Source organism: Haliotis cracherodii, unplaced genomic scaffold (assembly GCF_022045235.1).
Source record: "Haliotis cracherodii isolate W230 unplaced genomic scaffold, xgHalCrac1.p SCAF_3, whole genome shotgun sequence".
Classification (NCBI taxonomy): Eukaryota; Metazoa; Mollusca; class Gastropoda; order Lepetellida; family Haliotidae; genus Haliotis; species Haliotis cracherodii.
Window position 1 is genome coordinate 28,180,212 of NW_027266286.1, and position 72,089 is coordinate 28,252,300.

At 38.6% G+C, this 72,089-nt stretch overlaps 1 protein-coding gene across 2 annotated transcripts; it reads left to right on the forward strand.

Annotated features, from left to right (window-relative positions):
• The first annotated feature begins 12,161 nt into the window (after positions 1-12,161).
• LOC139475055 (nuclear receptor subfamily 2 group E member 1-like) lies at positions 12,162-36,284 on the forward strand. 2 transcript variants are annotated; one of them, XM_071258283.1, is made up of 8 exons: positions 12,162-12,342; positions 18,713-18,794; positions 20,511-20,529; positions 25,043-25,178; positions 30,410-30,672; positions 31,356-31,587; positions 32,405-32,554; positions 33,218-36,284. In XM_071258283.1, exons 1-8 carry the CDS (start codon positions 12,318-12,320, stop codon positions 33,484-33,486), a joined length of 1,176 nt encoding a protein of 391 aa, XP_071114384.1. In that variant the 5' UTR covers positions 12,162-12,317; the 3' UTR covers positions 33,487-36,284. The 2 variants fall into 2 exon arrangements, with proteins under 2 accessions (XP_071114384.1, XP_071114385.1); XM_071258284.1 differs by having other exon boundaries at positions 30,410-30,636.
• The last annotated feature ends 35,805 nt before the right edge of the window (positions 36,285-72,089 follow it).

A 72,089-nucleotide genomic window follows, 5' to 3' on the forward strand; every position in this document is an offset into this window, starting at 1 on the left:
TACGCAGTCGTAATTATTGAATTGCCTCAGAGAGTTAAAAGCTTCACCGTTTTCACTATACTAGATATGACTAGGTCCCATCACCAGGATGTAAAGACATCCGTCTCTGCCATCCAAATGAGCTGGATTAGACTTTCAATGTTTGCTAGAGGACGTGACTTTCCCGTACCACGTCACTTTCCTTCCACAAGATGGTAAGCTGCCATTGTCATATGAATAGATACTGTGTAGGCAGCTAAATGTGGTGGTTTGTAGCACAAAGGGGATTGAAACACACCTGCATACATAGAAACTCAGAAAAGATTCCTTCGTGAAATTATTCATTCGTTCATTCAGGGGCCTCGTAATTGACACGTTTGTTCAAGCATAACTCCCGGCACCGCCCTCCTCACGCAAATACAAGATCAGGGAAAATGTTCTTTTTGTTGTGCTTTCAGTCAAGTGGGCACAGGAGCTCCGACCAGCAAAACCTAAAATCAACACCTAGTCAATACGCTCGAATGGAAACTAGGAATTCGTGTTGAATGCTTCCCCCATGTCTGACCTGAGACGGGTCTATTCGGTTTCGTGAGGCGCTGACGTAAGCCCCTCTCTCAAACACGCTGTAGCTAATCCCCGAGCATGTAACTCTGAAGTCTCTCCAACAAGGCCTGATTGAAACGCTCACAAACCAGTTAATCATACTGTGGCCTCTTGTGGGCTCTTTTGTGTCGTGGCTTCATAAAGGGTTACACCTCCTTGGTCACCACGCAGGAAGTGAACTCCTTTAAGATCACTGTTTCCCATTTGACTCCTCAGAAGGAATATTCATGGTTGGGTTTCCAATTATGAGAGGTTTTGTTGATGCGTCAGATTTGCGTTTCTTATTCAATAAATGTCATTTGTTCCCGATGCTCTATTAGTTTTCTGCCCAGATTCGATTATTTCCAGGCAGTCTTAAAATAGATGTAACGTGCGGCGTTAAACAACATTCAGCCACACACTTACAGTGTGTATATGAAATTCGTTATCTCGAAACTATATAAATATTAAAGTATTAAAGCATATATTCTTATTTCGATGATTTTTTTGCAGTTTGATTAATATGGGAATGATTTATTAATTGGAATCAGTAATGAATCGATACTGTAGAGATTTACTTACAAACAGGATCATGCTGATACGTCAAGGTGTGCCTCAATGGTTTTGTCTTCCGAGTCGTAAAATACAGTATTAGAAGTATTGTGCTCACAAATGACAGGTACAAATTCAAAACGTGTTTGTAAAACGAATTGTTGTGTTAGTAAAGTTGAATAACATGATCAGAAGACAACCCATTAAAAAACATCATTTGATGTATGAACAATATTCGTATCAAACCTGAATATCTTCCCAAATCCATTTTCGTTCCTGTGTAATCATTTGGTACATGCTGTTCCAAGGCTGGCTATATGCCAAATTAATAAAAACAATATTAAAGTCACTGCTTTCTTGTTAGAATTCGGTATGAGAAATAAGAACTGCATTTTTGTACATTATATGTAATGTGTTTTGGTAATGTTAATTATTGGTAATTTTGAACGATGAATATGAATGCGTTTATATAACATTGTTTGAAAGGACTTTACTTGTCATTTGTGAACAAGAAATATGCGATATTATGTGATATGGTTTAATGGTATGTAGATGTATCCTAACATTCGCCAATTTGGTACGTGGACACATTCTATAATTATAAGCGAGTGAGCGAGTATGGTTTTACGCCGCTTTAAGTAATATTTCAGCAATATCACGGCGGATCATTTATGACACCAGCAGTTATAATTATATTAAGCGTAATGGTATCTATCGGACATTATGCTAAATGATTTTGCACTGATATTTCATATCAAATGTTGTACTGGTATGTACCAGTAACTGATATGAAAAATATTAAACGTGAGTTGGGTGAACAATTGACTTGCCCTGGCATGTGTTTCTGACGGGTGCCACCGGTTGGGCAGGATACGCTCACCTGTTCACGAACACCTAGTATCATCACCATTAATAGTGATTCGTAAACACTTGCTCATGATATAGTCGGAATGGTACAATCGAGATTTCTTATCAATATGAAAAGGGTTTTGTCGCTATAAATTAACGCCGCTTTAAACAGTATTTCAGTTATTGCACGACGTGTCAGCTTAATGTCAAAGGAATCTCAGAAGTGATGCAGGTCCACCAAACGTTTTTAGACCTAAAATAAGGTAATGGTATACCGAGACGGCGTTCACTTAGACAATGAATCATCTCTCACACCAATATCGGGTCGATTCCTAGTGAAGCACATGAACTCCATGATAAATACTTAGCTTCATTTGACAATGATATAAAACATAATCAAGTCAATATTTTTTCCATAACAAGTTTAATGGAAATTATGCACATTAACAGCAATCACATTGGATTGTGTTGAGTCCTTTCAGCTATGAATTACACAATAGGTCCTGTAGTATTGGTAATGTGATTGATCAATCGAAATGTAAACCCACAGGGTCGAATGCACTTTCATCGTTATGTATCATATACTTCACGCATGAAAATACTTGTAAAACTTGCATATATTATTTTTTTATCCTGTATTATGTTTTCGTGTAATTGCCTATCTTACTTCTTCCGTTCATGAAACCCTTTAGCGAAGTAATCAATATACAGAGAAGTATTATTTTTCTGTTCAAGTTTGTTTGAATCAAATGATTGAATAACGTTTTGCAGTTTCAAATCACGTCAACCTGTGACAATCTGATTCTCTATCAAAGTTAACTACAGCATCAACTTTGTTGCCCGAATGCATTCATAATATAACAGGGCTGTCAGCTCAACGAGAGTTCCATTTCAGACTTCAGTAGCAGGAACCATTCATTGGATACAAGTTACATGGTCTTTTAACTCAACACAGAAAAACCATTGTGTTACTGCCAGATATAACAAAATGTACTGACAGTTTTAGGTTTCGTCCTTGCCTACATTGGACTCGAAGTGATTATCAACATCTCAATTAATCTGTAAACTGTAACATGTGTGATTCTAATTTGAATAATCTAACTACGCATTGTTGTTGATGACTTGCGCTTGGTGTATAGCTATAAAAACTAACGATGCCGCAGGATGGCTATCCAGCGATATCTATGAATTGTTCCAGCCCTTTGTAGTAGTTTTTTGTGTGTGGCACATCTGGCGTATGACGACAAGAACCTGTGAACTGATGTTTAACACTTATTGGTGTGAAATACAACGATCTGCTACCTCGAATCTGTGAATAATTTTAACTTCCACGGCTCTAGCTAATAAATATCACTTCAGAGTAATGTAGTCAAACTTCAGTGTTAAGCGACATAATCACACGTCATGATAGACAGAGAATCGTTTATTCGATTTTGTCTTGTTTTCCAAAGAACGGCGGTGAACGAGATATGGGTGTCTTGTTAATACGGTATTTGAGAAGACATTTTAAACATAGTACGTTTAAGTGGGATTATTCATGAGAATACAGCTATCAGTAAAGTAAAAGAATATATTTAATTGTATAGTAGAGTCATAGACTTTTTTCAACATTTCATTTAGCTTAAAAAATGCCACTCACAAAAGTCCAATTATAAGTGAAGGTGTAAATACTGCATATAGTGCCATGGTTGGCACTGACACAATGTGTAAATATGGTACTGTAGTATTTAGAACTGGGGATGATGTACGTAAATGTGTGAACGTTGACAAGAAAAATGTTTTTTTATAACTTAGAACTGCAAATTTGCCTTCCAACGTTGCCTATTTCATCTAAAACCGACGTACCAGTTTTTGGCAAACGTGTGTTTACACACTCGTATATACGAGAAATATTTCAAATAGATATTTGTCGCGTGTACGTTCCTTTACTTTGCCGCAAGATGACAATACAGATTTTTAAATACGAAGTGATTCCCTTCATCAATTTCCATTGAATGCCATACAGAAAAATATTGGTACGCTTTAATATTATCTCTAGTTTGTTCATCTCCTGTTGTTATTCCCAACGGCTAAACACCCAGAAGTGGTGTGTTTTTAAGAAAAATAACCTCTGGTGATATTACCTCTCCCATTTTACTCCACATGAAAGATCTGAAAGGATCGAGCCTTGTACGTCGACCTGAAGACGTTGGTGTGTCGGTGTAGTTGGTGTCTGCCTACTCTTTGTTAGGCAACTGTTTCTAACGCGGGAGTCTTGTTCTCTCATTGTACCAACTATACGATCTTACGAAGCCAGCTGCCGTAAGCCGTTGCCGTTATTTACCTACCGTGACTTTACACCGTTTGCGACAAATCAGTGGAAACAAACGCGAGCTGCTAACAATACATTGGTATGCTGTTCTATTACTTTGTAGTTTAGGTTCGTCTTCTGCCTGTTCTCCACGAGATCCTCTGTCGCGTACGGAGCTTGATGGTTCCAGCGTAACCCGAGAGCAGTTTCCCCATAATAAACAGTTAGCCTTCACAGCTCCAGAGAACCAGCAGTAGGCATTGTAAAACTACTGGGTTGTCGGGTGACTTTCGCCACCGGTATACAAACAGCGTTAGCCAACAATAACCCACCATGATACCCCCTTCTCGACCTCTCCCAATCACATACCTACCCCTCTCTGTCAATGCTCTCGACAACGTCCCGGAATCTTCAGTTAAACCTCTGATAAAAAGCTAACTAAGATCAAAGCGTTGAACATCCTTTAAAGCTGACGGCAAAGCAGTGTCTTATTTTACGTTTACTCGATGCTTATATCTATTCATCGCCTGTGTGGAAATATACAATGGACCCCAAAGATGAAATGCAAGGATATCGGTCGGGCAAACTAAACTTTTACATTTCTATATATTCTCCAAAATACATGATAGTGTTATTACCCTAATGGTCCTTCTGTTCGTCGGAACTTTTTTTTGACTGAAAGGACCACCAACGTTTTGTCGACGGACACCTGTGTTGAGACATCGAGTAAGTGTAACAGATGATCAAGTGTTTTCAAAAAAATGTATTAAAAAAATGGCTGTCAAAGAATCTCTTATTTACAAATATAGCAGGAGCCCGCCGACATCCCCCACTCCATTCCCAATCCATCCACCTCTCTCCCCGCCAAAACCTGTTCGGTTCAAAGAAATAAATATACAGATACAAAGAAAAACACCAAAACATGGCTATGTGGGTCATCATGACCCCGAAACTTGATGGGTTAACTTTGAACTAAATGGCTGGGACAGAGCTGTATCATAAATGATAGTGAACGTGCGTTCTCTCGTATCAACTTGGCAGTCTTTTGCATTAAAAGATGAGCGTACTTGCCAATGTGTTTTTCCATATTAAAACAAGCTGTGAAACTTGAAACTACGATAACATATTAACACAATAAACAAAAATATGAATAAAATGGACACGTTGATCGAACGTGAACTGATTTATTAGGTTAATGAACGGATTTTAGTGTAACAGGGCAAAGATGCAGGTTGGATTAACACGATGATAGTGTGTATATATATAGAGAGAGGGTATGTGTGGTTTTGTGTCATTGAAATCTCCAATTAATACTTGCATGCTTGCGTGTGAGTGTTTGCATTTGCATTTGTGTCATCGCTTATACATAATATATATCTATTCTTCCTGAAATATTACAGTCATTGTTTGTTCGAATGAGATCATAAGAGTGCTGTATTGAGTATAAATGGGAATATCTTTATAATATCATTTATAATTTAAATGGCAAATATATATATTGCATCTGCTTTGTAAAAGTACAAAAGAAAAGTATTCTGTAAAGCCCAAAGAAAGGAATTCTGTATACCAAAAGAAAGGTATTTTGTATGTTAAAAGAACGGTATTCTGAATATTCAAAGGAAAGGTATTCTGTATCATAAAAAAGAAGGGAATTCTATTTGGGATACATAGGCTAAGTATTCTGCATAAACAACAAACGTGTATTCATTAAATGTATATTCAAGGAAGGCACTCTGCACATAAAGACGGAATATGTTCACAAATAATACAGAAGTTTTATGTATATCTAGAAAAGAAACATTCTGTTCATGAAAAAGAAGGGTATTCTGTACAAATAAAAGGTATGTGTAGAATCATGATATGTGATCTTTTAATACATCTTTTAATTATATTCTGACTATTCGAGAGAGGCATTATGTATCTGTGAATGAAAAGAAAGCTTGATATACGAATGAAAGGTAGTTCGTATTTCCGTGCGTGCAGAATAATGGCATTCTGCATAAACAAGAGTTTGTTGTTTAACGCCGCACTCAGCAATATTCCAGCTATATGAAGGCGGTCTGTAAATAATCGAGTTTGAAACAGATAATCCAGTTATTGATATCATGAGCATCGATCCACGCAAATGGGATACGATGGCATCCATCAACCAAATCAGCGAGCCTGACCACTAAATCCCGTTAGTCGCCTCTTACGTCAAGCACAGTCGGTATAAACAAGACACAAGAGAACGCTATTTTGTATACTAGTATACGATGTACAAGGAATATATATTCTACATAAGTATGCTGCACACGTAAGAGAATCATATTTTGTATATATACTGGAAATGCATTCTATATTATACAAAAGAAAGGCATACTGCACATATAAGAGAAAGACAGTTTTAATGGACAACAGAAAAGTGTTCTGCATATACAAGAGAACGATATTTTGTGAATGCAAAGGAAATCTATGTTATATTATACATATAAATAAGGCAATATGCATATGTAAAAGAACTATTTTTGTATGTTTAAGAAAAATGTATTCTGTATATACAACAGGAAATCATTATACCTTTTCAAGTAGAAAGGCACTCCGTATATAGAACAGTTATGTATGCATGATACACAGCAGAAAGGTAATTCGTGTATACAAAAGAAACATAAAGGGTGCTGATGATACGAGCTTGCCAACTGATGCAACACGTGGGCATATTCATGATCGTTCATGCATGTGAGATGATCATTGTCGGTATTCTGCCAGTGTACATCAAAGTGTAAGTAAATCTAATTAAGTCCCCGGATGGTCACATGGTCGCACGTGCAAGGCCAGCTGATACACCACAGCTCCTGTGTCCTCGTGCAGTGGACATGTGGGATTAAAAGGTGGTTTATTGCGAGCAAATGAGAGGGTTCATATTTCTATTGTGGGTATTATGAACAGGTTCCGATGATGATACATAGGCAGTGATACTATGGTTCTCCCTATCAGGATGCATACATATAAGGCCTTGGTAACTGATCCATGCAGAATAATGCATGTCAAGATGTGATTTACATTTAATTGTGGGTGTTTTATTTCGATCTATGTTTGATAGAAGTATATATGGAACATTAAAACACCTGCCCAATGTATGCCTAGAATGTCGTATTACCGTCCGCCATGACTTAATCGTGTTTCGAAGCGTCCATAGACTACATATAATCTTCAGTCATCGGAGGAAATAGAGAATGTATGTATGTATGTATGTATGTATGTATGTATGTATGTATGTATGTATGTATGTATGTATGTATGTATGTATGTATGTATGTATGTATGTATGTATGTATGTATGTTGCCGGAGTTGGTCGGAATGGTGTTATGTCACTTTTAGCGGAAGACATGTACCCTGACCTTCATAAGTACCCTCGTATCCAGTTGCATATTAATGAATAGCAGTCAACATCCTTAGACCCATTAGACCAACCTTAGATCTCTGTATGTATACACATAATTTTTCAATGACACAATAATGTTGACATCGTGCATATACCATTGCAGTAGACGGAAAACGTCCATTCTATTCGAACATTTAATATAAATAGTCTGATTTTCGAACCGAATATATTGTCGTCAGCAAACGTAATAACAGCCCAACAATTACATGTTGTCCATTTCGATAAAGGTTAATATCATAATGTATTAATAATATTTCTTCACAACGAATACTGGGCGTGATGTGAACATCTAAATGACATTTTTAAACACTAGATTTTTATTCAGCTACGATTTAGACAATCAGATATAGATCTGAATACTTTATATTATCGTTCTACATAATTCGGTTACGTGTTTAGTATTAACTTACAATGTAAAATAATCAATGCCGCCAGATCTATGTGCCAGTGCTCATCCAAGGCAGAACTTCTGCAAACGACTATATATAGAGTTACACGTACAGCAATATGGAAAATACTATGCACAACTGTTAGTTGATACTAATGTGCTAAGTGTGTTCTGTCAGTTCAATATATACAAAACCTTTATATACTTTCAAGTCATAACCTTTTTTAGTCTCATTCAACAACTTCATGATAAGAACAATAAATATACACATAAATGTTAATATTTAGATCATTACAGTAATACACCTTGCAAGTTTATTAGTTAATCTGAACATTACTTTATTGGATGCCATGTTACTACTGACATATTGTACCAGCATCCAGATGATGGTTTAATTAGAAAGCCGAAAAGCGAAACTGGTTATAAACGTACACACAAAAGCAACGCCAAAAGTGAATAAACACAATCAACCAGCGTGTCTTTGGGTACAGTCGCTTCTAAAAGCAAAACATCAGTAACAGGTGGTTTATGATAGCAGTATTCAAAACATATACGGTACTGACATGAAGCTTGCAAAAACAAATTTTGATTATGTAAACCAAGCAGAGGTTTTTTTCAATTACTGTATGCTAAAGAACCTCAGATGGAGTTATTCTAGGCTTATTGTTAATGGGGCATTTCAAATGATGCGAGAAAAGCATATGTCAGATGTTTCAAAGAAAAGTTTGTGCTGGATATATATTCATTGATATAGGGTCACGATTGAGGTACTTTCAATTAATAAAAACATATCATCACTGAACAGTAATTATACTCGTGTAGCATTTCAAACCATTAATTCATGTGTCCTTTACACTGCCTTACAAATAGTGCGATACTGTGCATACGTTGCAGTTACTGTGACACAAGAAAAACATACTGACACAAGGTCGACAGGAAAATGACTGAGAGAGAGAGAGAGAGGGAGAGAGAGAGAGAGAGAGAGAGAGAGACGGAGATGTTGGATAAAAGTATTGGCACTGCAACATAAAACAACGGTCATGCAAGGGGAAAAGTTAGACATCGTTCATGAAGATATCTATTGTAATTCCACAATAGTCGTAATTAATGTCGCTGGGGATCACAAAAAAAAGTAGCAGATTACAGGAGGATAAACGGAGCCAAAATATTTTTTCTGAACAAACGTCACAGTTCGGCAAAAACATAGAAATAGCAATATTCATTTTGCAATTAGCGTTATAAAATCGTAGAATCAGAGGCAAGGTTGTTGTAATAAAAACCAAAATAGAAATATTGCTGACTGTCAGGTATTTCAAAACACAACATGATATCCTTTTGGAAATAAATACATAATCAGAGAATTGTCTAGATTGTCTGCCGAAACAGTTTATGGTGAAAATTATATAAATGGATAACTGAAAATTAGAAAAGACTGCCATTGTTTGCATAGTTTTAAGTTTTATCTCACATTGAGACACAGTCTTTAAGATAAGGAAACTGGTTACATCTTATAGTTTTAGAAACAGAGTACGTTATGTGTGAGCATTCTGTAATGCGACGGTGGGGACTCGGGGAGTCCAGATAACTGGATTTGAGACTTTAATTAGCTGATGAAGACATCTTTGAATTCAATTTTCCGGTATTAATTAACACAACGTGAAAGTTATGACACACCAGTGGTTCAGCTTCTCACATATGTGTTACACTCATAATATATATATATATATATATATATATATATATATATATATATATATATATATATATATATATGTGTGTGTGTGTGTGTGTGTGTGTGTGTGTGTGTGTGTGTGTGCCAAGATACAGTTAGAAATTGTGTACATTCTAAAAAAACGGAATATGCTTTCATCTTTAATTACAGGCTCGCACGGTGTTTTATCATTGCTCCTAATGCGTGCAGTAATTGTCTTCTCTAGCCTATGAATCAACATATGCTGATCAGTAATCATGTTTTCTTATCAAGGAGGCCTGCATCACACATACAAACCAGTGTTTGTGTATAATGTCAGTGTTACATAAATTAATTTGCCTAGATAATGTATGTTGTAGAGGGATTTTTCGAGTGAATGGTTTTCACATATGGATCTTTTTTATTTCATTTCTCTTTTTGTAACTCTTTTTCAACATTTTTTAATACGTTTCAACTAGGTTCATATTAAAATTAATTAAATTAGCATAGATATGATTTATCGCCGAAGAGTGTTCCAAATGGGCATGTTTGATGAATTTCATGCATTTTGTTATCAGTTATTTGTTTCCTGACGCTACACTAATGATGTATAATTTGAGATATTATACATGTCATATATCTGGAAATAAATAGTACTCCGAAACTGATATTATCTTGATTTCCTTAGCCTCTGTTTTCGCAGACAAAACATGACTACACAAACTTCTTAAAACGGAGTAGTAAAATTCATATTTTGCTTTTGGCTTTAGGTATTAGAGCTTTATACTAATACCAAAATCCTATCTCTGGTTCCCTGTGGGTAGAACGAATGCAAACACTGTTGGTGGAACACACTTTGCCCTATGGAAAGGCATTCGGTCTGATGTGCTAAAAATCACCCTATCAATGTCAACTTTGAAAATCTGATTAAAGAAGCCAAATCGAGTCTATCACGCAGTGACACTACGGTAGACACTACCTTGTTTGCTTTTGGTATATCATTGAACAGGTTTCGTGCCATCCGTATGAAGTGAGTCGGGTAAAGCAACCATGGACAAACACAGGGAGCACCTTGTGCCTACTACACTCAAAGAAGAAAGGTCTTTCTTGGTTTCTTGTCCCTCTCCAGTTTCAAGCTAAAGGTAGGCTTTTTGTTTGCATTAAATTGACTTACTTTGTTGTCGATATATAAGACATTGTTCTTTGGCTCGTTTTCGCTCCCCAGCATGGGCGCATGTTGTTATCCTTTTGCTTTAATTCTTCCCAGCTACTTTATACTATATTACAACATGGTAAGCTTTCCCTTCGTACATGTTTGTACAATATATTTACCTTACTTTAATATATTAAAACCATCAAATGTGTTTTTTGAAAATTGTGATAATAAAATAAATAACAGAAATATTGTCATGTTTTTGCTGTTAATTCGAAAATTTATGTTAAGTACAAACAGACAGTTGATTTGCTGACTAAATGTTTGATATTCGACATGATGACTTGTGACATTCTAGCTGATTATAAGTTAAAGGTACATTTCTAATGAAAAAGGTAAGATAAAGGAAATAAATACTTAATAAAAAACAAGATTGTAAAATCTCGTTTTCAGGTAATTTTTATTGAAATGTGTTTTTCTCTCAAAACAACATATTGCTCATTAAATTATGTATACAGGTGTCTCGGTATTGACACGCCTAACGTATAATTTCCTAGTTTCCTTCAACAACAAAAACTGAAAAAATGATAGACTTGCTTGATTCGAATTGTCAAAAGATAAACTTTAGTAGAAAAATATTAACATCGCTATGTTTGCAATAATCTTTTTCAGAAATTAATAAAGTTTATCAAATCAATCGAGCACAATTACAACAAGTATATTTCTTACACAAGAAAAGGTATGTGAAAGAAGAAATCGCAGATGAAAAAAGGTTTTGTCATTGAAACATTTTTTCAGAACAACGTTGATGTGGATTAATAATTAAGACCTGAGAGTATATAGTCTAACATATAATTTAATCACCATATTTGTCTTCACGGTGGTTTCCTGGGCTGAGTCCACTCGATGAGTAATCACTCCCCAACTGCTAATGTCCAGCCCGGTGGTCGACAAGGACCTGTCATATTACCACGGCTATTATCACCTAACACACTGAGATCTCCGTTTGTGAAGTAATTGTGTCTAGTTATCTGGGTGGGGAAAGCTTTTGACGAATTCCAATACAAGTGACATTATTCTCCATACACACCGACTAAACAGCTAAGTCCCTGCCTCCAAAACGCCTGTGCTTTATCCGTGCGCTTCAAGCATGCCATCCATTGTTGCAGGGAGCCAATCGCGAGGGGGCTGGCTTGTCAACGCAGGAGTATGTAATCATACAGTTTGACTTGTCGCCACCAGACGAGGCCAAGTGAGAGAAGCGCCAAATGGTGCTTGTTCGTCTCGCGCTCCTACTGCTCTGTGATTGGCTGGCATAGAGCTCGGGTCAAAGTGGGATTTATCTGTTCTGCGACAACTTCAACACGGAGTAGACTACGCCAAGTGATAGCACAGGAGAGTGGATTAAGATGAATCGACCCTCGGGAACTTCCAGTAAGTGTTTGGTGTATATATGTAGATAACAAGTCTTTTCTTAACACGAGTTATACAGACACTCGACGAGGATCACTTCCGTCTTTGTAACATTGTGTAATTGTAGTGATTTGTTACTACCGATCAAAATGTTTATTTTCTCCCGTGAGTATCCAAAACAATAACATGCTCTGACGAGCGAATAGGGATTTTTTTATGAAGTTGGAGAGAAATCACTAATGTCTAAATATATATCAGTGATGTCTTTAATCAAAGAACAACCTTTTGTTGAAATAGTGTTGTTAGAAATTAATGATATCAATATTTTTACTCGTTTGGATACATGTTCATATAGAAAATTTATTTTTATCCTTCTATTACTAATAATACTTCTAATTATATAAAAACAGCATAAATACATCCAGTTGACACTTGAATAGAATATCATTTGAAATTACGACATAATTAAATTTACCAACCCACCATAAAGAGTGTTAGCTTGTTCAAGTTCATATCTGGGTGGATAGCACATTGTGTGTATAAGTGATTAAGTTCTGAAGGCAACACATTATGTCTCTAGTTATGTATTCCAGCCTGTATTTACGATATTGACTGTTGAAGATTCCTAGGTCGATGACAACTAAATGACACAACCCTTATCTCAACCTTGTCAGCTTATTTATGCTACAGAACAAATCTCGTAGCTGTAGTCTTTAAAATGACTTCTGAATAATATATAGAAGCAATTATTGACTCGCGGTTATTTGGTAAATGCACGAAGAGCAAATTTCCGTTGATGTATAGGACGAGTTGACTTGTAACCGGGTGTCTCTGGGTGGGACGTGGACTGAGAGACGCTACACTGGTGAAAAGACGTGATAAATTAAGAGACTATCCCACACAGTGGTACTTGTACTATAGCAATCCTTAAGTGTTTTTAATCACGATATTGTTGGGGTAAATTAAAGTGTGATAAATTCCACGTCACTGGCCTACATGCAGACGCTGAGAATTAAATCTGGGAATACTGTTTCATTATATATGTATGTTTAAATTTCATGCACCTTGTAAACCTGTGCAAAATTGAATTTTAGAAATGTATATGGTGGCAGTTTGAACACAGCTGTCAAGTACTGAACATTGTTAGGTGTTAAATGCAAGCATAAATTTTGATTATTCAAAACTAATGTCTCTGAGCATGTTATATTTTGAAATACAGTTGCACCCCTTCTGGAAGATTTATCTGTAGAATGAAAAATAATTCCAGCCAAAATACGACGCATTTGATTTTTCTTTTCTAAGAATATCTCACTCTTCGGTTACTATGGTACTGTTGTATTAGTTTTCTCTATTGAGACATAATGCCCCTTATGTCCTTGAACCGTATACTCTTTCAATACAATATATCTGTAAATCCACCTGAAAAATATTTTAACCTTCTGGAATAATTGTTTTCAGATTTTTTTAGTGACAGCGGTATTTCTATGAATGGTCTAAAATCTTCCATATTTCTAATATAAAGTCTGGTAAAACAATGTTTGAAATGATTGTTTGTGCAACTTTAATCAATTTAAAAACAAAATTTTAAAAATCATTACTAAAATGAATAGGTAAAATAATTAAGCGCAGATAGTAATATAAACATAAACATTCCATGGTTGAAAACACAGAACAAAACTACAAATATTATTATATAATAACTATTTTGATATTCCATGAATGCAAATGTGTTTTCAGAATATCGGAACGTGTCCATTGCACTTTGGATATTTTAAATTCGATAATGACAGGATATGTATAATTGTGTTGTAATAAATCAATGTACATTTGTTTTTAAAACAAAACAAAAACGTTACACCTTTCGTTCATGATCACATCACACATTTTAATTTATTACATTACACTTGTCAAAAGTCCTCTTTTTCAATCCATCAGTTCAAGCAGTTGCTGCTGGTATATAAGAAAATCTTTTGCAGTTTCGTTTCACACTATGATTCTCTTAGAACAGGAAATACCATAACCTCCAAGTTAATCGCGTTTAGCCTTGTGGGTGATCCTTGTGAAACGGAGTGACCGACAATAAAGTCCTCTGGTTTAATCTGGACGGGCACTTGGGTCCAAATCCTTCACTACAAGTGTTCCAAAGCTTTTGATACAAGTGCCAAATGGTGTGGGATCATCTTCAGCGCCGTGGTCAGACGGTCTCTATCAGAAGCTTCCTTGATCTCCCTGTCAAACAGACCCTAACTTTACTTGTTCGAGTTCGCCCTCCTTATCCTTCCAATGTTTGAATGTTCTTTACGAGAAAAACATTGTTCATCCCTAATAGGCCCTGAATGCCAGAGAGAAAGCATCTTCCCTACACTTGTCGCGGTATGAGATGCGGATTCTGTAAACTGACTCGAGATATGACAAGGATAAACACATTCGAAGGCGCTAGGGACTGTGTCTTATACTTAAGCATACAGTTGACGTTGCAGCAGGTTCACGATAGAGGCTGCAGGCGGACCTTAAACCCTGGACGGATTTTCTAGCATTAACCAAAGCATACCAAGCAAACATCAAGTCAGATTCGGACTGTGGATCAAATTGAAATTCATGGCAATTTTTTTCCAGCAGAAGCATTTTGAATATGAAACTCACCTTTCAGCAAACTAGGAAAATCACATTCTGAAGCCAAATGATATAGGTTAAATGTCACGTGGGTGGTTTTGCCTGTGTCATAGTGGTGTACTTGGAAATTCGTATACTCACGAATCAAATTTTCAAAAAGGATATTTCAACGCTTACTTGATCATCTGTACAATATATTTCAGTCAGTTTTTGTATATAGCATATTATCTGTCACGTGTGAATATGCCTTAATACTATGTTGTTATTAAAATGCTTACTCAGATATGCAAATCAACAGAATATCACTTCTTTACTATTTATGCATACTTTGTTATGATAAAAATGTAACCAGAAGTGATGTATTATAATTTTCAAACATATTCTCCCTTATGAATATCATGTAAACAGAATATATAGTGCATAACATAAATCAGAAACACGATCATGTTAACAGATTGGTGATTTTTTTCTTTTCAGAAATATTTAATTTATTCCTTGAAATAAATAAACAATTGAAATGTGCATAAACTATACCTTTTTTATACCTGTGCGTTATCATATTGCAAGATTTCAACGCTGTGATTAATTGTCCGTCGAGTTAAAAAATATGACTAAATGGCGTGAGCAAGATAGGCATAAAAACGAAATGCCCGTATCGTGTACAATATAGCAAAACAGGGTGGCTGGTAGATTACGGGATTATCCCAGCACTTGAGCTCGCTATTGATTGTTAAGTGTCACCGTGTTGCTTGGACTTACTTAATCATTTCAACATTCATCTAATCTCGTAATCAAGTCACGCGGCCTTCAGAATACACTCTCTCATTTGATTCCATTGCGAGTTAATTTCACAAGACTCCTCACACGGCGAAACTTTTAATGACACAAGTTTATTGTATGAATAAAAGTTTATAAGGCAATGCTTTGACATACCGCGTTACTTCCTTACTTCGGGGTAGCGTCACGTGTTCCTCAGATTAGCGCGGATTATCCGATAAAGGATGAGGTATTACCGAAGGATATTGCACATGCACGCGTGTGGTATTGCTAGCTATATTGCCCGATACTATCTACGTGACGACTAGTTTCATAAAACTCTGCCCAAACCTCCTCATTAAAAAGTTAATAAAATATTTTTATGGAAAGCACTATACAGCGGATATTAAATAGCATCGTTATGTATCGGGGTTACCGAGAGGTGTCTGGTGTATGTTCAGCAAAAGATCCGCTGAATCATTCTTAAACTATTCATCTCAAATAAACGCGTAGTTTACACAGATATTATCAGTGTAACAAAGACTGTTCTTAAATGTTTTCGATTTTTGTATAAAGTCACTGAATCTTTTGTAGTTTCGATAGTTTCAAATAAAAGTGGGAATATGTAAAGTTTATGTTTCAGGTAACAATGATTATTTGCTATGAATTTATTTCACTGACATCCAAACGCACCCTCTGTGTGTATAGTTTAGATCACTGTATATTAGGAACAGGGTCGGAAGTGCACAATGGACTCCGCTTCTAAGAGATATTTCACATGAATATGGAAAGGGTTTTGTCGCTTTTATTTAACATTTTAATGAAGTACATTAAAAAAAGAAATTCATTTTTACCTGCTAAATTACAATATAAAACAATTATATTGGAGTGAATAGGTGTTATTTCAGTTATCACAAAGCCATAATAACATTTCGCCAATATGAGATATGCCTGAACGCATTCTGATTTTGTCTCGTGCATCAGTCGATTACACGTAACAGAAGACAAAATAGCATACTTTTGAATGAACATAGAGACATGCCCCGGCTACATCTTCCTCTGTTGTAGCATCTCGACATTACTGCAACCACATTCATGTTGTTTTTTTAATGAACATCAGCTTCGGTTTTTAAATTATTGCACAGTTACAATCCGTCAATAATAATTATTTTTGCTCAATCGTCTGAAAATTGGTTCGTTTTTGAACATTTTTCGATAGATATACAGAAGCTCAAGCATTAATATATTTTTGTATTATTTCAAATCTCTACACGAAATCTCTCTCTCTGGAAGCAGATAATGATTGCCTTCTAGCGCGTTATTGTGTATGCACTGTTTATATTTGCTGTAATTTCTAAACTCTGGACGGTCGCTACTCTGTTCTAATCGTTTTCACTGTACAACTTTTCACTTTCGTTTACCAATATAACAAACTGTTCAATTATCCCCATAACAAGATGACGGAGCATGCGGGGACATAATGGCTATAATATTGACATTCCTAGCTAAATGAAACGAAGTCGGAACCCGTGTTTGCTGTATTCATTTGCATGGCTAAAACTTTCATTATAATCTTCATCATACTCCCTTTATGACTAAGTCATTCTGCTTTTGCCGTGTACCGTTTTAACAAAGGGTAGAGAGATACTGTTCTGGGCAGTCTGGCTATAAATGATTCCTCTACAATAATCATTTGTGTGTTTAAGATATCAATGGACGCAGTACTATCTCATATCTGCCAATCTTCACCATTTTTTCCCATCACGAAAGACAAGTCGGAGAGATAATTGCTACCGTTGGGTGTGAATGAGCTCGGTGTGTTTGTCTGAATATTGATTTTTAATTGGAAGCCTGTTGACTTGGATGCGACAAGTTAACATTCGAATCTGCCTGATGGTTCGCAAAGAACGGCCTTCTTTGATTTAGTTGTTTGTACATTAGCGTACCATGCGGCGAGCACAATGCTCCTTTTATTACGAATCGGATGCTCACGACTCTCCCGGCGATTGTTCTAGACAGTCAATATGCAGACACTGTTGGGAAATCAAGCTTGTTGTTTCGGAGGTATCGATTTGGAACATTCATCTGAAGCCCTACAACAAACGGTGATGAAAAGTCGGGACAAGGGAAACACATACGCATACCTGTGTTGTCAGATGGGAGGACGACTTCTATCTGCTCATTTGTCAACACCTGTAGGGCTCCCGAAATCCTCTTAAGAGTCTCGCTTCTACAGTCCTCATTGCACAGCGGTATATCTGGTTCTCGTATCATTTCGACATAATTGGGAAAATCTGGTGGTTATTAGATAACTGGTCATTACGCAGCGGTCATTATCTAACCACGAGGCTGGGGTAGCAGTGGACACCTCATACTGACCAGCTATTGTCTGGCCACAACGCTGACTGTTTAGGGTTGAAATGCGACCACGAGAAGGTAACGCTCCCTTTCACGCTTTGGTAAACACCTTACGCTTTTCTTGCTTGTCAACATAAGTGAGAGCTTCATTACTCTGTTATGTGACGCCATGCCTTCTATGGGAGATACGTGGTTTCGTAATCTTCACTTCACTTTCACTCAACTGTTTCAAATTGCTGGTCGCTTTTTGTCCCTGGTATTGAGTAGACAGTGGGAAAACCCGCCTCTTCCCCGCTGACCGTGGGGAGACAGACAGTACATCTCACCCGGGGGCACTAATCATGGAACGCTACTCTCACACCTGTAATTACATATATGCTACCTGTAGAGACTTACATGTGCCGTTATTGGAAACCAACAGGCTGTAAAAACAGCTACCTTTCCAATCCTTTCCCAGATTCCAAGTATATCTTACACCCAATTATATTCATGCAAAACTTGACAACTGCTTAGCTTAAACTAGACCTAACATAAAATACATGACACTGGTATATCATAACACAGTGGTCCTACTTATACTGGCGACATCATATGAACATATTTTATGAGGTATTTTTATGGATTTGAAAATAAGGATGACATGGTGTTTTTTGTTTTACTTTAGGTCGTATTCTGGTGGACATACCTTGTAAGGTCTGTCAAGATCACTCGTCAGGAAAACACTACGGAATCTATGCTTGTGATGGGTAAGGATGCAATACTATCTTATTTTTTTGTTAAAAAGTTCTTTTATGGATACCTGTTTTTGTATTATTAAACAAGATTGTTATTTATTTATTTATTTGTTTGTTTGTTTGTTTGTTTGTTTGTTTGTTTATTCATTAATTTATTTATCTTTACTTGTTTATTTTTTATTTGTGTGTTTATTTATTTTTCACTTATATATTATGTACTTTACATCAGACTTATGAAAAAATCAATTGATTGTAATACAGATAGTACAGGCTTTGCTCATCAAATGATTCCTCTATCAAAACACGTTTTAGTGGATGAGTATATTTCGTGACATCAAACAACTGGTCACAATATAGGATACTCTGTTAATCCAATACACTGTCCGCCTAATAACTCTTCATTGCAGCAGTAATAATGACGCTGTATATCTACCTAACGGTTCCATATGTTGTACTCAGTTTCATTATTTGTACAAACTGCAATATTGGCTATATTGGCTGGCTTCCACGTAAACTACCATTGCAGTCATGCCTTGTACCAGCTTGCATAGGTCTCAGTGTTTAGCTGTATTGTATTGACACAGTCTGGTTAATATACCTGTACAGGTCTTCGATATTGTTCGCGAGCTGACATTGTCTGCTGATCTCCGCTCTTAATTATTGCTCTATCAGAGGGATGACTACAGGATTCGATTATGGTTCAAATATCAGGATAAATCATAGCTGTCTGAGTTTATTTTCATTCATTTGTTTCATTTGAAACGGAATACAGAGCACATATTTAAAATCATTTTCAAATTTTGATTTATGGAAAATAATTTTGTTCTCATTAACAAATCGGCTTTGTTGATATTGAAATTCTATCCCTTTCCTCACTTGTGATTATCTTTCAACGTATTTACTTTGGACCGACATTGACATAAATCATGACCTTGTTGTGTGTGTTAATGGTATTATCTTTCACGTTTAATCATTGGTACAATTTACAATTGAAAACTAGACGATATACAGATTATGGTGAAAAATTTAACAACAATGTCTCCTGTCAAAATGAAGGATTATGAAAAGGTTCTGCACCTAACGTGGTTGACAAGCACCTGTCATGCATTATTCTATGTAACTCAATGTTTCGACAAATCATCAATCTATACTCGTGTAGAAGTTTGGAAATAGGTTTAAAAACAAATCGTTTTTATAGTATTAACAGAATATTTATCTAAAAAGTACACTTTCCGTCATATACATGTTCTAATATATTAGCCTTCTTCAGTCCGCTTAGAATATATTATTTGTCATAATTAAGTTAAGATTTATATTGAAAGACAAAAATGTATCTTTACTTCGTATTACACTACCAGACACACTAATGTTAATAATTGTTCCCTAGAAACGAAATAACTAGATACATTATGCAATGATAATTCCCATATATTGGTGCTCAACTATTTCTTTCCACTTAAACGTTTTAACGCTTAATTACCTTTGAGCATCGTCATCTGTTCGACGATTTCATTCATTTATTATGATTATTATGATATTATTATTATTATTATTATTATTATTATTATTATTATTATTATCATTAACACAACAGCCCTAATCTTTCATCAACCTTTGATAAAGGCCCCAGTTTCCAGGCATCACTTAACAAAGTTTCTAAATATACCATATTTTATCATGTCCTTTACAGGCAAACCTCACTAATGTTTTTATAATCTTCCTTTCCAGCTGTGCCGGGTTCTTTAAGGTGAGTTTTAAATGTCTTAGTTACTTAGTCCGCCCTTTTAACATACATACTTGTCCGCCTTTGAATCAAAGTTAAAAGAGACGCAACTTTTCTCCAGGTAAAGTAACGCGTACTGTTTCCGCTTGCATCCCGCAAAGACAATCAATTCCCATCTTCCGCCCCTCCCCCATTCGTCACCCCCATTCCGCCACCCCAGCCATGATGACAGTCATATGAGGGGGGTATTTGTTGAGGGGCACATCGCACGGTCCGCAAGCTGAAGTCGTCCCCTAGTGCAGTGTGTCCTTTGACTTCAGCTTCAGTGTTGGCAACCTGTCTATCCGGATCAAGTATTAACCCCCGTGTTTACTAGAACAAAAGTCTTCCGATTAGAAAGTTTAACATTTTCTTACCCAAACCCACCCGTAGCGGCTCGGCACGCTGACATCAAAGGACCAGGTTTACGTCCTCGTAGCTACCGATGTTTCGAACAATATTTAGTTTATACGACAGTCCCCTATAGGGCTGGCACGGGATTTCCTGATATCCCTGGCTCGCAAAATTAAACCAAAAGGTAAAAACTTAACGCAAACCTTGTAAAAATCTGTCGATAAAGCGTAGAAGTGGAGGGCTTGAATGTCAATAGCACAACTACGGTGGGGCACGTTGGATTGCGGAGGACGGGGGACACTACATAGCATGGATTGCCAATACTGAGATAAAGTGAGAGCCGCAAAAGTCAGGTTTGCTTATGGCTTTTGATTCTGTTGAAGTTACAGAAACAAACCAACGGCAAAAACTCGCAACATTTCTGAAACAGCTCTCACAGCTCTTCTCAGGAAGATTACGATGATTTGCAAACTCGAGTATTTGCCTAAAGCCCCTAAGATCAAAACTTGTCAAAGATTTGTTGATCAAAAGCTTTAGAAGTTGTGACTTTAGCGATTGCTTTGGAATGATTGATTTGACCACACGGCACGAGATCACGGCGTGACCCTGCGAGATCTCACTTCACAGAGCTGAGTTGCGTCATAGAAGGGTGGACAGACTCAAGTAAACTCAAACATTCGGGTTCTCGCGGTTCACCCCTTACGACCTCAGTATCCAAACAAAAAATGCGTGTTCGAGTTTCGCGCGTTGTCCTTCGTCTCGTGTAGAACGTGATTTGCTACATCCGGGTAATGAAAAGGAAACGTACGATTTGCAAACCATTTTCCAACTATTTCATTCACAAATAACAACATTCCAATTTTATTAGACCGGAAATGAAACAAAACATTTTACTCACTCACTCGTCAGTTATGCATCCTTAACGACGTCTATTTTGACGTCAAGACGATGACACCAGTTAGTTTTACATGTATTCTTGGCTATATCAGTGTCGTTTATACCTACTTTCTGTGACGTTTCTTCTGAAATGATTAGTTTCTTAAAAGCAAGATACATTCTATGTTCAGGGAGAAGAAAGGATTTAGATGGTGACGTCACTTCCGAAAGCTATCGTTGGAAATGGGTCCAGTGTATGTCAGCAACCCATGCTTGTCGTAGGAGACGACTAACGGGATCGGGTGGTCAGGCTCGCTGACTTGGTTTGATGCATGTCATCGTATCCGAATTGCGTGGATCGATGCTCACCCCATCAATCACTGGGTTGTCTGGTCAAGACTCGATTATTTAAAAAATAAAAACAGCCGTCATATAGCTATGATAGTTCTGAGTGCGGCGTAAAACAACATGTATCCTGTAGATATACTATAGGAAGATATAATACCCTGGATAATCGATGGTGGACAAAGAAATTATCTAACAAGATGGACGATAATCCATGAATCATTGTAAACATAAACGATAATGACACACAGGGCCAAATTACATGTTAAGTTCTATTCAATGAATGGGACCTGTGAAGATCCGCGGTCGAATAGGTCTTCAGCAACCCATGCTTGCCGTAAAAGGCGACTATGCTTGTCGTAAGAGGCGACTAACGAGATCGGATGGTCAGGTTCGCTGACTTGGTTGATGCATGTCATCGGTCTCAATTGCGTGGATCGATGCTCATGATGTCAATCACTGGATTGTCTGGTCCAGACTCGATTATTTTACAGACCGCCGTCATATAGCTATGATAGTTCTGAGTGCGGCGTAAAACAACATGTATCCTGTAGATATACTATAGGAAGATATAATACCCTGGATAATCGATGGTGGACAAAGAAATTATCTAACAAGATGGACGATAATCCATGAATCATTGTAAACATAAACGATAATGACACACAGGGCCAAATTACATGTTAAGTTCTATTCAATGAATGGGACCTGTGAAGATCCGCGGTCGAATAGGTCTTCAGCAACCCATGCTTGCCGTAAAAGGCGACTATGCTTGTCGTAAGAGGCGACTAACGAGATCGGATGGTCAGGTTCGCTGACTTGGTTGATGCATGTCATCGTATCCCAATTGCGTGGATCGATGATCATGATGTCAATCACTGGATTATCTGGTCCAGACTCGATTATTTACAGACCGCCGTCTTATAGCTGCGATATTGCTGATTTCGGCGTTAAACAAGAAACAAACAAACAAATCAATAAATAGGCAACTTCATTCTAATATATCATGGTATTAATCTGTTAATTATCCTTTTAAGATGAATTGACACGGTGCGATTTGTTGGTACAAGAAATTGTATACGATAAGTTGTACTGTGTGTATGCACCTTAACTCCGTTTTAGCAATATCCCAGCAATACCATGGCAGGGGACGCTCGGGGTACACATTGTACCTATGTTGTATTCGAAGCCAGACGTGGGAATTACGCTTTAAGCACTACTAACCTCCTTAACACTTGTAGATATCCCATGTCAGTGGAACGTTGTATGTAACCGTTTCACTGGTGTTTTATATCAAAGAGCGAGGGTTGTGTCCGGCTCACAGCGGGTGATCAATACCTTGACTGGCATTATCTACCTGTTACGCCGGCGTCATAGTTTCCGCTGATAACGACGTCTACAGCTCCACCTACTCAGACCAGTCAGATACATTTAGGGTACCTAAGCTGGCTTGTTAATATCACAGTCTGAACGAGGAAGCATATATTCCCACGCGTGGTGGAAGGTGGAGATATTTTATTAAAAAAGAAACTTTTCTCATTCACGAGATTAAATAAACATTGGACAACAAATACCATGAATTAACGAAGTAGTCTTTGTCATGATCATTTGGTGGAATGCAGTTGTATTGAATATTCTCTGAAATGCTTTGTCAACAAGGAAGTCGGGTTGCCGTGGAAACGTCTGTTTTGTGATGGCGTTACAGAAACTTTACTGTACATGACGTCATAGATGAACTGGCTTTCAGCAACCCATGCTTTTCGCGAGAGGCGGTTAACGATATTGGGTGGTCATGCAAGCTAGCTTAGTTCATGCTTGCAATCGTATCCCAATTGCGTAGGTCGATGCTCATGAAGTCAATCATTGGATTGTCTGTTTCAGACCCGATTATTTGCAGAACGCCATCATGCATTAGAATACATTACATAAGAATATTGCTGAGTGCGGCTTTAAGCACCAAACGAACAAGCATATTAGAACTTAACGACGACATTCAATGACATGGTTGGCTAGTTATATTCGAAGTTCTCAGTATCAGTAAATACTGCACAACGGTACACAATAAACACTAACACATTTATAAGGACTACCATTTGAAATTGGTTGTCGAAGCGACGCAATAACAATCGAATGGCGCATTTTTGTATATATATTCAAATGTATTCTTCAGTTCGATTTTATCATATATGTCAAGCAAATCTCGTTTTTTAACACCATTTCAATGAGATAAAAAAAATAGATCAGTAGTGCTTATTTCTTTGAAAAAGTTATTGACGCATGATCGTGCAGCCAAATTTTAACATAACGATTCAATGATTAATATTACGTAGGGGGATTTCTAATCCCAGATGAATTGAACTTTATGTTATAACTCAGGCATATAACTTCGGATATTATAACCAATCCGAATGGCTTATCAATACACGTACTTTACGTCATATGGAATAACATGACATAGGGTGGTATGTAAGCCGATAAACATGCACATGTTACCTCATTTCTATGAGGGGCGGTCGGGTAGCCTAGTGGTTAAAGCGTTCGCTCGTCACGCCGAAGACCCGGGTTCGATTCCCGACATGGGTACAATGCGTGAAGCCCATTTCTGGTGTCCCCCGCCGTGATATAGCTGGGATATTGCTAAAAGCGGCGTAAAACCATACTCACTCACTCATTTCTATGTATGTACAGCTCAGCGTTGTCTCATCACGCCAAACAAAACGCTGGCACGTCACGCCAAACACCCAGGTTCGATTCCCAGTTTGGTTTCAATGTGTGATGCTCGTCAGTCGTCGTAATGGCTGGTATAAGGTCACAGTTGGTGGAATATGTCAAACTCTTCTTTTATAAATTTCTGTATTATTAAAACATGTTGAACAATCGGTATGTTTATGAAACATGAAAAAGTGTATGTTTGTCTCTTCAGCGCTCAATCCGACGCAACCGCCAATACATTTGCAAATCGAGAGGACAGGGAAATTGTCCTGTGGATAAAACTCACCGCAATCAGTGTCGGGCGTGTCGTCTTAAGAAGTGCATTGAAGCTGGTATGAACAAAGACGGTAAGTAAACTTTGTGGCATTGTCTTTTCCACAAGGCTGTCACTTAAACACGAATAATGTGTTTTATTTCTTCAGAAAACTATCATTGGTTTTTACTGAGAGCGAGCATGTTGCAGATGAGGATGATGGTGGCTGGGAAAGGAGGGGGCGTGGTTTGTTTACTTTCTCTAGTGGGGTTCCCTCCCCATAAAGACCAATGATGAATGTGCCCCTCTTTTCTTCTTGCATATGACTAGGGGCTCCTACTTTCAAATAATGATGCTTTTTGCAGCTTTACACATTCTATGACCTTTTATATGACATCAATCGTGGTTTTGTTCTGAAGTTTGTTTGATTTTCAGCTTATAATAACCCCTTTTTGCCTTTGAAAATAATTCAATAAATAGTCATTGTCTGGTTTGGACTGTGTATTTTTCGGCATTGAAGCAATCAATTTTCGTAATTGTGGTACGTTGACGCGTTCCGTCTTTTCATAACTCCCAACAGTCGTAGTTCACACAGGCAAATAGTTCAAATCGCCAGGAACAATCAAGCCAGTCGGTGACTGTTTGGTTATCTTAGTGTAGCATAAATAATATGATTGACCGAAATAATAACTTTAAACTAAATAAATTGACCCCAAATCACATTCTGTGGTAGTGTATCCCAAAGACCCATTAGTAGGCCCCTACCTTCGACCAATCCATAAAGTTATAATGTTCGGATTGACTAAGAGAGACAAAAACGAAACACGGTTACTAAATCAATACCCTATTCATAATGGGAAATCAGTTCTTCCTGACATTGGTCACGTTTGTTAGAAATCATGAAATCAACAAAATCGTCATGCTTGACACATTTTGGCTTCACCTTGTGCATAACTGGCAATCAAGTACAAAAGGTATAAGGGCCACGCATAAAGAGATGTTTCTGTTTCAAACGTCCCTTTTCACATCATCATCTGCAACAGCTTGCAAATTCAAGGAGTCAATCTATATGACCCACAATGCATCATATCCAGTTGCGTCATTGAACAATGCAGATGCAAGCGGTGTCAGCTTTACGTGATAAACATTATTTTTCACATAAAGTCATAATTACCGCACGCGGTTTTTCAATCCTTTCTCTTTGCGTTTGCTCCCGATCAGGTCTAGTAGTCCTCCGATGAACATATATTAAAAAATCATTAAATCCTTTGAAACGTCACTTGAAATGGTGGTGTTCTTCTAGGGCCTGCGACACTGTGACACGCAATAAGGGCGTCGGGTCTTTAGCACCAATTGTTGATGGAGATAGCACTTCACAATTAAAATAAAAGATGCTATCGCCATGCAACCGATCTATTTGTTGGTTTACTTTAAATCTGGTCATATGACATTTCTTGTTTCTGGAAATGGACTTAATAAATCCATATAATATCGCGTCAAACCGAATAATTATCTCAGTTTATCTCTAATCAAACTCACTGTTACTTTGTTCTAAATAACAACATCAGGAAGGCCTAAATATTTGTGTATAGTGATCGCAGGAAATGTTTTAAAATAATTCATGCAAGATTCTTAAATATGTTTCGACACTACATTATGTGGGTGGACGTGTATAAATGATTGTATTTTAAATATCCATATATATGAAAATTATTATACTTAGTGTTACAACCCCTAAGATATAGTAGGGTGGCATTTTCTCATGGTAGAGTACAAGCTGACATGTTTGGTGGTAGTTTTTTTGATTAATTAGAGTAATCTGAAGAGCGGCATTTTTTAAAGTTAAATTATACATTACATTTGTTCACAACTCTTCATTATTGTTGGTACATATAACCACACCATAGTTTAACATTTGCAAAATTTAAAAAATCAATCTTATGACCAATTAAAATCTTAAATCAAAGAAATATGTCAACCGATTTTTAATGAAAGGCTAATCGTTTTCAACGATTCAAACAAGATTATTAAATCTAAATTAAACGCCAGTTAATATCTGCGGATTAACCATTTTGACACAAAATGAGTGATCCCCACTCGAGACCTCCACTCCTATGAGATCGTGTTTCCCAAGCGCATGGACTCTGTGGTTAGTCTAGCCGAAAAGCAGGGTGTTCCTCATAATTTAGTGATAATACGGCGATCAGCGAGTAACAACTTTTAATGAGACACTCGAATTTGATGAGTCGATCGTCAACACTGGGACGCAAGGCGAGAAAGCCCTGCAAGGAGCAGGAGCGGAGACACGCTTGTACGTGGACGAATAATTGACTCGGAAAGCACACGTACAAATAGAGTCGAGGCAACCAAACACGAAGGATAGGGCGAAACACTCCGATTGTAACCCGATGAGAAATGCGCTCAACGATTTGATTAGGCAATTACCGGAGTCATTGTATGACGCGGAACGTCTGAATAGATGGTCACGTAGCTAACCTGTCCTTGTGTAATTATACTCAGGGGGCAGGAGCTCATAATCCAGGGGGTGGGGCCCTCATGGCCAAAAATCTGTCACTTTTATGAAACATTTGTTTTGATCTTAGTAACATTTGTTACATTCAACCAGAACCGGACATTGTAGGACATTGTAAGACGTTGCATTAACGCGTTCCAAATACCTGGAATGTCTAGTGACACTGATGACAATTCCCCCTAAGATAACACTGACTTTAACGTATGTTTAGCGCTTTGTTAATTAAGTTCGCGCACATCTCCAAAAATGTCATCGTTTACGGTGTTTAGAGGCAGAAACTGTTTCTTTTCAAAGGGACCATGTCTGAAATTCCTGAAACTGATTAAATTCCAGACATGGCGCTAAGGTTGGCGGTGAAGCATCCTTCTGTGATATGGTTATTTTACAAACGAAAAGTTTAAATTCCATTTTTTTAATCGAGTCCACATCTGTCACCATGCATTTTTTTTATCAACGTCTTGTCCTAACCAGACTTCTTCTGAGTGGCACAGTGTATTTAGTATCGTGTCACGCAAAGACTTAATTTAAGCAAGAGCGACATCGGTCATGTTTGCTAATCATACATGTTTGCAATATCAATAATTTAATTTCAAAGAGTTTCATCGACAATTTACGATTGAATATTGATTAGTGACACCTTTAATTGTTTTTTAATGTTTAATGAATGTTAATCATTTGCATCACATTTGTAAACTAGAATAAATAATTCATTTACATAATGAAACATTAATAATGCTCTGAAACTTACAATTATGACTTAAGACGCGTCAAATTGGTAAAAAAATTATAAAAAGGATATTCTTTTTAAAGTTACCTCCCTGGTTAATAGGTTTACAGATTAAAAAAAATATGTTCCAACAGGTTCTGATAAAAGCAATTCAGTAATGCTGTGATAAGCCAGCAATATCTGAGAAGAAAATCAATTTAAGAGACACATTTCGTCAAGGACTTTTTATAGCCTCAATAGAGTAGGCCCAAACCCTCTGATAGAAAGATAGCAGGGTAGAGGTGAGCTGGTCTTGAGTGAAGGTATTGTGATGGCTTTGTCATGGGGTTTCCTTCTCTCCCACCTGTCTAAATACACAGCATAAACTGAATAGTCCCGGATATCTCTCAATTTCCAGGTTTGCAAGTAATGTACACATGACGTTCTCCGTTGGTCCTCTTCTTACTCCAAAGCTAAAATAGTCCTATCATCCGACCAGTCAAACACAGAGGACTTTTGTTCGGGAGTCTATTGAAAAGTTATACTTTGTGAAGGCGGGTAGGCGATGGGTTTGACCTCCGCGAGTGTGTGTTTAACCGGCGCATGAACACGTAGCGAGGTGGTCTCCTCACACAGAAAGTACCACAGAGAAACTTTTGATTTTCATGAATACGATATAGGCTATGATTTGTTTAAAGCCCACTCGCGTTAGCACCTCATTGGGGATTTGTGACCGATGAATAGGACTAGGTGAGGGACTCTTCAGAAGCCACGAAGGCAAACATGGATTTCAACGACATCTCTGCCAAACAACAAATCTCTGCCTGCGTTCGGGACTCTTCCCACCTGACTCAAAGACTTAGTAAAAGTTTTCTGCTTGACACCTCTAGGAGTCAATATTTTTTTGTCAGGTCGTGAGGTGCTGGCATATTTGCTGATGATCGCAAGTGTCTTTTCCTTCATCCATTTAATTGCCTGTTGTACATCTACATCAGTGACACCGATAGAACCCACAGAAAGTCGAGTGTTCTCGATACACTGAACAAGAAGCTATCCCCGACTTGTCTAACCTTACCCTCAAGCTCTACCCGCCTGCGATCAAATAAGAAAGTTGTTTTGATAATGACACATTCAGACACCTTGTGCGGCGAACCTTTCACAATAATGTCATTCTCAGCATACCTTCGTGCTCTTGATAAATATTAAGACGCTAAGGATATATTCAAATTTACAAAAAACACACTTTCCAGAAGTCTAACGAGTATTTGACTTCTATTCAGTTACGCATAGGAGAAGGTGTGTGCAGCATCCCACTAGAACATCCTCATCGTATCAGGGTTTGGTACTTAGCCAAGAGAAAGGTGGAAGGGAAAGACAACTTGACGTGTATTGTGTTTATTCAGTCCTGTCTTATGCTCTATTCGCGTAAAGTGGCTTCACACAACGACATTTGTCTGACTGTTAAAGGAAGTTTTAGAAACTCCACAATATCCTCAATGAATTCGGATATTTTAAAACTAGCTGTAGTGTTCAATTGGATTTTCAAGTCATGTAGACCAAGACACAATGTCATGGTCATTTAGGTTACTCGTTTATCCATAGTGGTAGGTCAATACAAGTATTGGCTCATTTAGGTTTCAAACGGGCTTTTCAATTCTTGTTGTAATCGATACAACCAGTATGAAACGTTAATTATTAATACTAGGCCTTGTTGGCCCTTTTAACACGTACGTGCCATTATACCATATATGTGTATGTGTGTGTGTGTCTGTGTGTGAGAGAGAGAGAGAGAGAGAGAGAAACGGACCATGAGCTACTATAAAATCATGATTTATACATGGATAATAAAACGTACACCATGTATTACTATCATCTGATTAGTCGTTTCTGCATAACTCTGAAAGAGGGACTAAGTTCTAGCTAATTGGCAGTCCTAGCAAGTTTTATTGTCATTCTGTCGCTTTAATTCAATTTCCCTCTTATATTCCGATGAGAAACACGGAAATTCGTCTTTACTTTTTGCGTGTTTTCATATTACATTTCCTCCATTTTACCAATTCTGTGAATAGCTCTTTTTTCTCCACAGCCGTTCAACACGAGCGAGGACCCCGTAACTCCACGATCCGTCGCCAGGTGGCGATGTATTTGAAAGAGACGAGTGAGTTGGGGACGGTATTAGCTGCTAATCCGTACCGATCCCCCTTCCTACCCGCCTACGTTGGCTACGAACACGTCAACGACGGTATCACGGTATCAGCCGTCGACCCACCCCCCACCGCTACCCCCGGGGTCATTATGCAACCTGTGCCAAAGGTGGGTACAGATGTATCTACCATCAAACCCAATCAGGTGCGATATTGAATATTAGCTAACTTTTTTTTGTCTGTACAAAATGTTGAAAGATAATAAGATCCATCCACGTGTAACAATTGTTATGGACCATAACTAACCATGTTATGATAATGATTAATAAGGGTTGATTTAATATTATTTCCGTTTCTGTGGGATATAAACTGGACATAATAAAGATATTGCGAGTTAGGCTTTGTTTGTCGTTCGATATTAATAGCATTATAAACTAAAGCTCATACGAAAACATATGCCACTGATCATATATACTGATAAAACTTATTATAACGTCTCTCATAAGGCGCATGGCGGATGGTCTCGAATGTGGTTCATGGTGTTTTATCCTGTCTTGTGTTTTATGCCATTTGAGAACTATGCTGTTTGTACTGAATAATGAGAGAACGAATAAATAGAGAGTCATATGAATGTCATGACAAGTCATGTACCAAGACATTGTTTGTCAATTACCAGATATTCGCATTTCACTCCTTGACATGTTTCGTTGAAAAGACTCAGTTCATTAAACACAAAAAGTAATTTATTCGGCAATATTGTCATGCGGTTCCTCATATTATTACATCAGTATATATGTTCCACGATGTTCTCTGTTCAAATCGTAATTCTAGGATCATGTCAAATATTGTGAGAACACATGTGTCTAACTGATCCAATATTCATTTCAGTATCCGCACGAGATGATGCAGGCTTATTTCTCCAACCCCGAAGCTGTCTGTGAGGCAGCAGCGCGACTGTTGTTCATGGGCGTGAAGTGGGCCAAGTCGGTGCCAGCCTTCCTTAGTCTGCCCTTCAGGGACCAGGTGATTCTCCTGGAGGAGAGCTGGAGGGAACTGTTTGTCCTGGGAGCAGCCCAGTTCCAGATACCTCTTGATGCAGGACCTCTTCTCTCTGCTGCAGGTTAGTCTCGGGGGACATCATGTTACCTGGACCTTTTGTGGGATATCCAGTTCACTTTGAATATTATTCAAATCCATTGAGTGAGTGAGGGAGGATGGTTTTACGCCGCTTTTAGCAATATTTCAGTAATATCACGGCGGAGGACACCAAAAAATAGGCTTCACACATTTTACACATGGTTGGAAATCAAACCCGGGTCTTCGGCCTGACGAGTCAGCGCTTTAAACATTAGGCTACCCACCGCCCCTCAAATCCATTGGATACACCAGAAGCTCGTAATAGCGTGTACTATGATTACAAAACTTGGCAGATTGACAATAGGTTTGTCGAATATACGTTATAGGCTTCATTACAGCCGGACATGACTGTATGACATAAAATAGGGAAAATACGTTTGTCTTTTGAAATTGATAAACTGCCGGACTAAAGAAAGTTAACACTTGAATTCAGATTTAACCAACAAACTACAAACGTTACGCCACCTGCTTCACTCTGCTGATTCCGTTGACATTTCTTCATCTTCTTTCATTTTTATATAATTAGCAACCATAAAAAAATGGTGCCGGGCAATTTATTTATTTAAACATTTGCTTGCTATGTTTTTTTCACTTAAACGAATGTAGATCTTATATTGTCTAAATTATGTCATTTGTAATCTAGGTGTAATGGTTTTGTGGTGTTTGTTATCTATTGACACATGCATTGTGTCACTTCGCAGATACAATGACAAAATGTCCGAGGACAATTTCGAAAAAAAACACTATGTACGTTTGTACTGGTATGGTATATTTTCAAATCATTTTGACTCTGATTACAGGTTTCACAACCGAACACACTCAACCAGACAAAGTCGTCAGCCTCATGACTGAAATCCGTGGCCTCCAAGACGTCATCGCAAAGTTCAAGGCTATACAGGTCGATCCTACAGAGTACGCGTGTCTGAAAGGGATTGTCTTATTTAAATCAGGTAAGATACAACCATACCGAACAGATAAAGGCAGTGAACTGTTAATTATGCTTCTACAGTCTTGGGCGGTCTTACTATCCTTTGGGCCTATGCTGCAGAGAGGCTAAAATTTTCTGTTTGGAAATATGTTGAAATAGAATGGTCCTCTTGATGTACTCCATTTTTTAGCGGTTTCATACTCCACACAAACATAGTTGTGACGAATAGAATGAATATGCATTACGAATCATTGGGATAATACATTATATCACAAGGTGTTCCAAGGGATTTTTTATATACCAATAACTACCTTGCATGAATGTGGAGGCCATTATACAGATGGGCTCCACAAAAACAATATCCACTACCAAAATCGAGGAAGTATCTTTTCGCCCGCGCTTGCTTGTCGTAAGAGGCGGGTCGGGATACGGTGGTCAGGGTCGCTGACTTTGTTGATGCATGTCATCGTATCCCAATTGCGTAATACCAATCACTGGATTGTCAGGTGCAGACTCGATTATTTACAGGCCGCTGTCATGATGCTTGGATATTGCCGAGTGCAGCCTTTAACAACAAAGAAACAAACACACAAAACGTTTGTGTTCCTCGTCATGATAGGGCTGAATATTGCTAAAAGCGGCGTAATCCAACACTAACTCACCTATGTGTCCTTCTTCATTTCAGTATTTCCAAGCAATAACACCGAGATGAAGACCCTACGAGAGTTCCACACTGTAGCTACACTCCAGGATCAGGCACAGCTCACCCTTAACCATTACATACGGACAGCCTACCCAACACAGCCATTCCGCTTTGGCAAACTATTACTGCTACTCCCATCTCTCAGGTCCGTGTCGCCCGTCACCATCGAGGAGGTGTTCTTCAGGAAAACGATAGGACAAATTCCCATTGAACGTCTCTTGGTTGACATGTTTAAATCGAGTGACTTCTGAGTACATGGTTGTGACTAGTATTAAAGGTGAAGGTTATGGGGACTGTGCTGGCTGAACCAAGTATTCAGACGGGGAGGTCAAGGTCATGGCGTCGAGAACGCCTATGCTTCAGAAAATGCTATTCTGGAACAAGACCAGGTGCCTTCTTAATCAAAGTTAAAGTCAAGGACGTGTCCGCACTCCAAAGAAGGTCAATCGACAATCCACGTTGGGATTCATCCCCGTTCCAATAAAGAAGTTGATGCGCAGAAGAAACTACATACAAGGGAGATTATTTATATGCCACCGAGATGCGACGTGACCTACTTAGGCCGATGCTGTCCCATGCTGTCCCAACAACCCTGAACGCTGATCCAAGCAAACCTTGGCATATCCGGGCAATTGTAAGGTATCTACATACCTACATGTATATGCTGTGGGTCCAAGCATATCATTGAATATGAATACCTTAACTGGGTGCCGTATTCTATCATCTGTGATTATTGTTGCAATGGACTTTATTAATTCTGATGCAACGTTGAAGCTACCTCTGTACTCAAATTAGTGTTGTGACGTTATAGTCGTTCCATGCAGAGACTTGTTAACCTTTAAAGATCTGATACACTTTGTAGATAGATGTGATGCAGGAATCTCCCTATTTCAAATATTTCCTTTTCATAACATGTGTTGGATCTGATGTATTTTATCCGCAGCCCTCGCGGCTCTAAAGATATAGTCCATGCACCAATACATTCAGCAACAAGTATGTCTTTCGTCTATAGCAAGCTAGTCTTAACTTATAGTTCAATATAGTGTTACGAGTCCGTGTACACACATTTAGCAGGCTTGTCACCCCTGTCGTTTGAATTTAGCGAACATTACCTCTCAGGTAATCGGCAGTTGCTCACTGTCGGATTGTGTTGCGCGAGTTTGTAAGGATTATCTTTCTTCGGCGGCGATCGCGACACCTCTGACACAATATCGCCAGGGAAAAGCTGTCGACACCTTTCACCGTTTGGTTTGGGAAGCGTCCGGTTTCATCGTCCCCTGAGTGGCTGTATGCTTTCCTGGCGTTGGGCGGGTACCTGACCCCCTTGTGCGTGCCGGGAAGGGGGGACCACGCTGGACTTGTAACACCACTGTGTAACTCAATCTTTATCCCGAAACCAGAGCTCCCCGTGACCGTGACAAAAAGTCAATTTTTCCTTTGATATCCTTTTCTGACGGAACGGAGAGCGTGTAGGAATCTTAATACATACGGTGACTTGTGTAATGCAACCTGTTCTAGAACAATTTGAACTCAAATCACAAAGAAAAGATTTCCCTCAAAGCTAATACCAGGCCCTTATCGGGGGGAATACAAATGAAAGGCATATATCGCATGCCCTGTAATGCCCATTTGCTTGCTCACCTGGTGGGAAACATCCTAGTATGCAATTCTTACGTTTACTCCAACACCAGACCCATTGATGACTGAAATGTTAACTCCTAATACTCTTATTGTTCTCAAGCCCATGTTGACTGAAGCCAAGTGCATCATTTAGTGCTAAAAATGTACAAACATTGGTCCATTTTCACAGAACCATTAAATACATTTACAAATGAAAAATGATTAAGGGACCGAGAACTGTTTAATTGAGAGGGATGGGATTTCTGTTTGAGGCAGAATATGTTGCCAGTCAGTGCTTCCAGACATAAAAACAATCTCTCAAAGAAAGAGTGAAACTTTTTTTGACCCACAAAACATTTCTTTACATCTGAACATCCAGCTTGTCCCATGAACAATTTCATACTTTTTGCCTGAGATAAATTATTTTGCAGCAGTTTGGTGAAAGTATTATGGTTTTTTTCAAAACATAAATCACCACTCACCGCCACCCTTCAATCTCCAACGAATAGTATCAAATAGTCAACCCCTACCTATTTGGTTATGAAGTTCTTTCAACATCTGTATCTGATCTACAGTCTATGTCGTATCTTTGAAGTAGTTGTTGATTTATTGGTGCAAAAAGTAAAATTATACTAGTGCTGAGTTTTTATTTTTATATTTGATTTGTGCTTCCAGATCTTCGATGTTTATCGTGTTTAGTACATTTATCTCTGTAAAACGGATTGTTATGTTTATTTATTAGCTTTATGAGTATCTTTGCTTGGGATGTCATGTCTATTTGATAAATAGTATGTTATTTCAAAACCTTTCCCTACTTTTCCTATATGATTAGCAATATCACCCTTCGGTTTGTATCAAATGGATCTATAAAATTATTTTTATTTTATAAACATACTCATATTCATTTGGTAAGTCTGTCTTATCGTCTAAAGTGAATGCAAATCTTGTTTTGTTTATGGACTTCTTATACCACTGGATGTGGATTACTATCATATATCCATACTTTTCCATACATTTACATTTTTAGGATGCGGTTCTCTAAAGTTACAGCAGGTGTAAGTAATTAAACCAATATATCTTTGTAAGATAATTTAACGGGGGGATTATATTTGCGACTTTATTTCTAAATGATTCCCTATCATTTTAAACGAATGCAAAGACTAATGTAAGAAAAAAGATCTAATTTTATCGAACTTAATTGAAGTTGACGGCAAATTAACCGAAATATCACTTAACAAAACAACTATGGTATTGCCTCGTTATTCGTTGTGTTCTGTCTTTCCAGTACTGTTAATGTGAAAGACTTTCTGCTTTATCTCTTCTCTATCACACACGTATGGAAATGTTAACTCCACTTCCTATTGAGTGCAATACATTTCTTCACGCACATGTCAGTATCTCTGGCTTAGCACCATTACAAATGTTTAAATATGATGTATGATGCAATAAATGATGAATATACCTCATGATGTTGTTATGTCTCTGTGGCCATAGCTGCATGTTTAACCACGGACTGGGCGGTGGGTAGCCTATCGGCTAAGGCTTTAGCTTGTAGATCTCATGGATAAATGTGTGAAGCCTATTCTTGGAGTCTCTTGACTTCATATGCCTTGATTACTGTCAAAAATGGGACCATGCGACAGGCGTAGTTAGACTCGAGGTGACTTACGACAGACATATCATAATTGGCTCAGAACAGACGTAGCCTGGGAGGCTTGCGAAAGACGTAGCGTTCGAGACTTACGACAAACGAGCATGAGCTGCTTACAGCGGACGTGGCATGAGTGACTTACAGCAGAGGTAGCACGAGCGACTTACGACGGACGTAGCACGCGAGATTTACGACAGACTTTGCTTGAGGTACCTACGTATACGACAGACGTTGCATGCGATACTTACGACAGACGTAACTCACGTGAGATACTTACACCAGGCGTCGCATGAATCACCTACGACAGACGCAGCATGAGTGACTTTCAACAGCCTTAGTATGAGAGCCGTACAACAGGCGTAGTATGATAGACTTACGACAGACGTAGCATGAGGTACATACCTGTAGCATGAATATTTTACGATAACCTTATTATGAGATACTCTTAGACTGAGATACTTATGAGATACTTATGAGAGACTATAGTCAATAATTCAATATGAAACATCAATGATTAAGTAATCCCAACCGGAGCGAAAACCTATATGGAATTGAAATTGAGTCTTGTGATGTCTTAAGGGATTATTCAAGACACAAGATTTCGAAAATATTTATGATAAACACTTGATCTATATAAATAATAACAAGTGACACGGAAACACATTATTCATCAGTCAAATGTATGCTCTCATTATTTGCATTAAAATACACGGCGATTTTTATGACAATGGCACGTAGCATGAAATACTTAGAACACAGACGCAGCAGTGACCTATAACAGACGTAGCGTGAGAGACATACGACAAACGTAGCGCTAGCATGAGAGGCTTACGACAGACGTAGCGTCTGGGACTTACGACAGACATAGCATGAGAGACTTACGACAGACGTAGTATGAGATACTTACAACAGGCGTAACATGAGAGACGTACGACAGACTTAGTGTGAGTGACTTACACCGGACATTTTTTGAGAGACTTATAACATACGGAATATGAGAGACTTACAACAGACGTAGCATGAAAGACTTACAACAGACATAGCATGAGAGACTTACGACAGTCGTAGCACGAGAAACTTACGACATACGCAGCATGACAGACTTGCGCCAAACGTAGCATGAGGGACTTACGATAGACGTAGCGTGAGAGACTTACGACAGACGTAGCATGAGAAACTAGCGACAAGCGTAAGATTAGAGACTTAAGAAAGACGTAGCGTGAGTGACTGATAACAGACGCAGCATGAGAGACTTGCGACAAGCGTAGCATGAGTGACTTGCGACAAACGTTGCGTGAGAGACTTACAGCAGACATAGCATGAGTGACTTACGACAGACGTAGCATGAGAGACCTACAACAGACGCAGCATGAGAGACTTGCGACAAGCGTAGCATGAGTGACTTACGACACACATAGCGTGAGAGACATACAGCAGATATAGCATGAGAGACTTACGACAGACGTAACAAGAGACACTTATAGCAGACGTAGCATGAGATCGCGACAAACGTAGCATGAGAAACATGCAACACCTGTAGCACGAATATAAGACACTCTCAGATTGAGATACTTACTATACTTTTTGAGGGAGAGATTTGCAATAGCTGTAATATAATATATTGAGCATGGGAGACTTACTACAGACGTTATACGTTATACCCTTTGCGGGAGAGACTATCGTCAACAGTTCAATATGTAGCATCAAAGATTAGTAATTTCAACCGGGACCTAAACCTAGATGGAATTGAAATTGAATCTTGGGATATTTTTAAGGGTTATTCAAGATAGTTTATTTCGAAAATATTTCTGAAACACACGTGATCTATTTGAATAAAAACAACTTTATATGTTTGACATCGAGTTGGTATTCTCATTGTCCCGACCGTCATCTGCTGTGTCGCTTCGCTGACATGGAAAACACCTTCTTCATCAGTCAGACGTGTGCTCACATTAAATTGCATTGGAAATGCACAGCGACATTTATTGACAATCCAATTGAAAGGATGTAAATGTGAATGCGCGTTCTAAGCATTACAGGGATGCATTACAGTCTTTAACACACCGCTTTGCTCGTGATATAGATAGAGAATACACAGTGGAGTGGATTGGCAAGCCATTTACACAAAAACATTTTCAGCTTGAAGCAAATAATACCCATTTTCAATGCATTATGGTTTAACTCACTTGCTTCTTAAAGCATACACCTCAATACACTTGGTATAATTCAATATCAGCTTGTAGCAACTTGTACCCATATTCAATACATTTTGATTTTACCCAATAAGATCTTAAAGCAAAAAGCTCAAATACAGATGCGTTTAAATCAATAAAAAAAAATTTCAATACATTTTGGTTTAACTCACTGGCAACTTGAAGCAAAGAGCTCAAATACAGTTGTGTTTAATTCAATACAACCTTGAGACGCGCTATGGTATAAGTCACTACATGTATTAACTTGAAATAAATTATACCCATCTTCAATACATTTTGGTATTATCCATCAGCACAAAAGCATCTTGAAACAAGAAGCCCCAACACACTTATGTGTAATTCAATACATCCTTGAAATAAGTTATGAATATATTCAATACACTTTGGTGTAATTCAGTTTCCGCTTAAAGCAAAGTATACCAATATTCAATACATTTTGGTTTTATCCAATAAAATCTTCAAGTAAAAATCTCCAATACACTCGTGTTAATTCAATACAACCTTTTGCCAGTTCCTACGCATCGGCAATATACTTTGGTTTATTTGAATACCAAACACACTATAATATAGAACGTCAATGCAAGAGAATATAGGGCAAAATAACAGTGAAAGTTATATCAATGAACCACTGAAAATCAGTGTTCGCGAAAAGAGTTAGCAACATATTAGTCATACCTGTCCAGGTTAAATTATGTGCAGTTAAGAGTTTTAATGTACTTGTTTACAAACTCGTATTCATGTTGTTAGATTTGGAGTTACAGTAATTTTGTGCTAAGCTTTACGTATTCAGCACTACAGTACAAATACTTATCACCACACTTTACACATGACCTTCTTTCGAAGCTATGTTTCTTGACCCGCCGTGAACTCAATGTTTTCACGTCTGATTTCTCACCTATAATCCTGGATTAACTTGTGTGTATAACCTCTTGCAAGTCATGGCAATGCCAGGTAATTCATCCACTTATGAAACCGTTGTCGCTTATGATTAAAATGTAGTGTTTAGTTTCACTCTGACCCACCGACGCTGTCAGGTTCGAACAAATATGTTTGTTTAAAAGTAATATTCCTCGTCCAGATATATTTGAAAACAAATATTGACAGACGCTTAATCCGTCACTCGTGTTATGTGTAGATGTACTATTCAGTCTGTATTATACCTCAGTAGAAATAGCCTGCTTTCCGAATTCCTACCGTTGGCAAAAGTGATGACGTTTCGGTTTCTGGGGTCTTTGCTGCAGAGGTGCAGAGGTCTGTTTGTAGGTCTCAATATTATCAATGGTGTTAAAAATAAACTTTTTATATCTGAATTCGTTATTTGCTATATACCGACTAGACGCTGCTACTACATGTAGGCATTAGCCTTCTCAGCGTGGACATAGGTTAAAATAGGTCGCCAGCAGGCTATTGCTAGCGATGAAATGTAATGGTCGTCATGATATGGATTAGATATTGCTGATTATATTCTCGTAATCCTTTGCTTAAGTTCGCAGTTAGTAACACACGTACATCTTTGTGGACTGTTTTTGACTTCGTGATTGTCGTAAGTACCGAAAAAAATGTGAGCACAATGTATGCGCGCGCGAGTGTGTGTGTATATACGTAATGTGAGTGAGTGAGTGAGTGAGTGCATGGATTAAGTGTTATCATACCTATCGCTGTTCATGCCACGATACAGGTATCAAACTTGCAGAGATACTGCATACATATTAAGATTGCATGTTGTAATCTCTAATACGAATGAACCAAAGAGTAAATATGCCTTACAAACTGATATAATCAAAGTTCTGATGTACGTGGTCCTTGTGCTGAGTAATCATGCTTTAACAGTCATTCTCACACACAAAATAGCTAAATTAAAATGAAATATTTGCAATTATCTTTCATTTTATTTGCTTTATCAATATTTAATGTTCAAAGGATTTTGTGAAAAACAACTGTACGATGTACTATATATATTTGAACTAATAAAAATATGACTATATCTTATTCAAAGAACTATATTATGCAAAATGTCCTTTTTTGCTTCGTCTTTTCCACTATGCCTATACGAAGATGTCTGGTAGTCCTCTTCATATTTACACAGATGAGGGGTTTCGTCTTCAATATAAACCCATTTTAAATTAGAATTTCACGTTAGCGCTCGGCAAACATATGTTGTTTGAAATTAGTTAAGCTGCTTCTGTAATTTTAATACTTTTCCATCGCTTGTACAACATTTATCCTTTCCTTCATTGTACGATTCACGATAAAGTCAAAGGTCCTTCTTCAGTGGGCGTGTCCTTCACATTCAGCATAGAAAGGGTGCTTTAAAATCTACAAATGAAACATATAGCCCCCGGCCAGGAAAATTCTTCCCGAAAGCAGATTAATTCTGCATTGTGGAGATACTACTAAGAAAGAAAGATTGAAAAGCCACCGAGGCAAAATCTTCATGACAAGCCGTACAGGACATCTAGTCATGATTCTGTATACACCTGGCCTCACACTCTGGTCCAATGCTTTAACACTTTTGTCACTGGATGATTCCACTTTACGTTTCGGGGACACTGTTTGCCCTTTGCATTCTTTGGTAATAATAATTTCGACGTGGCCTAAAAAGTCAGCGTTTGACAGTATCTTCAACTTCTATCCATATGCCAATAAGGACTCGGCTTTCAATTAGTACGGGTCTGACACTCCTTCCCTCGGGGAGAAATTTACTGAAGGGGATTCCGACTGAACACCCCTTTTGTGTATCAGATTCCAGAAGAAACACGGGCTTATGAGAGATTGGGATTCACATGTTCTCCTTTTGCCATCCCATACAGAGACCTCGGTGCGGGATTTCTGTAGCCCGTGGCAGTTTTCATCCAATCAAAGCTAACCAATACATGCCACCGTTTTCCCACATATCCCTTGCTTTGTTGTCTTTGAGGTAACAGGGTACCCCTGTTCGGATATTGTCTTTTGTCGCACCTCTTTTTCATCGCCAAAAGATGGTATATCTTGCACCATAACTTTTCATCGACATCATATACCCTACCCTGCAAAACGAACTCATTCCGATCCGTACCTTAATATTTGCCGCCCCCTTCCGTAATATATTATGAAAGATGCTGTGATCTGCGTGACACCAACATAACTACATCTGCATGAAAGTAACGCAACATGGTTGCATTTGCATGCCACCAACACAAAATGTCTTCATCTGCATGACGCCAACATAACATCTCTTCATTTGCATGATACCAACACAATATGTCTTCATCTACATGACACCACACTACATGGGTTCATCAGCGTGCCACCAACACTACATGGGTTCATCTACATGACACCAACACTACATGGGTTCATCTACATGACACCAACACTACATGGGTTCATCTACATGACACCAACACTACATGAGTTCATCTACATGACACCAACACTACATGAGTTCATCTACATGACACCAACACTACATGGGTTCATCTACATGACACCAACACTACATGAGTTCATCTACATGACACCAACACAACATGTCTTCATCTACATGACACCAACACTACATGGGTTCATCTGCGTGCCACCAACACAATATGTTTTCATCTGCATGATACCAACACAACATGTCTTCATCTGCATGACTCCAACACTACATCTCTTCATCTGCATGACACCAATACAACATGGTTTTATCTGCGTGCCACCAACACAACATGTCTTCATCTGCATGACACCGACACTACATCTCTTCATCTGCATGACACCAATACAACATGGTTTTATCTGCGTGCCACCAACACAATATGTCTTCATCTGCATGACACCGACACTACATCTCTTCATCTGCATGACTCCAATACAACATGGTTTTATCTGCGTGCCACTAATACAACATGGTTTTATCTGCGTGACACCAAAACAACATGTCTTCATCTACATGACACCAACACTACATCTCTTCATCTACATGACACCACACTACATGGGTTCATCAGCATGCCACCAACACTACATGGGTTCATCTACATGACACCAACACTACATGGGTTCATCTACATGACACCAACACTACATGAGTTCATCTACATGACACCAACACTACATGGGTTCATCTGCGTGCCACCAACACAATATGTTTTCATCTGCATGATACCAACACAACATGTCTTCATCTGCATGACTCCAACACTACATCTCTTCATCTGCATGACTCCAATACAACATGGTTTTATCTGCGTGCCACCAACACAACATGTCTTCATCTGCATGACACCGACACTACATCTCTTCATCTGCATGACTCCAATACAACATGGTTTTATCTGCGTGCCACCAACACAATATGTCTTCATCTGCATGACACCGACACTACATCTCTTCATCTGCATGACTCCAATACAACATGGTTTTATCTGCGTGCCACTAATACAACATGGTTTTATCTGCGTGACACCAACACAACATGCCTTCATCTGCACGACAACAACATTACATATCTTCATCTGCATGACACCAACACTACATTTCTTCATCTGCATGACACCAACATTACATCTCTTCATCTGCATGACACCAACACAACATAGTTTTATCTGCGTGCGACCAACACAACATGTCTTCATCTGCATGACACCAACACTACATAGTTTCATCTGCGTGCCACTAACACCACATATATGTCTTCCATTGCAGGACACCAACACAACATCTCTTCATTTCCAAGACACAAACACAACAAGGTTTCATCTGCATGACACAACACATGAGGCCTGCATGTCACTAACACAACACGTCTTCATCTGCATGACACCAAATACAATCTCTTCATCTGCATTAGCTCCACCCCATATTTAGCAAGCTTTGAATTAAGTGCCCCAAAATTAATTGCAAGAACACCCAAGCAAAATACGAAGATGGGGATGAGTAAGTTAGTATCACGCCCGCTTTGAACAATATTTCAGTTGTAACACGTCGTGTCAACTCAGCGCAAAAGAAAAAAACCCTATGTGATGTTTCTGTTTACCAGTTTGGTGGAACAAATATGGTACTGAATTTGATTTAACGCATAATGGACATTATTTTACTTTGTCACAGCACGTCAGCTTGGTGTGAGTGGAAAGTCCAAAGTGATGTAGGTCATAGACGTTTACCACTTACGTGTAACCCACGAGCATGGCATGGACATGGTGCTGACAAATATAGACAACTAACTAATCAGGGCGAATCGTGAAACGAACCCTCATACGTTTCCAGCTGACACGCCTGGTACCTTAGACGACCGGACCATCCGTGCGTTGTGACATAAAACGCTGAGTGAATGAATTGAGTTTAACGCCATTTATGTCACTGCATGTCAGCCTAGTGTGGGAGGAAAGACCGACATGATGCAGGCCTCAGACGTTCATCAATTTGGTGAAACCCAAAAGCAGGGGTATGGTGCTGACAAACCTAGAAACATTAGACGAATGTAACATTTCAACCCATTCATATAATCGAACACCTATCGCGCTACCTCACTTACACATACATCACACCCTACCACATTACACAACCACACAACACTCGAATATTTCAAATCAAACAACCAAACCAAACCACCCACTTCACTCCTCGCCATCCTCGCACCTTCCCACCCATCCACGTATCTCATCACACCACCTCAATTTCTGTACTCCAACTACTTCACCCCCCACCCCTCTTCACCTGCCCCACCCAAGCCTTCCATCTGGGTGAACAGAGCTGACTCGTCATCTCATCGCCCCATTGTCCGCCATTTCGCGGTGATTGTGAGCTCCATGTACACGTTTATCCGCCCAGTGGAGCCCTTGCAGCGTTATTTGGACTAGGAAATAAGCAGGGTAGATTCCCCGCCTTCATATCACATCAAGCGAAAAATTGCTCCGACGAGTCATTCAAAGGCGTTGTGGGCAAGTTAGAGTAGCGACAGTTTCGAGACTGTTATTAGGGTCTCAGTTCAACGGTTTCAAAGGAACAGAGTGACTTGTTCACGGGAATCATTTGACGTCGAAGACGGGAGAAAATTACGGCGCCCATCTCAAATAGAACTGAAGTGTGAGGAATAATCAGCCTATGCTGTTACTGCAAAGTGTGTGCTGAAGCGAGAAGAGAACACCTTTCATCCAATGCCCCAGCACTTGCAACTACAAATGACACTGATGATTTTAACGCCACATCCCGCGATACGTTACTTCACATGGTCTCCGACGCCATTGTTGAGCTGAGCGTCTCTTTATGCCGTGATATAACTACCATTGCTAGAGAATTGGGTATAATTTGCTTCACTTATTAGGGTTTCGACATGGTTGATAACTCAAGCATTGCTTATTGTAATTTTATTGATCATTTGATGGTTAAAAGCCAAATCTTTTAGCATTTGCAAAACTGACATGAAATCGATTTAAACATTTTTTTCACATTCATTAACGCTGTGGCAGCTCCGACTGGCCATTGTTTTAAGTATTTAACGCAATTTGTTCACATATTCTTTGTTTTGCTAAGATTAACAGGTTTTAGTGTAAATGTCAGGTTTTTATATGAATGCACTAATTTGTATATGCATTCTGAGCTATTTCACATTATTCACACAAATATAAGCATCATTTTTATATATTTTATGAAACAATGGAAACATTCCGAGTTGAGTTATATTTCGAGGTGCTGTTCCCGAAAACACTGCCAAAAGTAGCAAAGTATAACAATGTTGTTTTACACATCGATTGTTCTCTTATGTACACAGGACAAAGTAACGTCATTTTTTAATGCGAATAGCATTTTCAAATTTCAAAAATCCATAATAACTAGTTTAATGTTTCCTTACAAAGACGATATCCCAAATTGCACTTTCAATTGTATTTCAAATAATATGGATTTATTATATATGTTCTGAAATCAGCTGTGTTGTCCCACATGGGTACAATGTGTGAAGCCTATTTCTGGTGTCTCCCGCCTTGATACTGCCGGAATATTGCTACGAGTAAAAGCGGTGTAAACCCATACTCACTATCTCACAGCTGTGTTGTTTGTCAAAGTATCCATGTTGTTTCAATTTTCTTGTTTTGATTTTAGTACAATTATCATATACGTTAACACTCCAAAATTAGAAATTTAATCTGAAAATAAGGTTAATTTACATATTTGGTAATTTGGTAATATTGTAAACATTATAAATGCATTTCATAAGGATATCAGACCCATATAGTCTTTCATCACCTTATAATCGAGGACAACGTGCATCAGTTCATTCGTTTATTGACCATACATTATGTCCTTTTAACCACTTGGTTTCGGCCACGTTGTCAATCACTGGATTGTCTGGTCCAGACTCGATTACTTACAGACCATCGTCATATGTGTGGCGTTAAACAACAAAGCAAACGAAAACCAAACTTCGGAAATACATTCACTTAAATGTTATGCATAAATTAATGCACCGTATATGCTACCTGTATATTTCAAGATATCAATCAAAAGAACATCAATGAAGATACCGTATCAATCTTGTAATATCTTCTTATATTAAAGAAAACCATTGCGTGTGTGTTTTGTATCACGCTATCATTGGGAATTCTGAAATTATAAATATATAACAATATCAACGAATTAATATATGTTTTCCTCACTGAGACAATAAAATCATCCTCTCTCAATAACAATTTCTATAAAATGATAAATCCTCTGCAAACCTAGTAGTATTACTGTGTTTCGGGATTCCTATATTGACAAAGAAACCGATGGTGGCTACGTTAAAATGAATCTAAATTTCTAAATTGTTTAACGTAGTCTCTTTCAGCTTTCGAGTATAAAAAAACATTTGATAGGGATGCTGATACATAAAATGGAAGCTTATTCAGCACAATTACTTGCCAACTATCAGAGACTACATTGATGAACTGCTGAACTGCACATACCGAATAGTACGCGTATCCTTATCACAAGTTGAGCATCATGTATCTATTATAGCTCTCCTGTGTGATATCGTACTTACAACAATGCCGACAATGCAAGCTAATGTTTAAACCTGTTGATCATAAATAAGGAGTACATTCACCCAATGTGTTTAATCAGAATTTGCGTTATGTCGTTTGTCCTTAACAGCTATTTGATGTGTCCAACCATCCCGCTACACATGACCTATGAACCAAATTAATTAAACCAATGATAAAAATGAAGCCCCCAAATAAGGAAATTATTAGCTCTGCCAATGTCCAACTGTCCATCTCGTCGTCGCCTCAGCAGGGGTGAGCCAAGGTGTTGGTTGTCGACAGCCTCTCTTGGCATCCGCAATGTCAGTGTTGATTTTAGCCACCGCGAGCTGAGACACAGAGGGCTGCAATTGTATTCAGTGTGTGCTACAACTACAAACCTGCTTGATATGTAACCATAATTGCTTGTTGATGTCCTCCCAATAGGATTTCCCACGTTACAAACAACACTGGCTTTGTAACGAAAGTATTCCACGCGGATTTCGTTAGTGGTCTGGACCGTCACTAAGTCTCTGGTTAGATATGTCGCTGTAGATCGTGGATTGTAGCGTTATGACAGCTACAGTTTAGAAGAGCAAAGGGGGCCCCCATCGTCACTTCTCAGACTATATATATCCCGGAAATTATCCTGAAGCAATTTGAAGCATTTTGGAAGTATGTACCAACGTTAAATTCGAGAAAGGTCATGGATTCTAAAACTCTTCAAATTTCTTAAATATTTGTGATACCAATGATTCTTAATGCACTACAGTGTATAGGAGATTGTAAAATAGAAGAGACCTGGACGTCACAGATTATGTGTATCCCGGAAGTTGACTTGAAGCGATTTGAAGCATTTTGTTGACGCACGTACAAAGTTAAATTCCAGGAACGAAAACAGTCCAGAACTTTCTAATCTCTAATGTGCTGGCTATAGTATAGGAGGGTGTAAATTAGGAACAGTTCAACATCAATACTTGCGAGTATTACCAACGTTAAATTCCAGAGATTCTAAACATTTCATTTATTGGCTAGCTCATACGGCATGGTCATATGTCTGGAACGAATATGTTAATGTAATGTAGGGGATCGAAGTTAATGATAAATGAACTATCAACCATGACCAAACGTGTAAGATATTATTTACGAAAGCTCTCAAGTGTTAATCAGTTTTATTTTACAACATATCGGCAAATGACTCATAAAGATAACATTAACTATTTGGTGGTATGTTTGTGTTTTTTTAGGTTCAAAAGTCGCTTTTTGCCTAATTCCAGGAAATGTCTTACTATTTTCGAAATCGTATAATGTGAATCGCATTAAACTGAAAAATCAAACAGGTAATATTAGGGCTGGACATCATCCATGTTACCTTCGGTTGCATTTAATATACGTATACACATACATTACGATGTTCCGAAGTCTACACTATCAAGTAAATCACTTTTTTAGTGTATTCAGTATATCCGTAGTGTGTATTCCGACGTCGTACATGAAGTTCATATTCCAACGACGTATTCATTAACCGACGTCGTATTACGTATGCTGACGTTTTAGTCCGTCGTTGGGGACCGTTTTTGTCGGCTGTCGTCGTATTCCGTCTCCGTATTCAGTTCGTTTTCAGTCCGTTGTCATTGTCAGTTGTCCTTGTCATTGTAGTCCATTGATGTAATCCATCTCGCTGTAAGTCGTTGGAGTACATACTTTGTGGTCGATGAGGCTGGCAATATGTATCCATATCTATAATGATACCTACGTTATAAATGCTCAATATGACTACAATGACAGACACAGTGTGACTCCTAATTCGACTGGCTGCTATCAACGTTTCCATTCACTGTCTTGCCAGTGCAACTGATCGGCATTGTTATTTCAAATGCCCTCATTGTCGTTCTCCCTTGGCTTCGTAAACCTTTAACTACATGTAAATAAGCTTTTCTAAATGAATTACAATTCATAATCCCATCAACTAAAACTTGTTCAAATAACAACAGATACACCTCCATGACAACGTGTACAATGTCCTTTATAACTACATTAAAAGAAGCAAGTATATATTGTTAAGCCTAATGACTATGTTTATATAATCTGTTTAACTTGACATAAGCCACCACAACTACATTAAAATAAGCAAGTATATATTGTTAAGCCTAATGACTACGATTATATAATCTGTTTAACTTGACGTAAGCCTCCATAACTACACTAAAATAAGCAAGTATATATTGTTAAGCTAAAAAACTACATTTATATAATCTGTTTAACTTGACATAAGCCTCCATAACTATATTAAAATAAGTCAATATATATTGTTAAGCCATACAACTACATTTATATAATCTGTTAAACGTGACACGCTTCGCGACTACATGTATGGAAGCCTTCATAACTACATAAATATAAGCAAGTATACGAATATATCGTTAAGCCTTATAACTACTTTTATATAATCTGTTTAACCTGACATGCCTAGCGACGACATGTATATAAGCATTCAAAACTACATTAAAGTATGCAAGTATATCTTGGTAAGCCTCAATAACTACGTGTATATGTTGTCTTGTCGGGAAATCAACCTCTGTGATTACAGTATAAATTGTTTTGATGCTGCATCCAGGCAATGTGATGTTGCTATAAGGGATTAAAACACTGGGCTAGTCGGAAAGTGCAACTGTGCTCCGAAAAAAAATATTCAAATAGATTATACATTAATTGAGGTTGAGCTCACTCACGACAAATCAGTGAGTTCAACAACAAGTATTTGATATATGTTCACTCACATTGTCACTCAAATAAAGTTTATTGTTTAACGCCGCACTCCAGCTATATGACGGCGGTCTGTAAATAATCGAATCTGGACCAGACAATCCAGCGACTGACATCATGAGCATCGATCTACGCAATTGAGGTACGATGACATCCATCAACCAATCAGCGAGCATGACCACCTGATACCGTTAGTCGCCTCTTACGACAAGTGTGGGTTACTGTAGACCTATTCTAACCCGGAATCTGCACGGGACCACTTAAATGCTAATGTAATGACGATGAACACATGATTCTTTTTATAGATAGCAACTTCTTTTATTTCAGAACGTGAATCATTCACCTGACGAAAGAGCAAGAGGTAGCTCTGAAAAGCCCTTCCGTCGTGACAAAGAATAAAATAATTTTCTATCCATAAAAAAGTGTCATGTATTCATGTTCTTCCAACTTCTAAATGCCTATCAAAGACGTTGCTCATGTCTCACTTTGGTTGTTAGGATATAAATGCCGAAATGATTTTGAGAAACATCCTTTTGGATCGAGGATGACCTGCCTTTGATTTCGTGAAACCACTTCCAGACCACCGGAACACCCACGAATAACCATTTGGAATGACTTGGAAGACTGAAGACGTTAATGCAGAAGACTCACCCCGGCGTCTTCGAGATGCTGTCTTTCCCCAAAGAAGAGCAGAAATTGAACGAGCTCCGAATGGTTCAGAACAGACACAAATTGTCACCAAGGAAAAAGAAATTACGAAGATATTAACAGAAGCTTGAATCTACTTAAACACAGACTGCAGTCGACTGACATGGATATTGTCCATTATGCAGATGCTGCCTCTCACCTGCTTAAATTGTCACGAACTGTGACAACTGTACTAAAATGTGTTTAAAGCGTGATACGAATTGTTAAAGATTGTCATATATGTGAATAAACATGAGATGCGTATATTTCGCATATTTTTCATTTCCTAATTTCTATTTACCCAAATGCATGTAATCACATTAAACGTCTATTGTTCTGAAAAGGCAACCAGATCGTTAATCCGTTTAAGCATCATCCGCTTTGGTATTTCTAACAGCACAAAAGGTCGATCTGACGGTAATGAACTGTTTATATTATGTGTCGATCTCACGGCAATGAACCGTTTATATTATCCGTTTAATTTGACACGCCTGGCTACGACATGTATATAAGCCTGCATAACTACATAAAAATGTGCAAGTATATCTTGGTGAGCCTAACGGAGGGGAACACCATAATTGGGCTTCACACATTGTACCCAATCGACGGGAATCACAGTTTCAAGAGATCAAAGAAAACTAGGATGACGATAAATTCACACTGAAAGGCACAATGAACAGTTGGCAGTGGCAAAATTGGCAGTGGCAAGATTGTTACAAAAAAAACATAATTATTTTTAGATTATATTCAGCTATACGCAGGACCGTTTTGTCTTCATCAACTTACAATATGACGTTTCGGTGAAGATATTTGCATCTGTATCAACGTACATTATGAGAATTATTGGCTCGGGTAGTCAGACTTGGTACCCATGGATGCTCATAATATCAATCACTTGATTGTCAGGTAGAGACTCTATTATTTGCAGGCCGACGTCCCTTACCTGAAATATTGATGAGCGAGGCGCTAAGAAACGAACAGACATGCCTACAACATGTACATAAGCTTCATAACTACACCACATGCAATCCCTTGTAATCATATTAGCGTGTAGTCGGGCTCCGGGCATAGCCTTCACTTACGAGAAGCTGTTTCATGATATATTGCCTCCTGCAGGAGAGGCTAAAGGAGGTTCATTGTATCGCTGCCTTTATTTCTATTTCATCCCCGATATGTTGTGAAACACATATCTTAATTATCATCTCTCACAAATAGGCGTTAATATCGTGTTAGGCGCATTTAATTTGAAACTGCAACCGTCTTCAATGTTATCGGGTTAGCAGTCGCCCCTTAATCCAACCTGTTGCCGCTGTTAGTTGAATGACTAAATCAGCATAGAGCCTCGCGTCTCCTTGTGATAAAGCAACAGGGCTTTAAAGACAAATAAAGTTGTCGCTGACAGACGTGCCGCTCTGATTAATCACGTGGTATTAGCTTTGTTAATAAATCAGACAGCTCGCGCCCAACTACACAGGGAGATAACCCCGCCCCTTCAGTCCCTCCTCAAGTGGAACGTTTTCAGGCTGTAAATGCGATATTCCTGATTACCTGCTATTATAAGTGTGACAAAGGATTTTGAATTTGATACTTTGATGTGAATGTTATATCATATGTAAAAAAAGCATATAGGATTTAATTTTCATAATAATAAAGGATATCGGAAATTACAAATATTGAGCCATAACGCACATTGCTTTGACGTTTTTATTCAATGTTAATTTACTAAATATGATCTCACGATACTAATATATATACAACATATAAGGTCAGAGGGTCTCGCGTTTTGCAATACAATGTTATCATGTTTTTTGGGATTTTTAACATCACATGTTTATGTTTTGTTATCAAATAGAACATCAGGGGATGGTCCCATCGTCTGGTGTGTGGAGGGAGGGGGGGGGGGGGGGTTCAGAGTTTGCTTACAATTGTGATACACGCGTACGACGCTTCTGCGACTGGTTTCTGTCTACAAACGGCCATAGCGAAAAGACTTGTCAACTCGTTGCGTGCTTATTCACATATATTCCCCTCAGGTGTATATTTCAGATGCTATTTTAAACACATCGGAACTTACGGTATTATACAGTGTAATTGAACACATTTGACTGTATCTTGTGTATATTATTAGATGCAAGACATATTTGAAAACAAAACTTATTTCAGAGTGGTCCTTTGAAATCATGCGCACATTCTGCTTGGTTTGTCTGAATTTCGCACATAGCATTCATCGATGGGGTGACGAGTCATTCGTCACCACTCGCCCCTTTCCGTAACCTGCAAGAAGACTCGTCCCCCTATCGATGAATGTTATGTGCGAAAATACTAAAGCAATCGGAATGCGCGTATGACGTCAAAGAATCCCTCAAGAATAATGTTTGATTTTACATATGTCTTGCAACTAAACATATACCCAAGACACAGTAAAATGTGTTCCATCCTACTGTATAATTCCGTATGTCCCGATGTGCTTTAAATTGCATCTGAAATATATATGATATATGTGGAAATATATGTGAACCATTACGCAACGAGTTGACAATTAATATTGTTTTGGGTATGCCCGTTTGTGCTAAGACAGAACCTGGTCGCATAAATGGACACGAGAGGGGCACGAGTCGCGCTATTCGGCTTGTCCCGGAATAACACGAGTTGGTCACGAATGGGTGACGAGTCTTCATGCAGGTTACGGGCAGTAGCGACTGGTGACGAATGAGCCGATCGCAACACAATATGGGACATGCACAGATTGTGTTAATGTATGTTTATTTATATTTTCAGGAAGGTAAAGTAAACTATGGAAAAACTCATTACAGGTTTGCGGTTGTTTTTGTTTTTTTTAATTGATCTGTCAGGTGTCTAACTGTTGTTGACCCTTTTAATCAAATTTAAAAGTGAAATAATTAAACTTACAAGTTTTGAAACCAATTCACCATTACCTTTGATGTCACTGTCACAACAAATTTATCAGCTTCAGTCGTGGATCAAGAGAACATGGTATTACAATCAATTTAGCATTGAAACGCATTATAAGCGATATGCAGTGACGACATTGCGCACATTCAGCAATATGCAGAAAATTTAGAAAACATGGTTTAACATTTACGATTTAAAAAAATATCGGTTTTCTTGCTTTTGTATGAAACCACGAAAACAGCATGTTGAAGTTTCTGGACACATGGGATTCCAGAATTAACACGGGACTTTTTGTTTTATGTTTGGTAGAAGTGTAGTTTGTTTGATTAAGATCTAGTCGTTCACTTCTGTGCTGTATCCCGAAACATCCCACCTCCAAGGGAGACACACTAATAAACATTCCAAAGCATATACATCACAAAGAATTGCATGGTGGCTTCCTCGGAAACATCAAATTTAATGCAGTCATATTTAATGACGATAATAAATCCCTTGCAGGTAGGTGCGAATGGCAAGGACACTAACGAAATATTTCACCGGTAAGACACCTCGCCTCGGACCTATACTTACAATGTGAAGTTTTGTTATAGAAATATGCACTTTTATCAACAACATTGTGACTTTTCGGTACATATATTTGCGTCTTCATCAACTACAGTATGACGTTTCTATGCAGATATTTGTGTCTTCATCAACTACACTATGACGTTTCTATGCAGGTATTTGTGTCTTCATCAACTACAGTATGACGTTTCTATGCAGATATTTGTGTCTTCATCAACTACAGTATGACGTTTCTATGCAGATATTTGTGTCTTCATCAACTACAGTATGACATTTCTATGCAGATATTTGTGTCTTCATCAACTACAGTATGACGTTTCTATGCAGATATTTGCGTCTTCATCAACTACAGTATGACGTTTCTATGCAGATATTTGCGTCTTCATCAACTATAGTATGACGTTTCTGTGCAGATATTTGTGTCTTCATCAACTACAGTATGACGTTTCTCTGCAGATACTTGCGTCTTCATCAACTTAAAGTATGACGTTTCTGTGCAGATATTTGTGTCTTCATCAACTTACAGTATGACGTTTCTGTGCAGATGTATGCGCCTTTATCAACTACTGTGGTAACGTTTGATAAAGCTTTTAATGTTTTGGACAATTCCAATTTTCAAGTGTATACTTTCTTTGGTCCGGTAGTTAATGTTGTAAAGAAAATTAATGTGTAATTTTTACACTTATTCTACATGTCTAATGTCCACGAAATGCGTATTGTTTCTATGCTACAAAGGGGTGATACATATTTAAATGCTAACTGTAGCGACCGATGCTCATGATTTCAATCACTGAATTACCTTGGTCAGACGCGATGATTTACAGACCGCCGTAATATAGTTTGATAGTTGCTAGGTACGGCGTTAAACATCAAACAATAACAACGACTAAACTAACGCAATCTCTTTTCCGCGGATACGGGTCATTGCTACCAACTCTCCCCCTCAACCCTTGTATATATATATATATATATACCCTATTCCTATATCTACCCCAAATACCTACATCATATCTCCACCTGCCCCCTACCTATATCCCTTCCGCCCCTTTCCCCATAACCTCCACCTTCATAACCACCCCTACTCCTCTACCTACCCCCTACCTGACCCTACCTCATTAGAACACCTGCAACCCCAATACATACATGTGTCTCCACCTTCATAACCACCCCTACTCCTATACCTACCCCCTACCTGACCCTACCTCATTAGAACACCTGCAACCCCAATACATACATGTGTCTCCACCTTCATAACCACCCCTACTCCTATACCTACCCCCTACCTTATACCGCCACCCACCACATTAATGTACCTCCACCCTCATAACCAACCCTACCCCGATACCTAACCCTTCCCTAAACCAATACCCGCTAACCCAATACATGCATGTGCCTTCACCCTCATAACCACTCCTACTCCTATACCTACCCCATACCGACACCCGTCACCCCCATACATACATGTACCTCCACCCTCATAACCACCCCTACCCCGATACCTAACTCTTCCCCAAACCAGTACCCGCTACCTCCATACATACATGTGCCTCCACCCTCATAACCACCCCTACCTCCATACCTAACCCTTCCCCAAACCAGTACCGGCTACCCCCATACATACATGTGCCTCCACCCTCATAACCACCCCCTACTCCCATACCTACCCTCCACCGTGACCCTTACCCCGCGGTAACTGAGTTGTTAGTCTATAGCAGCTATCCTCTACCTGCGTGTGCGACACATAATATCCCGGTATCTCCACACCTAACACTCTGTTTTAAACACAAAGCCTGTGTGTCGGGTCTACATTGCTGGGGTGTAACACGACGCAAGGTAAATAACACACCGCTTTGCTATCTCCCAACGCTCCGGGTTAGCACTCCGCTTGACTTCACTTCCATTTCGCGCATTAATACTGTGTTGAACTGACAGGTGAGGATTAACGGCTTATCGTGGTTTCATGTCAGCGATTTCAACGTGGATAAGTTGCCTATTTCAAAATATATAAAAAATGTAAAAAATCATTGAGTCAATGCAATTATAATTATCACTGGCACATCGTGACTTCAACTCTTTTTTCCTCGTAGAATTTAAAAAGGCAGCTTATCGAAAATGTATATTTAATGTTTTGGCAACACATATAACTGTATTATGTTTACATTAGAAGTATAGAAGTACATAGTCCCCTGTTATCATAATTATTATTTTTATTATAATAATTTTACAACGACGGGAAATTACACCTATTCGATAATCATCTTTATTTCTTTTTAAAACTCCACTTTTCTTGTTTTAAGCAGGTCAGGAAGAGGTTAAAGGTACATTTCTACATCCGACTTTTTAATAATATTCACGCCCTGAGATACCATACATGTGGATAAACCTTTAACGTTAGAATTCTCACGGGGTCGGAGAATTTAAATGGATATTAGGGCAGGGGAAGTAACTCTTTCATGACATCCAGAAGTGATTCCAATATCACGATGATACTCAATGAAAACGGGTTCGCATCCCTTGCTCAAGCACTGACATTTAACAAAAGTCTCAAGGTATCATATGAACGTATATATTTTTTAGTATCGGGTTAAGATATCCCATTGTTTCATTTCATACTATGTGACAGTTAATCCGAAAATGTAGGTTGACAAATATTAAACGTACTGGATGAGGGGCAAACCCTATAGGTAAGGGGTAAAACAACATCTTGGATCCAATAAATGTAAGAACTGTTATACGAATTTAAAGTCATTCTATCTCTATAACATATCAACAGACAATCTCGACTTTTTGCAATTTGCAAATTTGGTGCAATCAACGAAAAATAAATATCCTGATACTAAATACCGGTGTTCCAATGGGGAAAGAGTGTTCGAATTGGTCACCAGAAACCTAATATACTATTTGTAACCTGCTTTTTAATTCTCCAACGAAGAAAAAATATTTTATATGGCTAGTTACGGGTAGTATATTTTCATACCCCTTTTACACCAATATATTTATGCTGTACATACTGTGATACATTTTAAGTCTCTCGTAACCCTTAACGGGTGGCTCACTTTTATGTCCTTTTATGTGTATTTATGTAATTATTTCTGTGAGGTGAGCCTCAAATAAACAATCTGTCTGTCTGTCTGTATGTCTGCGACCCAATGGATTATGTGATATGGTTGACTGCGTGTCATCAAACTCCGATGGCGTGGATCGTTTCTCACAATGAGAACAGAACAGAACAGAAGTTTATTGCTCGTAAGAAAATCACACAGAGTGATTACAGAGCATACATGAGGTTGAATATATACACAACCACACCAACAATAATATCTAATAATATATACATACATGAATACATACATTCAATCAAGCATAATGCATTTCTATAATACATGTATGATCTGCATAACTACACACGTGAACACATAAAATATACACATATATTATATTGTAGAGTGAAATTCACAAATTTTAACGTCGCAAGATCGACGATCCTATGATATTTAATTATGTAAATAATGTTAAACCTTTTTTACAGAACTGAGCCAGTTTTACTAGAATGGGTTTGTATGAACATTTCATTAATTGATTGTATTTTAGAGTGGAGGGATATTTAGTATAGTATGCCGGAAGGTATTGTTTTCGAAGGTCATTTAGTCTTGGACATACTAATAGACAGTGAAATTCATCTCCTATTTGGTCGTTACATAAAGTGCAAGTTCTCTCAGTACTCTGTGTGTTAAACCATCTGCCTTTCTCAATTGGTAGTCTATGATTTGATGTTCTCAGTTTAAGAATCCAGATTGCTTGTTTCAATGGGAGAGATAATAGATACTCATCAAACTGTGGTTTGTCTTTTAGCATTGTATAATATTTGCCTTTAGATGAAGAACAAGCCTTGACATTCCAGCTTTGATAGAAGTTGTCTATTAAGGTTTGTTTAACGTTTGTTTTAAGCCAAGAGAGAATTGGAAAAGAGTTAGTATCAAAGACAAAATTCAAACCAGTTTCATATAAAATATTTTTAATTGAGGTGAGCCATGGAAATGCAGTATTGCTAGTCATTGTGATTTTATGAATTAGCAGATAGTTGCGGCTAGATAGTTTATTAGGCGATACAATTAGTTTGCTCCAAAAAGATATCATTCTTATTTTTATCTGAATCGTTAAAGGATGTCTACCTAATTCACCATACACTAGAAAATCGGGTGTTGACTGTTTTAATCTGAGGATAGATTTACAGAACTTTAGGTGAATTCTTTCAATTGTCCTTACATTTTCATACCCCCATACTTCTGAAGAATATAGAAGTATCGGTTGAATCAAATTGTCGAACAGTTTAAGTTGGCAATCTAAAGGAATGTCTAGTGTTCTTATTCTTCTAAATATGCTGTACATTGCTTTTGATGCTTGCTCACATAACTTTTTGATAGCTTTGTGGAAACGACCAGTGCTTGTAAATAAAATTCCTAAATATGAAAACTCTTTAACAATTTCCAAGGGTGTGTTACGAAATATAAAGTTTAGATTTTTAGAGCGGGAGCGTTTCTCAAATGTGAGAATTTTAGTTTTGCTGATGTTAACCTCCAATTTCCAATGATGGCAGTATTTTTCAAAGAGTTTTTTGTAATGATAATCACTGGTTTGTCTGGTTTCTCGATTCCTTACAGGCCAACGTCTCATAGCTGGCATATTTCTGAGTACAGAGTTAGACAACGAACAAAACATAAATGAATTGGTAACTTCATGGAACACATGCCTTATGATCCTGAGATTTAATATGAAAACAATGATCATAAAAAGAAATGAACATGACATTCTCTAACAAATTGTATGGGTCAACAAACAATTAAAATAGTTCTTAAATTAGCTGTGCATAACAATAACAATGAAGCAAGTGTCAAGTGTATGATGCTGTCATTGGTAGATTCACAAACTCAAAGAGAGGAAACAGTAAGAATAACCCCATTCTGTCACAACCAGCTGTCATCCTAAGCCTGGCTGCCCTACATGAAACGTGATCAGTTGTTTTCATTGACAAGGCCTCATGTAACCTATCCTTTATATGTAGGCAATACCACATTAATTGTTTGATCAGGGAACTGTGGACAGGTGATACATCAAACAAGGACACACATAATATGCTTGTGATATTGTCGGAATCGTACTACGGATCTGCTGTTAACAGAGATTTCTTATGATTCTAGAAATGGTGTTGTTGCTTTTATTTCAATAAATTGTAGACGTTTACGATAAGCGTGTAAATTTTGAACTGTTTTGAAATGTACTTCCTAGTATCATTTGATAAAAAAATAAAAAATGTACTAACTGTTTTTAATTTGTCATATAACACTCTTTTAGACTTTGACGGACATAAAATCATATGAGAAAAGATAATGTTTCCCGACTAAATGTTTCTTTAACATAAAAAAGTATTTATTATTATCTTACTTTTTAATGTACTTAATCCCGTTCTTATTCTGTTAAAAATCATATGGCATCCTGACTTAATGGCTTCAATGATATGTTCATTCCATATCGAATATTCTCAAGTGTACAATGTATGATAGAAAATCTTGTCATCCTGCTACAAAAACAGTTCTTGAAAAAGTAATCGATAATATGAAAATGCAAATATTGAACTTTAAAAAGTCAAGCGAGGTCTAATCTATCAAAATATCAAACATATTGCTCACGGTCCAGCGAATGTTGCAAAGTCGTCTATTGCCCAACCATCTCGACCGACTTTAAAATTGATTTTGTATATGAAGCATTTTATCACTAAAAGAACTGCATTAAAATCTCTAAGTTAAAAGAAGGCCCCAGTGAAGTTGTCATACAAAAATAGATCTATTTCAAGCTCGTGGATTTTGAAGCTGAATGGTCTCGGTAATTGTTCATTTGCATTTCAAAGCTATTTAAAGCAAACAAAGATGTTGACAACGAAATAGTGCGTTTCCATGTAATCTGGTAATTTGGCCAAACTCAAGGAAATAGCATTATGAATACAATAGATTTTGGTCGTGTTAAAACGAAAGTTTTGAAACGATCACTCTCCATGCAGCAATTTTACGCATGGCGGTGCCTAATTCAGGTATCGAATTTTCCCCGCCATAAAGTCAACGGCAGGATAGTTATTGATATTGTCTATTGAATCCTGGAAACGCTATTGGAAATCTTGACAGCGTATCAAAGAGAAGCGAGCAAAGGCTTCCTTCTGACAGAGCCACAGAAGAGGCAAATTGAGCGAGCGTGTTAGTGTGAGTGGGGACCGGAAACAAGCCATGATGAATCAAAACGCCACTTTTGTTTTCTGTTTGTTTTGATTTGACTGGAAAATGCGTGCTTTTCTTGTCGTGGAAATAACATAATGATCCTCGCTTTTAAGACAGCATTTATTGGATTTAGTACAATCGAAAATGTGAAGGGTTTTAAATGACTAGATGAAGTGATTAGATGATGAGATGAACTGGTCGATTTTGCGTTGGATACTCGGGGCTTTATAACAAATGGTAAATGTGTTTGTTTTCTGGAGAAAGTGAAAAACTGTGTTAATGAGTCACCAAATACAAGATACACGTGGACAGGCAGAACTGGGAGCATACATGAAACTTATACAGGCGTTCACTTCCGGATGCTCTCGTGCGGATAATGATCGGTAACGTTTAGCAATTCAAGTAGAAACGCGACATGTTTGTAAAATGGTGTACATTTTTAATTTTGATAATAAGTGCTTGTTTTGTATTTTTTGATATGAATAGATAAGAATCTTGATCCGATTATCTTCGGATGAGCTGTAATGAGCCGTCATATGGGATAGTGAATTGCAACAAGATTCATTGACGGTGTCCATTAGTTCCAGTCGACTTATCATGCAAGCTTAAAGAGCCCGTGCAACACGTATGACACATGTTTTAGTTTTTTTCAAAATCTCATTATTATCATTATTATGATATTATGATGATGGTGATGTTGTTGTTGAACAGACATGCCACAAGGGAAACAGAAGTGTCCATATTTTGTCAAGAGTGTTTAAACGTATGGCAAGTATTCTGGGAGCTTAAATCTAAGTGAGTGTAAGTGAGTTAACATTTAAAGTCACTTTGACGGTATTTCAGCCATATCGTGAAATGTTATGCATAATAAATACAATTAGACTATCCGAAAACCTGTCATAAAAGGACAGTAGAATAAGTAGATATATCAAATATTTTTATTTATAAAACTAGTAGGTTACCATAAAAAGATGTCGTTGTATATAACAAGATATAATATAAAACGGGCTATTGATCACCAGCAACTAAAGTTAGGACACCATACTAGGGACCGTGGGGACTTACGATATTGCTGTTTCCTGCATGTTCCCCAGCAGGATTTACACGAAATCATCAGCTGCTGGTGATGATATCGAATTTAGCCATCAATTAAGATGACGAATATACTACATATTAAAACTGTAGTAGGAATAAAGGTCTTACATATCCTCTCATGGGGGGGGGGGGGGGGGGGGGGGGAATATTGTTACACTATTTCAACCATCATTGAAGAAACAGCCACTATCAATATGAGTTACAAATCAAACACTACCAATATTACAAAATTGAACTGTCTACACAATTTCAAAATTTATTAATAAGTTAAAAAAAATTAAAAAACAAAACAATAATTAAATGAGAACTAATGTTATTAAAAAAATCCTTAAGTGATGATAATTTGAAATAATTATCCCTTGTAATGGGCTTAGATATGAAATGTTTATAGCATTTACAAGTTTGCAAGCGCAAACCGATGTTACAAACACATGCAAAGAAAAGTCATTTCTTCGCCTGAAAAACACACAGGAACATATGGTACAAGTCAAAATAGGGAATAGCATCGGACATCATTTCGCTCACTGATGCGTCAAATTTGAAACTTTCCCCAACAAGTCTACCGCAGAACGTTTTGAAAGCTTCACTGAGACCTCGAATGTTGTAAACTTGATCAAAATACCTTTGAGCAAGTGACGTGTGACGCTCTTGGCAAACTTCTTAGAAAGAGTATGGTCGATTGTACTTCAAAAGATGCGAAACAAACCCAAAAAATTAAAGGCTGGAGCTGCAGGATTATTGCGTGACATAAAGGGGAAGTTATTAAATGTTGGAAAGATGAAGTCGCCCCTCTTGTCGTACAGTCTTGTGGAGGATTTTTTATCACTTTGAATCTTTTTCTTCTTGTTTGTAAGGTTTTCCTTTCTTTCCTTTAATGTGCCCCTATTCATGTCCGTGACCTGTGTTTTCATGCATGTCACATCCCATCCTTGCTTGGAACGTGTTCCCGATGCATGTAACGTGTCAGATGTTTATGCCGGTGCCGTTTCCCTTACATGACCGCCATGTCTCACCTATAACGTACTCCCACCATACAGGTAACGTTCTCACGCCGTGTCTGTACCGGGCCGTTTTTCCTTTAATGTGCCCCTATTTATGTCCGTGACATCCCATCCTTGCTTTGGACATGTACCCGTTATAACATGTAATATTCATGCCGGTGCCGTTTCCCTTACATGACCGCCATGTCTCACCTATAACGTACTCCCTTCATACAGGTAACGTTCCCACGCCGTGTCTGTACCGGGCCGTTTTTACCTTTAATGTGCCCCTATTCATGTCCGTGACCTGTGTTTTCATGCATGTCACATCCCATCCTTGCTTGGAACGTGTCCCCGATGCATGTAACGTGTCAGATGCCGGTGCCGTTTCCTCTATATGGCCGCCGTGTCTCACCTATAACGTACTCCCTTCATATAGGTAACGTTCCCACGCCGTGTCTGTACCGGGCCGTTTTTTCCATTAATGTGCCCCTATTCATGTCCGTGACATCCCATCCTTGCTTGGGACGTGTACCCGATGTAACATGTAATATTAATGCCGGTGCCGTTTCCCTAACATGACCGCCATGTCTCACCTATAACGTACTCCCTTCATACAGGTAACGTTCTCACGCCGTTTCTGTACCGGGCCGTTTTTTCTTTAATGTGCCCCTATTCATGTCCGTGGCATCCCATCCTTGCTTGGGACGTGTGTCCTGTGTAACATGTAATATTCATGCCGGTGCGTACATGACTGCTATGTGTTTTTATAATGTAACGTGTCCACTCATACCTGTTACGTTCCCGCGTCATGTCCGTAAAGGGCTTGTTCATACCTGTAACGTACCCCCTATATACTCGTCAATTGCTCGTATCTTTAAGGTGTCCATTTTATGTCGGTATCGTATACCCCGAGCCTGGCAAAGTGGTACCTTCATGTGTATGTTACGTATCCCTGACCCCTGTAACCTGGTCCCTTCTGGGACGTTACGTATCCCCTAATACTTGTAATGTGCTCCTTTATATTTGTAACATGCTCCCATCGTACCTGTCATTCATCCTCCATACCTGTAATATAACGTGCTCCCGAAAACCTATAGCGATCCCCCTTCATACATGTATAGATTCCACTCTTATCTGTAATATGCCCTCTTCGTGCATGTTACATGTCCCCTGACCCCTGTAACGTGCTCTCTTTATCCATGTTACATATCCTCTGACCCCTGTTATTTGCTACCTTTCATGCGTGTTACGTATCCCCGACCCCTGTAACGTGCGCCAGTCATACAGGCTACATATCCGCTTTTACCTGTAACATGCTGCCTTCATGTATGTTCCTTAGCCCCTGAAACCTGTGTCGTGCTGTCTGTATGCATATTGCGTATCCCCGACCCCTGTAACGTGTTCCATTCATGCAGGTTACATATCCCCATATACCCGTAACGTATCTCCTTCATGCTACACCAGTACCCCGAGTGGGATACAGCCTACCGTACACCTGTCTCCCATCCGTACCACTATACACTTAAGGTTTTGTGTCAGTCTCCCCACTTGACGAGATGATCACAGGACAGACCCACAATTTGTATGTGTAAAGGTTCTCCCCTACCTCGCTGTGTGTTCCATCCGACCTTTCTCTGACTTATATTCTCGCATTATAATCCCCCATCCTTGCCACCCTAGCAGCCCCCTCCTCAGTCAATGTAACACGGCGGTCGGTATCATCTGTTGAACAAACACCACAATAGTCCTCCCGAGACCACTATCAACCCAAGGAAACACGACTCAAGGTAAACACACGGCTTGAGTCGCTCCACCCGAGAGCTCTGAACGCCAGCGGAGTACAGTTTCCTCCAATCTCTTCCCCTTCAAATAATAAACTGTCGTCTTTAATCGAACTTTAACTCGGATTAGCGGCCCGACTATACCGTGTACCCCATGCTGAGGGTAAAACTCTCTGGTTACCTTGAAAAAGTCTCCCTTTCCCACCTGAGCTCCGTGTGGGATCGTGAGGGGGGAATGCCTGTTCCGACACGGTTAATGTCGCTAATCTGGGCTTCTCTTTTGTGAGGGAGGGTGGTCGACTTTATTATACACCTTCTTCAACGACCGTTATATTCTTATTGTAGAGGCCGTTGACGTTAGCATCACAACCGTTATGAACCGTTTCATTTGTTATGAAGGTAATATTACTACCGAGGAATATTTGTTAGAGCAAAGTTTGAATACATCTCGAATATCCATCGGTTTAGATATTAAGAGGGGTGGACATTAACGTTAAGAGAAACATGATTAAACGTTTCGTCCTTTGGGAGATATTGAAGATGAGAATCCTTTTGTATTTTGATATAAGAAAACAATTTCTGTCTCAATGAATTCCTTTATCTTGGTCATCATATTCATATTAGTTTGTTTTCCAGCAATATTCCAGCTGTATGACGGCGGTCTGTAAATAATGAACTAGACAATCCTATGATTGTCATCGTGAGCATCGACCTACACAACTGGGATACGATGACATGCATCAACCAAGTCACCGAGCCTGACCGGGTGATCAGGTCATGGTGAGGTGAGGGAAAATGGGGTTTAACGTCGCGTCCAAGAAAATTGCACTCATATAGCAATGTGCATGTACGTGTGTGTGTGTTTATGTGGCTGCTTGTACTAGTTCGGACTGATGCCGATTTATAGTGCTAGCTCACTGAGATACCATGCCGCAGTTTAACATGAATATCCCACTCAGACACAGTATACTGACTCCGAGCCAACCAGTCTTTGTTTTAGCCCCTTAATGCCGAGCGCCAGACAGGGTAACAACAAGTACCATCTTTTAACGTCTTTTGGTATGACGCGGCCGGGGATCGAACCCGGGACCTTCCGCTCTCCGGGCTGACGCTCTACCACTAGGCCACGGAGGCGGTCCGATCCGGTCATGACAATCATGGGTTGCTTAAGAGTAATTCTAACCTAATGAACTCTACCTGTTAATGACAACTGGCCGCAGTGTAATTACACGAAATCTATCAATGTACATTCGGTGGTAGCATGTGTAGCCCAGTCACCTGAAGCGTCACATTTCGCTGTGCAGAGTTGCGTCCCTTAATTGGGCACGCCAGAAACCTGTGTGAACAATGAAGGGAGCAGTTTAGTATTCGTGTGTTGTTTCGAAAACCAAACAGTTTTTTTAAATTTTATACAGACTCGATGTTATAGTTGTTAATTAGTACGGAACAGTCATACGCCTTTCCTATGTAGTCCTAGATATACAGCGATGCAGAAAACAACTCTTTTTTTAATAAATGTGCGAATGGCTTGGTGAAAATGTCATTTTATCCCGTAATGTCTGATGTTTCAAATAGCCATATGGTGATACGATGTAAACGTTTTGCGAACGCCTTGTGTCATCATTGACTTTAATGACCATGCCACAATTTAACATGGATACCCCGCTCAGACACACTTTACAGACTCCGATCCGACCAAGTCAGGGTAAGAACAAATACCATATTTTGGTATGACGCCGCCGGGGATTGAACCACCGACCTTCCGTTAGATCTAGAGCTCCATTCGAGCTCGGATGCATTCTCCGTTAAGTATGGTGGACCAACCCTGCAGTGGAAATACCACACGGCGCAAAGGCAGCTACTGTCAGATTCTAGCATGTGCAGTCCATTATAGCTTCAATGAATCACGTCCACAGAATAACCAATGGTATTTGCAAATATATTATTTTGAAACAAGCAGCGCCACTAACAACTGACGTTTCCGTTTTCAGGCAATGGTCGTCCACGTGCTGAGCAGTATCAACCAACGCGGACATCAGAGGTGGTTTTTATGGGGGGTTCTTCTTACAGCAGTCAGTGGTGGTCGGACAACAGAGGTGGTTGTTATAGAGGGGTTAAGTAACTGCAGTCGGGGATGGAAGGACAACGGAGGTGCTTGTTGTCGTCAGCGCAGTCAGTGGTGGTCGGGCAACAGACGGAGTTTGTATTGGAGTTGTTAGGTATGAGGGGAGTGGCAGATTAAGTAGCCGCGATGGGTGACAGCCGTGTTCCCGGCTCCACACGGGTTTCCGCCAATTACCCAGTTGGCCGAAGCGAAATAAAATCATCAGATATTATTAATTTTGGTGTCTCTTCAGCAAAAAGAAACTGACTATCTGACATACCAACTTATTTACAAGTCATCGTGATAGCGCTGGGAGGCAGTTTGCAAAGGGGTTAAACAATACCTTTGTTTTGTGCCATCTGTCCACTGGGGGTAAAACGAGGTCACGATACGATGCCTATAACGATACACAGGTCACGATACGATACGTATCGCGCGCGATACACATATTTACGTCAAATCGCGTGGAAACTTCTTGACTATAAATTTTTCAATGCAAGTTCGAAGGGAAACAAGTGTTCTTAGGGGCTATTTTAGTAGTGTACTTGGAACGCTAATACAACACATTTTGCGATATTGGACTGATAAAAATGTTCGGGGCCATTAAACGAGCAGAAAGTAATTTATATTTTTCAAGTGTATCGTCATGTATCGAAACAACAACAAAAACGTATCGTGGGAAGAAAACTTACATTCGAGTCCAACTCGTGTTATTCCGGGACAAGCCGAATAGCGACTCGTACCCTCCCTTAAGGCTTGTCATATTTTGGATGACCCTCCCCATGTCCTTGCACAATTTGTTCATGAACCTCCCCGAAAGGACAAATGCAAAAGCACTTTATATTTTATTGTAAATTGTCCACACACACACACACACACACACAAACACACACACAAGCGCACACGCACGCACGCACACACACACACACACACACACACACACACACACACACACTCCACTGTAATATATTTAAGAAATATATGATGCAAGAAACGAATGATGTTGTAGTCATAGTAGAAGGAGATGAGCAGGAATCTGGGTTGCCGATGTTGGTGCCTTCACCCGGCACTCTTCACCACCCGTACACGAAACACCTACATACATCTTAGTGTCATAGATAAGTGTACACTATTTTCAAATCAGGCCACATTAAAACTGGAAATATTATGCGGGGGGATATAGCGATCAGTCAGTCTGTCTGTCCGTCCGTCCATCTGTCCGTCCTTAATCATTTCCTTTTCCGGGGCAGAACTCGAAAACAATTCAGTGTATTTGATCGAAACTTGGCAAATCTATCAGTCACATACTGAACTGGTGCCTTGTGCTATTTAGGAATTTTATAATTTTTTATTTTTTACGTTTCCATGGTAACAAGTTGGACTTTGGTTCTATAAGGGTGGTGTTCGTTTCCGGAGCGTAACTCAAAAACCATTGAATACTTTCTTACAAAACTTTGCATGTCTACCAGGTGCCTTTTGCTATTTAGGAATTTTATAAATTTTTATTTTTTACGTTTCCATGGCAACAAGTTGGATTTAAGTTTAAATATAGGGTTGGTTCACTTATGGAGTATAACAAATAAACTGTTAAATATTTCCTTGCCAAACATTGCATGTCTATATATAAAGCATATACTGAACTGGTGCCATTTGATTTGACAGGAGTTTTAGAAATGTTTATTTTAGAATTTCCATTGCATCTATTTTGACATGGGCTAAAAGAAATGTTGGGTCAGTTACCTGGTTTGGGACCGTAACGTGTTAAAATTGGCGGGGGATATAGATGACTTCGTTGACCATACGTTTGTTTAGTTATTGTTTCTTGTAATTTGTCATTTGTTTGCATAAACAAAACCCACAGAAACACACTTGTTTTACGTTCCATTTCATATTGATGCGACCATGGTGGATCTTTTGTGGGTAAACAATGTATGCTTTTTCAAGAACATTTAACTCTTGACTCATTACATACAGAATTGCACATTTACTTGTGGTTACTTTACAGACAGCTGCCGGGGGGATATGTCATCTTTCTGATGACTCTTGTTGGTTTTGTTGTAGGCTTCACGTACATAAATACGAGAGTGAAGACACTTCTACGTTCTCGTTGAGATCTAGAATTGAAAAAGAGGGTACACATGTTCCTTTTAAATGATCATTAAGAAACCAAAATACGAAATTTGTCTCAATTTGCCGTTTCAGAATTACTGCACTTTTATGCTTATAGTCAGGGGTGCTTAGACCTGCTTGTGGCTACCTTCGAATTGAGAGGTAGTCATTTCATGACCGATAAAATTTTAAATGTACTTCAGACATAAAGTGCGCCTCATGCATAATGTGATATTTAGCAACAAAACAGTCCGTTTGGCTCCAAAAGAGAACGATGGATTGCAAAATAACTCAAAATCGGGAATAGTCTATCAAATATCAGTACGGTGCATGGCAATGAATACCCTGTACCGAACAATGTTTAATTTTTTATTTTTTATTCCCATCCCTGGACAACGTTGTTTAAGAAACTATTATGTTATGCGTATAAGTCGACATCTTGAACGGATCGGGGGCGCAACGGAAGGAGAAACAGCGCAATCACGTACTGCACTTGCACATAGTATGCATTGTTGTTGACTGAGAAGATGCGCTTCTCAGCTGATGCGAAACAGTTGATTGTTAAGGTGTATGATTTCTTGTGAAGCTGAAAGAGGAAAACCAGTTTATGCTGTTAATAAATACTTGAAACGAACTTCTGAAGCTCTTGAACTGACTCCTGACAAGCTGAAAAATGTTGTCCGTTGACGGGACTCCCACAATCAGGCGAAGCAGGTAGGGAACATATCAAAACCAATGAGGGTTGATAAATTAGACGGTTTCCAGAAAATTGTTAAACTGCATTCAGAATAGAAGAACCTGTCACTAAGACTCTTGAAGAAATACCTTGAAACTGGACATGATTTAATTATAACAATTTACAAGCTTTGGCACCTTTTGCATACGTTTGGATGCAGATATTGTTTACGTGTCATTTTCCAAATTGAAACAATATGTTAACTAAGAAATATGTATGTGAAATCAACCAATAACCAACAAGTGGTATACAATCAACAATTGTATAACACAATCAACTAGGTTTATACATAAATACAAACTACTGCACAGCCATTACTGTGGTAGTAAACAGTAGAGTGGAAGTACAATATTCAACGGCAGTGTCAAATACAAAATATGATGACAGTGGTGATCAGTGATCATCATATTCACCTGTTCGCAACAGTGGTCACGCTTCCGAGATACATGTAGGCCTACCCTACCAGGGTGATAACTGATCTTCACACGAAAGTTGGTATTGGTGTTATGTCAGATGAAATGTGGGATGACATTTGCCGCACCACTTGTATACTCTAACTAACTTATTTTACTGGGGGCGGTCGGGTAGCCTAGTTGTTAATGCGTTCGCTCGCCACGCCGAAGACCCGGGTTCGATTACCGACATGGGTACAATGTGAGAAGCCCATTTCTGGTGTCCCCCTGGTGTCTGATATTGCTGGAATATTGCTAAAAGCGGCGTTAAACCATACTCACTCACTCTAACTTGCTTGTAAAACTTTCCACACATTGTTTGACCAGTCCAGTGTCACTAGAACATCTCTGAATATTCCACATGTTTCTTTTACGATTGACATTTATCCATGTTACTCAGATTACAGATAATTTCAGCATCTAAATATAACAACATCCTCACCACTGCTTACATTACCACTTATCACTGTTTAAAAACCATGCAATGAACTTCTACTGAATCTCAACAGAAACAATGTAATGCAGTTTCAATCATTGTTTATCAACCAATTGCATTGCCATATGAAACTCTCCCCCCTCGGAGAAAGACAGTTTGAACATTGTGATGAAAGTACAAAAACTGCTGAATACAGTAAATAATAGTAAACAGTATATATGCTATATAAGAAATGTTTACAAAAATGCAAATCATGTTTGCAGTCAGACCTGATCACATTCAACTAACTCGAGAGAATGAAGGAGCAATAACGTTGTCTTTGCATTTGATATGCTTGATGTCTAAATCACGTTCTTGCAAAGACCGACACCAGCACATTTTATGAAGAAACGTCAGTGGATTGTGATAAGTGTATACTTGATTAGGAAACAAAGTAGTACCGAAGTACAGTTTAAAATGTTGCACATCTAACAATAGAGCGAGAGTTTCTTTTTCAATGGTGGAATAATTTCTCTGATGTTTGTCAAATATTAAGGAATAATAACAAAGATGGTGATCAAAGCCTCATGTATTTTGCTGCAAAGTCACTAGCATCTACTGCCAATTTGAACGTGTGGTGCTTGAAGAAGAGTTTCATGAGAATGGCTTTAATGGTCCCAAAACTTCCGAATTGTTGAGCTTAGGGCTAACATAGTCCGCATTGCCATCAACTAGACTAAGTCACAACTTTCATCACAATCTGATACAATATTCACAGGAGAAAAACTGGCAACACACTGAGTAGGTACATTGTCATTTCTGTTATGATACTTTCTTATCATATTGACATGTGTCTTTGTGCGACGGCCTGGTGTTTGTACAACATAGTCAGTATCGCTGACTTTTCTGTCATCCTTGGCAACTTCACAAGCTTTTGAAAGCCTAGCCTATGACCAAGCTAATGCTCCTTCAAGTGCTTTAAAGGTCAAAAAGGACTAAAACAAGAACAAGAACAAGAACAAACAAGAACAAACAGATGCCGTTATCCCAATCCTTCTCAGTCTCAAGACAGTAAGTCCTTATCATATTCTTAAGCGTCTGATGGAACCTCTCTAAAGCTCCTTGATAACCAGGATGATATGCACCAGACTTTATGCCAAACTGACGCATAGCCTGTTGGAAAACACCTGCCATGAAGTTAGAGCCCTGATCTGACAGAATAGTCCTAGGCAAACCAACCATCGTGAAGAACTTTACCAAAGCCTTGATAATTACCTGAGCTAAACTTTTCAGAATAGCAATGTTGAAGCACATATGTTAGTAAGCATGTACTGATTTCCTGACTAAGCTTTATGCAAAGGACTTACACAATGAATGATGACCCTGCTGAAAGGTCCTTCAAAAGCTGGAATGGGTTTCAAAAGTACAGCTGGGATTTTCTTATTAGGTTTGCAAACCATTTGACACACATGCCATACAGTTACAGTTGCAATCATTGTCTAACAATAAATTACACTACCATATAACAATAGTCAAGTACAACCAAAGAATACACAACTAATCAGAAAATGTCTTCGTAAAAGGTGACCGATTGGTATATATTGCAGGAGAACATACACAGACTAAGCAGACAGCAATAAAACCGATCGCTCAAACGCATCCCGGTAACGGCCACGGTAACTCGATGCACGTCAGTTCAGTGCAAATTGAAATGCACATGCGTTCCCCCATTGCTTGCCCTATAAAAATCCACCCAGATCGGATAACATTCATTCGTTATTGAATTGCTGCCACATGCCAAGATTAACAAGAAATCAGCGACACCAAGCCCTTGGACGATTGCAAGCTGGACAACCGCCCGGCAAGTAGCCAATGCATTTCAAGTCCACGTAAGCACCATATACAAGCTCCAGCAACGGTACCAGACCACCAACACTACAGATGACCAAGGGCCATCATCCGACGTCAGGATCGTCAGATTGTGCGACAGCATCTTCAAGATCGCTTTGTTACAGCTGTGGAAACAGGCGATGATAACGCCCTTGTCCACACTGCGAGAGCAGCAAGAGACTTCCTCCAGCAGAATGGCATCAGAACTGGGCCTATAGTGGCCTGCCCTCAGTCCCGATTTAAATCCCATTGAGCACGTATGGGAGGAGATTCAAAGACGGCTGAATTTTGACTCGGGATTCCCCTTTTGCATTTGCACGCACTTTTACCTAAAACCTTATATGGTCATCTGCGTAATATTATACTGTTGTCGACTATCTTCAGTTATTGTTAAAAGATTGTTTGTCTCATTCTGTAAATGAGAGAGTCTATTCTATGGATATCTGGGCTGCCACCCAAACCGATCAAAGCAGTGATGCCAACGTTAATTGTATGCTATATGTATGCTATTATATGGTAATGGCATAGATTGAGTCATGTTCATTTTTAGTGGCTGAGATTATTTCTTCTTCATAAAAGAGAGTTGTGAAGTTTTGTTTTACATCACATCGCAAACTCAACATAAGGACTGAAAGTTACATTTTCTCATTG

Excerpts from the sequence above, each read along its gene's own strand:
- LOC139475055 (XM_071258283.1), top strand. The coding sequence starts at position 12,318 with ATGAATCGACCCTCGGGAACTTCCA. Across the intron at positions 25,179-30,409 it reads AGCTGGTATGAACAAAGACG|CCGTTCAACACGAGCGAGGA; the intron begins GTAAGTAAACTT and ends TTTTCTCCACAG. Across the intron at positions 30,673-31,355 it reads CTACCATCAAACCCAATCAG|TATCCGCACGAGATGATGCA; the intron begins GTGCGATATTGA and ends TATTCATTTCAG.